General features: G+C 44.5%; 1 protein-coding gene and 1 non-coding gene across 5 annotated transcripts; one reads left to right on the top strand and one right to left on the bottom strand.

Moving 5' to 3' along the window:
• The first annotated feature begins 20,487 nt into the window (after positions 1-20,487).
• On the top strand, positions 20,488-20,651 carry LOC112425289 (U1 spliceosomal RNA). The gene has a single exon (XR_003016359.1). It is a non-coding gene; the product is annotated as a U1 spliceosomal RNA (small nuclear RNA).
• A 19,086-nt stretch (positions 20,652-39,737) lies between these two features.
• On the bottom strand, positions 39,738-68,549 carry LOC105474171 (PYM homolog 1, exon junction complex associated factor). 4 transcript variants are annotated; one of them, XM_011728654.2, is made up of 3 exons: positions 68,508-68,549; positions 41,438-41,531; positions 39,738-40,689 (listed from the first exon to the last, which is right to left on the bottom strand). In XM_011728654.2, exons 1-3 carry the CDS (start codon positions 68,524-68,526, stop codon positions 40,206-40,208), a joined length of 597 nt encoding a protein of 198 aa, XP_011726956.2. In that variant the 5' UTR covers positions 68,527-68,549; the 3' UTR covers positions 39,738-40,205. The 4 variants fall into 4 exon arrangements, with proteins under 4 accessions (XP_011726956.2, XP_011726952.2, XP_011726953.2 ...); XM_011728650.3 differs by lacking the exon at positions 68,508-68,549 and adding an exon at positions 67,837-68,073; XM_011728651.2 differs by lacking the exon at positions 68,508-68,549 and adding an exon at positions 67,882-68,052.
• Between the last annotated feature and the right edge of the window lie 388 nt (positions 68,550-68,937).

Raw genomic sequence — 68,937 nt, 5'->3', positions numbered from 1 at the left:
TTTTATTTGAGACAGGGTCTCTAAAGGTTATATGGAAAGGTAAAAATAAACAAAACACAACAAAACAGAATAGTCAACTCAATATTCAAGAACAAAGTCAGAGGGCTAATACTACCTGACTTCATGACTAATAAAGCCATGGTAATCAAAACAGCGTAGTATTGGTGAAAGAATAGACAAGTAGGCTGGGTGAAGTGGCTCACACATGTAATCCTAACACTTTGAGAAGCTGAGGTGGGTGGGTCGCTTGAGCTCAGGAGTTTGAGACCAGCCTGTGCAACATAGTGAAACCCCATCTCAACAAAAAATGCAAAAATTAGCTGGACATAATGGCGTGCACCTGTAGTCCCAGCTACTTGGGAGGCTGAGGTGGGAGGTTGGCTTGAATCCAGAGGTTGTAGTGAGACAAGATCGCACCACTGCACTCCAGCCTGGGTGACAGAGCCAGATCTTGTCTCAAGAAATAAAGAATAGACAAGTAGATCAATGGAGCAGAATAGAGAGCCCAGAAACAGAAATAGAGCTGCATAAATATAGTCAACTGATCTCCAATGGAGGAGCAAAAGCAATACAATGGAGCAAGATAGTCTTTTCAATAACTGTGCTAGAACAACTAGAAATCCTTATGCAAAAAAAAATGAATCTAGACACAGACCTTATATCCTTCACAAAAATTAGCTCGTCAGCCGGGCGCAGTGGCTCACGCCTGTAATCCCAGCACTTTGGGAGGCCGAGGAGGGTGGATCATGAGGTCAGGAGATCAAGACCATCCTGGCTAACACGGTGAAACCCCATCTCTACTAAAAATAGAAAAAATTAGCCAGGCATGGTGGCGGGGCCTGTAGTCCCAGCTACTCGGTAGGCTGAGGCAGGAGAATGGCATGAACCCGGGAGGCGGAGCTTGCAGTGAGCCGAGATCATGCCACTGCACTCCAGCCTGGGCAACAGAGCAGACTCCGTCTCAAAAAAAAACAAAAATTAGCTCAAAATGGATCATAGACCTAAATATAAAATGCAAAACGATAGAACTCCTGGAATGTAAGGAGAAACCTAGATGACCTTAGGTATGAAAATGACTTTTTAGATACAATACCAAAGACATGGTTCATTAAAAAAATTGATAAATTGGACTTAATTAAAATTAGAAACTGGCCAGGCACGGTGGCTCACGCTTGTAATCCCAGCACTTTGGGAGGCTGAGGCAGGTGGATCACGAGGCCAGGAGATTGAGACCATCCTGACTAACATGGTGAAACCCCATCTCTACTAAAAATACAAAAAATTAGCCGGGCGTGATGGCTGGCGCCTGTAGTCCCAGCTACTCGGGAGGATGGGGCAGGAGAATCGCTTAAATCTAGGAGGCAGAGGTTGCAGTGAGCCGAGATCACGCCACTGCACTCCAGCCTGGGCGACAGAGCGAGACTCCTGTCTCAAAAAATAATAATAATAAAATTAAATTAAATTAGAAACTGCTCTGCTAAAGACAATGTCAACAGAATGAGAAGACATGACACAGACTGGAAGAAAATATTTGCATATCTTAATTGCAAATATTTGTTTATTTGCAATTAAAATAAACAAATCTGATTTGTTTACCAGATATGTTTACTGATTAAGGATTGCTGACTAACATGCAAAGATCATTTAAAATGCAATAAATATATAACCCAATTAAAATGTGGGTAAAAGATCTGAAGAGTCATCTCATCAAATAAGACATAAAGATCGCAGGTAAGCATATGAAAAGATGTTTGACATCCTATGTCATTAGAGAACTGCAAATTAAAACAACAGTGAGATATCACTTACACCTATTAGAATAGCCAAAATCCAAAACACTGACAATACCAAATGCTGGCAAGGATGTGGAGAAACAGGAACTCTCATTCATTGCTGGTGGAAGTGCAAAATGGTACAGTTACTTTGAAAGACAGTTTGGCAGTTGCCTACAAAATTAAACATACTGTTACAATATGATCCAGCAGTTGTGCTCCTTCATATTTACCCAAATGAACTGAAAAGTTATGTCCATACAAAAACTTCCACATGGATGTTTACAGCATCTTTATCCATAATTGCTGAAATGTAGAAGCAACCAAGATGTCCTTCAGTAAGTGAATGTATTAATAAACTGTAGTACATCCAGACAACAGAATATTATTGCTAAAAAGAAATGAATTATCAAGCTGTGAAAAGACACAGAGGAAACTTAAATGCATATTACTAAGTAAAAGAAGCCAATCTGGGCCTGGCACAGTGGCTCATACCTGTAATCCCAGCATTTTGGGAGGCCAAGGAAGGTGGATCACCTGGGGTCAGGAGTTTGAGACCAGCCTGACCAACATGGCGAAACCCTGTCGCTACTAAAAATACAAAAAAAAAAAAAAAAAAAAAAAATTAGCCGGGTGTAGTGGCGGGTGTCTGTAATCCCAGCTACTCGGGAGGCTGAGGCAGGAGAGTCGCTTGAACCTGGGAGGTGGAGGTTACAGTAAGCCAAGATCACGCCACTGCACTCCAGCCTGGGCAACACAGTGAGACTCCACCTCAAAAAAAAAAAAATTAGCCTGATGTCGTGGCACACACTTGTGGTCTCAGATACTCAGAGGCTGAGGTGGGAGGATCGCTACACCCCAGGAGGAGGAGGTTGCAGTGAATTGAGATTGTGCCACTTCACTCCAGCCTAAGTGACAGAGTGAGACCCATTCTCAAAAATAAATGAATAAATAAATAAAATAAAATAAGCCAATCTGAAAAGGCTACATGCTATGACGTAGCTTGTATGTATGATTCTAACTATATGACATTCTGGGAAAGGCAAAATCATGGAAACAGTAAAAAGATCGTCAGGCTGGGCGCGATGGATCATGCCTGTAATCCTACCATTTTAGGAGGCTGAGGCAGGAGGATCCCTTGAACCCAGGAGTTCAAGACCAGCCTGGGCAATATGGCAAAATCCCATGTCTACAAAAAACCAAAAATGGCCGGGTGTGATGGCTCACGCCTGTAATCCCAGCACTTTGGGAGGCCGAGGCAGTGGATCATGAGGTCAGGAGTTTGAGACCAGCCCGGCCAATATGGCGAAAACCCGTCTCTACTAAAAATACAAAAATTAGCTGGGCATGGTGGCAGGCGCCTGTAATCCCAGCTACTCAGGAGGTTGAGGCAGGAGAATCGCTTGAACCTGGGAAGTGGAGGTTGCAGTGAACTGAGATCGCACCACTGCACTCCAGCCTGGGCAGGAGAGTGAGACTCTGTCTCAAAACAAAAACAAAAATTAGCCAAGTGTGGTGGTGTGCACCTGTGGTCCCAGCTACTCGGGAGGCTGAGGCAGGAGGATTGCTTGAGCCCAGGAGGTCAAGGCTATGAGGAGCTGTAGTCACACCCCTGCACTCCAGCCGGGCGACAGAGTGAAATCCTGTTTCAAAAATAAATGAATTAGTTAATTAATACAATAAATACATGAATTTATGTTCACTCTGTCCTCTAAAATGATAATAAAGGAATAAACATACAAGGACCAGGAGAACAGGAGAAGAGTCAATGCCTGGAAGATGATAACATATTTTTGGAAGAGGGAAATCAAATAGAGGAGTGATAACATTTAGTTTGGAGAGAGTTGAAGCCTAAATGCCCATGGAGGGTGAAACAAACAGGAAGCAAGCCAATTTATGCCCCAACCCTGTCTTTTTGTTTTTGAGACAGAGTTTCATTGTTGTCACCCAGGCTGCAGTGCAATGACATGATGTCAGCTCACTGCAACTTCTGTCTCCCGGGTTCAAGTGATTCTCCTGCTCAGCCTCCTGAGTAGCTGGGATTACAGGCACCTGCCACCACACCTGGCTGATTCTTTGTATTTTTAATAGAGACGGGGTTTCACCATGTTGGCCAGGCTGGTCTTGAACTCCTGACCTCCAGTGATCCACCTGCCTTGGCCTCTCAAAGTATTGGGATTAAAGGCGTGAACCACCATGCCTGGTCGACCCTGTCTCTTTTATTCCAGAAGTATCAGCAATGGAAGGCATCAGTCTCTCAGATGGCAGGGGTAAGGGATAATTTAAATAAGACATATAGTTTGTATAAGATCCGCAGTAAAAAAAAAAGTCTGTGGGCCAGGCACAGTGGCTTGCGCTTATAATCCCAGCATTTTGGGAGGCAGAGGCGAGCAGATCACTTGATGCCAGGAGTTGGAGACCAGCCTGACCAACATGGTGAAACCTCATCTCTACTAAAAATACAAAAGTTAGATTACAGGTGTGTGTGCGGTGGGATAAGCCTGTAATCCCAGCTACTCAGAAGGCTGAGGCACAAGAATCGCTTGAACCTGGGAGGTGGAGGTTGTAGTCAGCCAAGATCATGCCACTGAACTCCAGCCTGGTTGACACAGCAAGAATCTGCCTGAACAAATAAAATGTATTGAGGCCCCCTATACTTGTGTTTCTCTCACCAGGCCCAGGCAAATTCCCAGCAGATGTGAGATTTGTTCTCCAGAGAAATTGAGCCTGGAGAGGCAGAGCGGGGCGTGAAACCAGACTGAAAGCAGGGGTTTAAGTGAAAGTCACTGTATTCGTTTCCTATGGCTGCTGAAACAAAATACCATAAATTGGCTGGCTTTCAAACAACAGCTATGTATTCTGTCACAGTCCTGGAAGCCAGAAGTCTGAAATCAAGGCATCAGCAGGGTCACACACCCTGGAAAGGCCATGGAGAAAATCTGTTCCTTGCCATTTCCAGCACCTGGTGGCTCCAGGTGTTTTTTGGCTTATGTCCACGTTATTCCAATCTCTGCTTTCGTCTTCACATTATCTTCTCCTTTGTGAGTGTCTCCATCTAACCATCTAATTTCCCTCTGCCTCTCTCTTATAAAGGTGTGTGTAACAGTGTTTCGGGCCCACCTGGATAATGCAGAATAAAAATCTTTTTCTTAAAAATCCTTAATTTAATCACATCTTTTGCTATACAAGGTAATTTTTTTTTTTTTTTTTTTTTGAGACAGCGTCTTGCTCTGTTACCAGGCTAGAATGCAGTGGTGTGATCTTGGCTCACTGCAACCTCCACCTCCCAGGTTCAAGGGATTCTCCTGCCTCAGCCTCCCAAGTAGCTGGGATTACAGGCGTCCGCCCCCACACCCAGCTAATTTTTTGTATTCTTAGTAGAGATGGGGTTTCACCATGTTGACCAGGATGGTCTCGATCTCCTGACGTCATGATCCGCTCACCTCAGCCTCCCAAAGTGCTGGGATTACGGGCCTGAACCACTGCACCTGGCCATATGTAAGGTACTTTTAACTCTTTCATCAAATAATGTAATAGTCACAGGTCCTGGGGAATAGGAAGAAAATATATCTCTGGAGGTGGGGGCATTCTTTCTGCCTATCAGAGTTACCACACCGAAGAATGAGACTCCTTTTCCTTCCCCGTTGCCAGTGTACTAGCAGCCAAAATTTCACCCACCATACAGAAAGCTGGAGTATTCTTCTCTGGCAGGACTGAATAGCTCCAGAGGACAACACAAACACTGATACTTGGGTGCCCCTTGACAAAAAGCCAACACACTGCCTGCCTCCCCACAGTGAATCTCATCAGCAGGTCACTGTGAAACACACAGAGCTTCTAACCAGGTTTTTTAGTTACACACTCTTACATATGAATGAACAGTCACAGTTCACAAGACATCTGAGGAAAACTTCCAATATGGAAAACTGAGACCAGAACAAACAAGAAAAAAAAAATAAATAAATAAATAAATAAATAAATAAATAAATAAATAAAGACTTGGAAGAAACAAAGGGAATAAGCAACATAAAAACATTGCTTTTTAAATATATAATTTATATTTTTGGATAAGAGAAAACATCAATGCCATGAAATGAAAGATGCTATTTTTTTTTCTTTTCTTTTTTTTTTTTTTTCCTAGATGGAGTCTCACTCTGTCGCCCAGGCTGGAGTGCAGTGGCACAATCTTGGCTCACTACAACCTCTGCTTCCTGGGTTCAAGAGATTCTCCTGCCTCAGCCTCCCGAGTAGCTGGGATTACAGGTGAGCACCACCACGCCTGGCCACTTTTTGTATTTTTAGTAGAGACGGAGTTTCACCATGTTGGCCAGGCTGGTCTCAAACTCCTGACCTCAGGTGATCCACCTGCCTTGGCCTATCAAAATGAAAAGGTGTTATTTTTCATAATTCAAAGAAGAAGAAAAAAGTCATGGAAATTTAAAGTATGATAACCAACATTAAAAACATTCCATTGGAAAAGCTGGAAGCTAAAGTCAAGGAAATCTCTAAGTAGAACAAAAAGACTGAACAAGTGACAATAGAAGTGAAAAGGGTAGAAAACTCAAATGTCAGTTGAGAAGATATAATATCAGAAAGGAACAACAGAGAGAGAAATAAGGAGGAAATTACCAAGGAAATCATGTGAAAATGCTTTCCAGGCCAGGTACAGAGGCTCAAGCCTGTAGTCCCAGCACTTTGGGAGGCCAAGGAAGGAAGAACTTGAACCCAGGAGTTTGAGACCAGCCTGGGCAACACAGGAAGACCCCATCTCTACAAAAAAATAAAAATAAACTAGCCAGGCATAGTGGTGAGCACCTGTAGTCCCAGCTATTCCAAAGGCTGAGGTGGGAAAATCTCTCGAGCCTGGGAGGTCAAGGGTACAGTGAGCTGTGTTTGTGCCACTGCACTCCAGTCTATGTGACAGAGCAAGACCCTGTCTCAAAAAAAAATGCTTTCCAAAACTGAAGATTAGTCTCAAAATTTAAAAAAGTGTCCTAAGCATTCAGAAAGATAAAAATAAAGATAGAAATATACCAATCATATCATCAAGTTAAAGAGCAGATCCCAAAAACTTTCTTTTCTTTCTTTTTTTTTTTTTTTTCTTTTTTGAGACAGAGTCTCACTCTGTTGCCCAGGCTGAAGTATGCAGTAGCACAATCTTGGCGCACTACAGCCTCTGCCTCCCAGGTTCAAGCAATTCTCCTGCCTCAGGCTCCCGAGTAGCTGGGATTACAGGCGCCCACCACCACACCCAGCTAATTAAAAAAAAAAAAAAAACAAAAAAAACAGAATCTCGCTCTGTCGCCCAGGCTGGAGTGCAGTGGTGCGAGCGATCTCAGCTCACTGCGACTTCCACCTCCCAGATTCAAGCAATTCTCCTGCATCAGCCCCCCGAGTAGCTGGGATTACGGGCGCACACCACCACACCCAACTATTTTTTTTTTTTTTTGTATTTTTAGTAGAGACAGGGTTTCACCATGTTGCCCAGGATGGTCTTGGTCTCCTGACCTTGTGCACCCACCTCAGCCTCCCAAAGTGTTGGGATTACAGGCGTGAGCCACCTCTCCTGGCTTTTCTTTTTTTTTTTTTCTTTTTTTGAGACAGAGTCTCACTCTGTTGCCCAGGCTGGAGTGCGTTGGTGAGATCTCAGCTCACTGCAAGCTCCGCCTCCTGGGTTCATGCCATTCTCCTGCCTCATCCTCCCTAGTAGTTGGGACTACAGGCGCCCACCACCACGCCCAGCTAGTTTTTCTTTCTTTCTTTCTTTCTTTTTTTTTTTTTTTTGTATTTTTAGTAGAGATGGGGTTTCACCATGTTAGCCAGGATGGTCTCGATCTCCTGACCTCGTGATCCGCCTGCCTTGGGCTCCCAAAGTGCTAGGATTACAGGCATGAGCCACCACGCCCGGCCCTTTTTTTGTTTTTTTTTTTTTTTTTTTAGTAGAGATGGAGTTTCACCATGTTGACCAGGCTGGCCTCAACCTCCTGACTTCAGGTGATCTGTTCACCTCGGCCTCCCAAAGTGCTGGGATTACAGGTATGAGCTACCGCACCTGGCTCCTAAAACTTTCAGAGAGAAAACACAAGTCATATATTAGGTATCATGAATCAGATGACACCTGTTTTGTCAATGTAATATTGAAGGCTAACATTAAAAGAGCAATGCCTGCCGGGCGCGGTGGCTCAAGCCTGTAATCCCAGCACTTTGGGAGGCCGAGACGGGCGGATCACAAGGTCAGGAGATCGAGACCATCCTGGCTAACACGGTGAAACCCCGTCTCTACTAAAAAATACAAAAACTAGCCGGGCGAGGTGGCGGACGCCTGTAGTCCCAGCTACTCGGGAGGCTGAGGCAGGAGAATGGCGTGAACCCGGGAGGCGGAGCTTGCAGTGAGCTGAGATCCGGCCACTGCACTCCAGTCTGGGCGACACAGGGAGACTCTGTCTCAACAAAAAAAAAAAATAAATAAATAAAAAATAAAAGAGCAATGCCTTTAAAATTCTGAAAGAAATTATTTTAACCTGGAATTAAATACCCAGCCAAACTATAAGTCAAACGTGAAAAGTAAATAAAGGCATCTTCAGAAATTCAAGCTCACAATTGATCTTTCTTGTACCTTTTCTCAGTAAGGTGTTGCAGGGGCCAAAGGAAAACTTCCCCTCTAACCTCTGAAGGTTCACTGAAAACTCAACTCACAAAAGGCAGGTTGATTGGAGAAAAGGCATACAAACTTATTAATGTGCACAGGGGAGAGAGCCATAGAATGATTATCCCATCCCCAGTGTGGTACAGAAGCTTATATACCATCTTGAGGTTACAGATAGAACGGGGCTCAGAGCATGGCCAAAAACAGGTTACAGTGGTAAATCATGTTATAGTGGCAAAACAGATAATGGAAAGGAGAGAAGAGGCCTGACTAGCAAAGGTGGTCTTGTTTTGCAAATGAAACCTCTCAAGCAGCAGCCCTCAAAGAGGATTGATGGTACATGTTTCAGAGGTTTAAAGGTGTCAGACTCTCAGTGAATCTTCTCTGGATTTGGGCAAGGGAAGGCCAGGCTGTATCAACGCAGATTCTTACAGATGCAAATCTTCCCCACAAAATACAGATTTACAGAGCTACTATTTTCTGGCTCTCTGACAGCCATCTCAGAATATGTCAAATAAATATATTTTGGGGTAAAACATTTTTATTTCCTTCCGTCCCCACTTTGAAACTTAAAAATGATTCAAATATTAAAAGTCAGGTTGATAGCTTTGGAGAGATTTGAGGTGAAGGTTGTTAGATGGAGATAGAGAAAGGAGCTGACAAATTTGGATAAGCAGAAAAGAGCAAATTTAAATATATCATCCCATATCTTCATTAATCAGTCTTAGTTCTGAGAATAGATCAGTTTGGTTAAACAGCTGTGTCCCATTCCAGGAGGTGCTACTGCAGATGGGCTAGGCCTCTATATATGATGCAGACAAACAGATCTTTAGTAAGAGTCATTTCTATGGAAACAGAAGAAAAACAAAAGTTAATGTCTGGAGTAGTCTATAAATTCATTTTTGCAGAGTCTCTAAGGTATCTTCAGATTGCCAATGCAATCTGACAGATTTTTCTGAATTGTAATTCAAACAAGGTGTTCAGGTGAATGTTCTGAGTATTCTATACATTAACAAGCACAAATGCTGTTTCTACATAAGTTGCTGTGGTGATTTCTCCTGGAGGTTACTTCAGGCTATCTAGCTTCAGTATGCAGGGCTTCAATAAAGGCACAATTTTAATTTTTAGTGAGTCCAAGTCAGAAAAATTGTAGGAAAATTTGTTGAAAACATTAGTTTGGCCGGGCGCGGTGGCTCAAGCCTGTAATCCCAGCACTTTGGGAGGCCGAGACGGGTGGATCACGAGGTCAGGAGATCGAGACCATCCTGGATAACACGGTGAAACCCTGTCTCTACTAAGAAATACAAAAAAAAACTAGCCGGGCGAGGTGGCGGGCGCCTGTAGTCCCAGCTACTCGGGAGGCTGAGGCCGGAGAATGGCGTGAACCTGGGAGGCGGAGCTTGCAGTGAGCTGAGATCCGGCCACTACACTCCAGCCTGGGCTACAGAGCGAGACTCTGTCTCAAAAAAAAAAAAAAAGAAAACATTAGTTTGGAGACTTGTGTCTGGGAAAGAATTCAGATTCTGTCCAGATTGTAGGCAAATAATAAAGATTCAAAAACAATGGCCAGGGTTACAATCTAATATCATGTGTACTATATTTTTTCTGAAACATAATTTTTCTCTTTCCAGTTCCCCATTTCTACCAAAGACAAATAATAATAGGATAAATTTATTTACAAAATACATTTTAGTTTTATTATACGTGGCCTGATTATCTGCATAAAGTGCAGCAAGAATTGGTCATATAGGCTCTTTTAAAGTTGTCTTTGCTGAATTTTTTTTTTTTTTTTTTTTTGAAATGGAGTCTCACTCTGTCTCCCAAGCTGTAGTGTGGTGGCATGATCTTGGCTCACTGCAACCTCTGCCTCCCGGATTCAAGCAATTCTCCTGCCTCAGCCTCCCGAGTAGCTGGGATTACAGGTGTGCACCACCATGCCCAGCTAATTTTTTGTATTTGTAGTAGATACGGGGTTTCACCATGATGGCCAAGCTGGTTTTGAATTCCTGACCTCAAGTGATCCTCCCGCCTCAGCCTCCCAAAGTGCTAGGATTACAGGCATGAGCCACCATGCCTGGCCAGAATTTTTTAATAAGGAATTTTATATTAGACTTTTAAAAGCCTGAAGGCTAGAAACTCACGTCAAAGATTTATCATCAGATTGTGTTTGTAACACCTATATGAATCTGCTGAATTCTTTTCTTCTCAAGGTCTTCAAAATACCTTGAAATTCCTAGACCTGGGCTGGGTGCAGTTGCCCATGCCTGTAATCCCAGCAGTTTGGGAGGCTGAGACGTGTGAATCACTTGAGGCCAGGAGTTTGAGACCAGCCTGGTCAACACAGCAAAACCCCGTCTCTACTAAAAATACAAAAATTAGCCAGGCATGACAGTGGGCGCCTATAATCCCAGCTCGGGAGGCTGAGGCTTGAAAATCACTTGAGCCTAGGAGGCAGAGGTTGCAGTGAGCCGAGATCACACCACTATACTCCAGCCTGGGTGATGAAGTGAACCACTGTCTTAAAAAATAAAAATAAAAATAAAATAAAATAAATTCCTAGACCTACCAGAAAGTGACATTCTTTACTTATCACAAGTCAGAAACCTTGTAAGGGAACTATGTAGACAAGGTTACAGGTCAGGCTTTCCAGGAGGCTTTATATCAGCTCTACAGAGTCTACTTCAATTCCTGAAAGTGATCTGGTCATATTTGAAAATATGCCAATCCAGACACAGCCTTAGTAAAATAAGACTCCAATTGTGTCTCATCACAAAAGAAAATAGATTATTATTAAACTTATTCAAATAACCATATTGCCATAAACTAAGAATACTCACAAATAGTTTCTGAATTCTGGAGAAATCAGGCACAGAGAAAAGTAAATATTTTGATTTTACTCATAGAAGTATAATTTACCAAATTGTTATAAACTATAAATAGCTCAAGGCCAAGTGCAGTGGTTCATGCCTGTAATCCCAGCACTTTGGGAAGCCAAGGCTGGTAAATCACTTGAGCCTAGGAGTTCCAGACCAGGATGGGCAACATGGCAAAACCCCATCTCTACAAAAAATACAAAAATTATCCAGTGACATGCATCTGTAATCCAGCTACTCAGGAGACTGAGGAGGATTGATTGAGCCCATGAGCTCAACACTGCAGTGAGCCATGATTGTGCCACTACGCTACAGCCTGGGTGACAGAGAGAGACTTTGTCTCAAAAACAAGCATTAGGCCACGCACAGTGGCTCATGCTGTAATCCCAGCACTTTGGGAGGCTGAGGCAGGTGTATCACTTGAGATCAGGAGTTCAAGACCAGCCCGGCCAACATGGTGAAATGCTGTCTCTACAAAAACTAGGAAAATTAGCTGGGTATGGTGGCATGTGACTGTAATCCCAGCTACTCAGGAGGCTGAGGCACAGGAATCACTTGAACCTGGGAGACAGGGGTTGCAGTGAGCCAAGATCATGCCACTACACTCCAGGCTGGGTAACAGAGACTCTGTCTCAAAAATAATAATAATAATAATAATAATAATAAAAAGTTGGGTGCAGTGGCTCATGCCTGTAATCCCAACACTTTGGGAGGCCAAGGTGGGTGGATCACAAGATCAAGAGTTCAAGACTAGCCTGAGCAACATAGCAAGACCCCATCTCTGCAAAATCTTTTAAAAATAGGTAGGTGCCAGGCACGGTGGCATGGCCCTATAGTCCTAGCTACTTGGGAAACTGAGGTGGGAGGATCACTTGAGCCCAGAAGTAGTTCCAGGCCTCAATGAGCAATGATCATGCCACTGTACCCTAGTCTGGGTGACAGATTGGGATCTTGTCTCTAAAAAACAAAACAAGGAGCCAGGTGCATTGGCTCACACCTGTAATCCTAGCATTTTGGGAGGCCGAGGTCAGATGACTGTTTGAGCCCAGGAGTTCAAGACCAGTCTGGGCAACATAGTGAGACCACATCTCTACAAATATTGTTTAAATTAGCCAGGCTTTGTGACATTAGTCAGCTAGTCAGGAGGCCAAGTAGCTTTGGCAGTTTAATTAAAAAGTAAGCAAAAATTGACCAGGTGTGGTGGTTTACACCTGTAATCCCAGCAATTTGGGAGGCTGAGGCAGGTGGATCACGAGGTCAGGAGATCAAGACCATCCTGGCTAACACAGTGAAACCCCGTCTCTACTAAAAATACAAACAATTGGCTGGTCGCGGTGGCTCATGTCTGTAATCCCAGCACTTTGGGAGGCCGAGGCAGGCGGATCACGAGGTCAGGAGATTGAGACCATCCTGGCTAACACAGTGAAACCCTGTCTCTACTGAAAATACAAAAAAATTAGACAGGCATGGTGGTGGCGCCTGTAGTCTCAGCTACTCGGGTGGCTGAGGCAGGAGAATGGCGTGAACCTGGGAGGCAGAGCTTGCAGTGAGCTGAGATCGCACCACTGCATTGCAGCCTGGGTGACAAAGTGAGACTCTGTCTCAAAAATAAATAAATATATAAAAATACAAACAATTAGCCAGGCGTGGTGGTGGGCACCTGTAGTCCCAGCTACTTGGGAGGCTGAGGCAGGAGAATGGTGTGAACCTGGGGGGCGGAGCTTGCAGTGAGCTGAGATCGCACCAGTGCACTGCAGCCTGGGCGACAGAGCAAGACTCCGTCTCAAAAAAAAAAAAAAGTAAGCAAAAATCTTTTACTATCTCTTATTAATACTGCACAAAAACCTTGTTTAAAAGAGAAAGCCAAATTCTCTCTTTGCATGTTTATTATTAATGCCAAAGCTAATTTTAATAAAATCTCATAAAGAAATCTATCTAATTTCAACCAGTTTTGACCACACAAGGTAACATTTTCATAAACCTTTTATAACCTCTTAATAATTTTTCCATTCCCTTTTTTTCCAACTTTTTATACGCATTTTGTTTTATCTATTATCATTCTTCAATTTAAAATAACTTCCTTTTTTTTTTTCTTTTTTTTGACATGGAGTCTCACTCTGTCACCCAGGCTGGAATGCAGTGGCTCCATCTCAGCTCACTGCAAGCTCCGTTCCCTGGGTTCACACCATTCTCCTGCCTCAGCCTCCCAAGTAGCTGGGACTACAGGTGCCTGCCACCATGCCCAGCTAATTTTTTTTTTTTTGTATTTTTTTTTTTTAGTAGAGACAGGGTTTCACCACGTTGGCCAGGATGGTCTCGATCTCCTGACCTCATGATCCACCCACCTCGGCCTCCCAAAGTGCTGGGATTACAGGCGTGAGCCACCATGCCTGGAATTTTTTTTTTTTTTTTTTTTTTTTTTTTTGAGACGGAGTTTCGCTCTGTTGCCCCAGCTGGAGTGAAGTGGAATCATCTTGGCTCATTGCAACCTCTGTCTCCTGGATTCAAGCAATTCTACTGCCTCAGCCTCCAGAGTAGCTGGGACTACAGGCGCCTGCCACCACGCCTGACTAATTTTTTGTATTTTTAGTAGAGACAGGGTTTCACCATGTTAGCCAAGATGGTCTGGATCTCCTGACCTGGTGATCTGCTTGCCTCAGCCTCCCAAAGTGCTGGGATTACAGGTGTGAGCCACAGCGCCCAGCACTAAAACAACTTTTTAAAAACCTCTAAAGTAGACAAAAAATCAGTTTTCCTTTAACAAAAACCACATTCTCATGTCTTCTTATAACATTTTTTACTTTTATCAAAACCACATCCTACTTTTCTTATATACTTTGCATACAGAACTGTTTCTCTTGTATGTACTAGTTTTTTGTTTGTTTTTTGTTGTTTGTCTTTTTCCCTTTATATCTAGTAGTTTTAATTACACATATTCATTACAGTATTAGCTCTTAGTAACCCTAATTTTTAGTGTAAAACCTACGAAGTAGGCAATTTTAATTACATACCAGGTGCAGATCCCAGGCAAAGGACAGATCTGTGAAGACGCTGCCTGGAGGATCCAGCCACTCCAGCATGGCCAGGAGGCACAGCTGGAATAGTGAGGATGGGGCTGGGTGCTGTCCCCGGGCCTCACCATGGCCACTTGTCTAGACCTGGAAATCTAAAGGCTCAAATTCAAAGACATAAGCTCACAGACAAAACAAGGAAGTATCAAAAAATATCATAAAAGCAATAATTTTTATGACTTTAAAATATCTAGCAGAGATAACATAAACCTGGTAGCTGATAGACCCAGGCAAAACAATGTCTAAATTAAATTTTGAAGATGTTTCTGTTTGATTTTTACCAATTTTTGAACTGGTTTTATTTACCATAGATTATTAAAGTCACTTGAACTTGAAAAGTATTTGGGTAGGCCGGGCGCGGTGGCTCAAGCCTGTAATCCCAGCACTTTGGGAGGCCGAGACGGGCGGATCACGAGGTCAGGAGATCGAGACCATCCTGGCTAACACAGTGAAACCCCGTCTCTACTAAAAAATACAAAAAAACTAGCCGGGCGAGGTGGCGGGCGCCTGTAGTCCCAGCTACGCGGGAGGCTGAGGCAGGAGAATGGCGTAGACCCGGGAGGCGGAGCTTGCAGTGAGCTGAGATCCGGCCACTGCACTCCAGCCTGGGCGACAGAGCGAGACTCCGTCTCCAAAAAAAAAAAAAAAAAAAAAAAGAAAAGTATTTGGGCTTATTTACTTAATTTATGAGTATTCATTTATTTATAATCTAGTTTGATACCATACAGACAATAGATAAACATAGACATGTACACATATAACATATATAAACAAACACAAATAAAGACTTTATATCTTTATTTTTTAAAATTTTAGCCATGAGACTGGTAAAACTCACTAGTTTAAAAGGACAGTTGGATTAAAACTCTGCCTTTGTAAATGGAAAAGTTTAAAGTGTATTTTTTTCATTCCTGCTCCTTCTGTAAGGTTTGTTTCACATGGCTGAAGCCCTGAGTTTTAGAGAAAACAAAGTGGCAAATTTATATCTCAAAGCACAGAAAGAAAATTTAAGCTTTTTGAAAAAGGAGTTTGGGTGTGTTAGATAAAGATTAAAAATGAATGCCATTCATAGCTTGCCAGGAGTTTCTTTTTTTAAAAAAAAGCCCCAGACTCTGTGGCTCATGCCTGTAATCCCAGTACTTTGGGAGGCTGAAGTGGGTGGATTATGTGAGGTTGTGAGTTCAAGGCCAGCCTGGCCAACATGGTGAAACCCCATCTCTACTAAAAATACAAAAATTAACTGGGCGTGGTGGCGGGCACCTGTAATTCCAGTTACTTGAGAGGCTGAGGCAGGAGAATCACTTGAACCCAGGAGGTACACGTTGCAATGAGCCAAGATTGCGCCACTGCACTCCAGCCTGGGCAACAGAGCAAGAATCTGTCTCAAAAAAAAAAAAAGGAAACACAAAATCACAAGAATTTACCATAGGATTTTACAAGGAAACATATAGATGAGCCTAGAGGGAATTTAGAAATATTATTAAAATAACCAGCTAAATCCCAGAAAGTTGTATTTTGGAGACTAACCTAGCTAGACAGTTTTTAATTTAGTCTCTGTTTTCTCACTGCATTGCTGAACTCAGGGCATGGCCCATTAATGAACGTGGCCAACAAAGCATTTGCAGTTTGGGGGTGCCTAATAATTTAAATATGTGAAAGCAGGTACAGCTGGAAAACAGAGCACCCAGCTCTTTAAATATATATATATATTTATTTATTTATTTATTTATTTATTTATTTATTTATTTTTAGACAGGGTCTTGCTCTGTTGCCCAGGCTGGAGTGCAGTGGTGTGATCTCAGCTCACTGCAACCTCTACCTCCCAGGTTCAAGTGATTCTTGTGCCTCAGCCTCCTGGATGAGTAGCTAGGATTACAGGCACACACCACAATGCCCGGCTAATTTTTTGTATTTTTAGTAGAGATGGGGTTTCACCATGTCAGCCACACTGGTCTCGATCTCCTAACCTCAGTTGATCCACCTGCCTCAGCCTCCCCAAGTGCTGGGATTAAAGGTATGAGCCACTGCGCCCAGCCTAAAAATCAAGAATTCTAATTTTACATTGAATCCTGGGTCCCACCAAAAGAGGGAAATACCAGGAGACAGCACCATGTTTCCACAGTGCACCTTGCTGCAAGGACGTTCCCCCAAAGCTGGTGGGTAACGCAACACCAACCAGCCCACTCTGTGATCAGCCTATCCCCCATGGAAGTTTGCTTTTTTTTTTTTTTTGAGACGAAGTCTCACTCTGTCGCCCAAGCTGGAGTGCAGTGGCACGATCTCAGCTCATGGCAACCTCCACCTCCCAGGTTCCAGTGATTCTCCCGCCTCAGCCTCCTGAGTAGCTGGAACTACAGGTATGCGCCACTATGTCCGGCTAATTTTCGTATTTTTAGTGGAGACGTAGTTTAAAGTTCCCTCTAAGCCAAATGCAGTGGCCCACGCCTGTAATCCCAACACTTTGGGAGGCCAAGGCAAGCAGATCACTAGAGCCCAGGAGTTTGAGACCAGGCTGGGCAACATGGCAAAACTCCATCTCTACAAAAATACAAACATTTGCTGAGGGTAGTGGCACATCACGTACCTGTAGTTCCATCTACTTGGGAGGCTCAGGTGGGAGGATCACTTGAGCCCAGAGGTCAAGACTGCAGTGAGCCATAATTACGCCACTGCACTCCAGCCTGGGTAACAGAGTGAGACTCTGTCTCAAATACTAAATAAAATAAAATAAATAAAATAAATATTTAAATGATAAAAATAATAATAATAGGCCGGGCGCGGTGGCTCACGCCTGTAATCCCAGCACTTTGGGAGGCCGAGGCGGGCGGATCACAAGGTCAGGAGATCAAGACCACGGTGAAACCCCGTCTCTACTAAAAATACAAAAAATGAGCCGGGTGCGGTGGCGGGCGCCTGTAGTCCCAGCTACTCGGGAGGCTGAGGCAGGAGAATGGCGTGAACCCAGGAGGCGGAGCTTTCAGTGAGCCAGGATCATGCCACTGCACTCCAGCTTGGGCGACGGAGCGAGACTCCGTCTCAAAAAAAATAAAATAAAATAAAATATAATAATAATAATAATAATAAAATAAATATTTGTAAAAATAAATAAAATAAAATAAAAGTCCCCTCTAGATCCTTTCTTGTGTTAATGAAGGGGAAAAAGAAGCCAGGAGAAGTAGAAGTAAATGGGAGAGCAATTCTTTAGAAAGTAAGAGAACAGAGATACCAAGCACATAATTTTCTCTTTTTTTTTTTTTTTTTTTTTTTGAGACAGAGTCTCACTCTGTTGCCCGGGCTGGAGTGCAGTGGCGCGATCTCAGCTCACTGCAACCTCCACCTCCCCAGTTCAAGTGATTCTCCTGCCTCAGCCTCCCGAGTAGCTGGGATTACAGGCATCCACCACTACGTGCGGCTAATATTTTGTATTTATTAATACTTAATAAACTACTATATATATATGTATATATTATTAGTTCTGCCCCTCTAAGAGAACCCTGACTAATACAGGGTTTTTTGTTTCTTCGAAGGCAGGGTCTCATTCTGATTGCCCAGGCTGGAGTGCAGTGGTGCAATCTTGACTCACTGGAGTCTCGAGTTCCCAGGCTTAGGTGATTCTCCCATCTCAGCTCCCCAAGTAGCTGGGACTACAAGTGTGTGCCCCCACACCTGGCTAATTTTATGTATTTCTTTTTTCAGTAGAGACAGGGTTTCGCTATGTTGCCTAGGCTGGTCTCGAACCCCTGGACTTAAGCAATCTGGCCTCTGCTGCTCAGAGTGCTGGGATTACAAGTGGGAGCCACTGTGCCTGGCCTCAGGTTTTAGTTTTTTATCTTCTCTAGTTTTCGCTAAACTAGAAAAGGGCCAGCCCTTCATGTATTAGTTTTTTCTTTTCTTTTTCTTTTTCTTTCTTTCTTTCTTTCTTTTTTTTTTTTTTTTTTTTTTAAGACAGAGTCTCACTCTGTTGCACAGGCTGGAGTGCAGTGGCATGATCTTGGCTCATTGCAACCTCCACCTCCTGGGTTCAAGCGATTCTCCTGCCTCAGCCTCTCTAGTAGTTGGGATTACAGGCATGTGCCACCACACCCGGCTAATTTTTGTATTTTTAGTAGAGATGGGATTTCACCATGTTGGCCAGGCTGGTCTCAAACTCCTGACCTCAGGTGATCTGCCCAACTTGGCCTCCCAAAGTGCTGGGATTACAGGCATGAGCCACGAAACCCAGCCAAGAGAATTTCTAAGACTAGCCATGTCATGATTATGTGTCTTTCTTTTAATTTACTCTCATAAATACAAATAAACACAATTATTTAGAATGAGAATCTCTAGAATCTTTTTTTTTTTTTTAATTGAGGGGTCTTTCTGATTTCAGGAATCCATTTTTTGGCCACTGATTAGAATTGCCTATGTTGCATTTATTCCAATAGTGACTCAATCCAATAGTCTCTTCATGGAAAGCCCACAATGTTATTTTCCAGGTCTAGAAAAAGAGGTGTTTCCTGGAGAGCAGTGGAAAAGGCAGTCCCAAAGATCTCCACCCAAAACTTCATTCCTAGGAGTAGCCTGAGATAACAAAGACTCTGGTTGCCACAGACAGTTAAGAATGGTGTCTGTGCATACAGTTCCTTCGCTAACCCACAAATGTGGGGGCAGGGGCTGGCAGTCACAGACTCATTAATCTGGGACACTCCGTAAGCCCTCCTGGGACTGGATCTTCTCTGGATTAATTTGGCAACAGGGGTTGAAACAAAAAAAAAATCCCTTATGTGCCAGCCATGGTGGCTCATGCCTGTAATCCCAGCACTTTGGGAGGCCGAGGTGGGTGTATTACTTGAGACCAGGAGTTCAAGACCAGCCTGGCCAAAATGGTGAAACTCCATCTCTAGTAAAAATACAAAAATTAGCCAGGTGTGGTCTCACGCACCTGTCGTCCCAGCTACTTGGGAGGCTGAGGTGGGAGAATCACTTGAACCCAGGAGGCGGAGGTTGTAGTGAGCCAAGATCAAGCCACTGTACTCCAGCCTGGGCAACTCTGTCTCAAAAACAACCACCACAAAATTTCCTTATGAATGGAACTTATTATTATTATTATTATTATTTTTTTTTTTTTTTTTGAGACAGAGTCTCACTCTGTCGCCCAGGCTGTAGTGCAGTGGTGCGATCTCGGCTCACTGCAAGCTCCACCTCCCGGGTTCACGCCATTCTTCTGCCTCAGCCTCCTGAGTAACTGGGACTACAGGCGCCCACCACCACGCCTGGCTAATTTTTTTTTTTTTTTTTTTTTTGTATTTTTAGTAGAGACAGGGTTTCACCATGTTAGCCAGGATGGTCTTGATCTCCTGACCTCGTGATCCACCCCTCTCAGCCTCCCAAAGTGCTGGGATTGCAGGCGTGAGCCACCGCGCCCGGCTGGAACTTATTATTAAGACAAAGTCTCCTGAGAGCTTGACACATTCAGAACAAAAAGTAGGTTGCTTAAAATCTTACATGTCTTGGGTTCCCAGCCATTTTCAGACTGGCAACCTGACATGACCTGAAAATCACAACCCCTCAGATGGCAGAAACTACGAGAAAGTGCTCCCACTTGGTCATCCATCAAGCTCTCAAGGACATACAACAAGCTGAGAGGGGAACTTCACTGGGCTTATATTTTGGGGACCCACAACGAAATGTCCATGCCAGTGTGATCAGAACCACAGAACTGAGCAGTCTGCAGGGTCAGCTGGAATAATGCGCTTCTGTGGTACCTCTCTTTACGACAGAGCAACACAGAAAGACAAAGACAAACGAAGAAACTATTTCTGGGAGGAAAGAGATCAAACAATATGAATAGTCATACCAGAAAGTACACCAGAGTGGCTATACTCAAGATTTAGTCACACAAATTGTTTTCTCCCATTAGACTTTGCAGAGGAGAAAGGGACAAACAGTGATTTTTACCATCTGCCTGACCGAATTCCACAGAAAGAGAGGCTGGAAGCCTGACTGAGAAATTCTTAGCCTTCTTCCGGCTTGTCACGCACTGGGTTCCCTTCACTGTGGCTTCCAGAAGAGTGGAGCCTTGGTCTTCTGCTCACAGTGCCAAAAGTGTAGGAGCCACTGAAGTTTCACTGAAAAACCAACTCACAATACTTACCTGGCAGGGGAGATATCATGATCACAAAGGGGATTTTTCCAGGGCGAGGCTTCTCCTTTGCACTCCGGATGTGCTGACTCCTGCAATTTCCCCAAATGTGGGAAACTCAAGTAAACAATTTGTGGTAGTGGGGAACTGCGTTTGCACTCTTCCCTGATGTTTCTCATTCCAAAAAGCAGGTCACTTGTTTTTGCAAATATATAATACATTTGTTTGTTTGTTCGAGATGGAGTCTCACTCTGTTGCCCAGGCTGGAGTGCAGTAGCATGATCTCAGCTCACTGCAACCTCCACCTCCTGGGTTCAAGCAATTCTCCTGCCTCAGCCCAAGTAGCTGGGATTGCATGCGCACGCCACCATGCCCAGCTAATTTTTGTATTTTTAGTAGAGACGGGGTTTCACCATGTTGGCCAGGCTGGTCTCAAACTCCTGACCTCAGGTGATCCGCCTGCCTCAGCCTCCCAAAGTGCTGGGATTACAGGCGTGAGCCACCGCACCTGGATGGCCAGGTTTTTTTTAAGAAAAAAAGTATATAAAAAGAAGAAAAAGAAAAATTATCTCACGAAAGGCAGACTAATTGGGGAAAAGCATACATATTTATTAATGTGCACATGGGGGAAAACCACAGAATGATTACCCCACCCCCCAGTGGGGTGCAGAAGCTTATATACCATCGTGAGGTTGCAGAAAGAATGGTGTCTTAGAGCATGGCCAAAAACGAACTATGGTGGTAAATCAGGTTATAGTGACAAAACAGGTTATGGGAGGGAGAGAAGAGGAGGCCTGGCTAGCAAGAGTGGTCTTGTTCTGCAAATGAAACCTCACAGGTAGCAGCCCTCAAAGAGGAATGATGGTAAATGTTTCCTTCAGACCTTTAAAGATATCAAACTCTCAGTTAATCGTCTCTGGATCTGGATAACGCAAGAGATGGCTGCATCAATACAGATTCTCTACAGATGCAAATCTCTCCAACAAAAGACAGCTTTGCAGAGCTACTTCTGTTTTCTGGCTGTCTGACAGCCGTCTCAACATACGTTAAATAAATATATTTTGGGGTAAAATATTTTTATTTCTTTCAGTGTTCTCCACCAAAAAGAATTAAGCCAAGAAAGAAAATATGAGGGCCAGAAAATGAGAGTCTACTCATGAGATGGGTGAAGATCATTGCTACGATGTGGCAAAGGGAAATTCCAGGATATCAACTATATAGCAGGCCCAGTTCTGCTGCTGCAGCAGCCAGTCCCAACTAAAAGGCATAGAGGTAGGCCCCAGAGGGATGTCACCAAGGAGAAACAACGGAATCAATAGATTATCTAGGCAGTCACTCCAAATCTATTCTAGAATCTTCGAGTTCTGGTGGGCTGCCTGTAAAAAAGAAATGAAAAGGAAGAAAAGAAAAAAATAGATTATCTACATTATCTAAGGATTCTAGGAAGATGACAGAGTGGGAAGCACTGGGAATCTGTCTCTCCATCTACATGATAATTGCACTGGTAGAATCTGTCTGGTGTGAACTATTCTGAAACTCTAGAGTCTATTGAATGCTTGCAAATTCCAGGGCAGGGCTTGGACTGTAAATTGCAGCTACTTTCAGTCAATTTCAGCTCTCTTAGCACAGTAAATTTTTTCAGCCCTTAGCCACTCATTCCTCACACCTCAGCTGCAGGCAACTGTGCCTGTGTTCCTGGAGCGGCTTGCCACAGTTCGCAGAGCCAGGGTAGACAAAAAAGGACCTTATTTTCCAAATATTGGTTATCTATGCTCTCATAATTGATTGCTGCTTCTGGTCTCAGAACTGCAGAAAAAGGGTTGGGTGCCTTTGTTTTTTACTCCCTTCCATCGTCGCAAACCTCTCCCCTTTAAATCCTTTAAAGCCAACACTCTTTCCTCTTGCCACACTTCATTTTTCTCTTTTTCTCCTTTTGGAACCCAAACATTAAAGACTTGGACATTCAAAAGCAACTACACATGTGGGGCAAAATTAGAAAATGACCATGCATGTACAGCGAAAATCTCAGAAAAGACCTGAGAAGGAAGACCCTAAGTTCACATCTCAGGCCAATCCTCAGAATGGACACAGCCTACAATAATTAAAAAATAAAAAAGCAGGCTGGGCGCGGTGGCTCACGCCTGTAATCCCAGCACTTTGGGAGGCCGAGGTGGGTGGATCACGAGGTCAGGAGTTCAAGACCAGCCTGGCCAAGATGGTGAAACCCTATCTCTACTAAAAATACAAAAAAATCAGCCTGGCGTGGTGGCGGGCGCCTGTAATCCCAGCTACTCAGGAGGCTGAGGCAGATAATTGCTTGAACCCAGGAGGTGGAGGTTGCAGTGAGCCGAGATCACGCCACTGCTCTCCAGCCTGAGTGACAGAGCGAGACTCCATCTCAAAAATAAAATAAAATAGACTGGGTGTGGTGGCTCACATCTGTAATTCCAGCACTTTGGGAGGCTGAGGTGGGCAGATCATGAGGTCAGGAGTTTGAGACCAGCCTGACTGACCAATGTGGTGAAACCCCATCTCCACCAAAAATACAAAAAAAATTAGTTGGGCGTGGTGGCGCCCACCTGTAATCCCAGCTACTCAGGAGGGCTGAGGCAGGAGAATCGCTTGAACCCGGGAGGCGGAGGTTGCAGTGAGCCGAGATTGTAACGTAGCACTCCAGCCTGGGTGACAGAGCAAGACTCCATCTCAAAATAAATAAATAGTGGCTGGGCGCGGTGGCTCAAGCCTGTAATCCCAGCACTTTAAGAGGCCGAGGCGGGTGGATCACGAGGTCAGGAGATCGAGACCATCCTGGCTAACACGGTGAAACCCTGTCTCTACCAAAAATACAAAAAAATTAGCCCGGCGTGGTGGCAGGCACCTGTAGTCCCAGCTACTCAGGAGGCTGAGGCAGGAGAATGGCATGAACCCAGGAGGCGGAGCTTGCAGTGAGTGAAGATCGCGCTACTGCGTTCCAGCCTGGGGGACAGAGCAAGACTCCATCTCAAAAAAATAAAAATAAAAATAATTAATTAATTAATTAATTAAAACAAAAAAGTGATCAATAAAAATAATATCTAAGAACAAAAATAATATCTAAGAACTCTCAGGGAAGGGAGAATTTCCAGAGTTACCACATTATTAGATTCAAATGTCTAGTTTTCAGTGAAAAATCAGAAAATATACAAAGAAGAAAGGGCCCAAAGGAAAAACATAAATCAATAGACACTGTCCCAGAAAAAGACATGATGATGGATAAACTAGACAAAGACTTTAAAACAACTATCATAAAGACGCTCAAAGAACTAAAGGAAGATATGGACAAAGTGAAGAAAATGAAGCATAAACTAAATGGAAATATCAATAAAGAGATGGAAAATTTTTAAAGAAACCAAAAAGAAATTCTGGAGCTAAAATTACAATAACTGAAGTGAAAATTTAACTAAAAGGCAGTTTGAACAGGCAGAAAAAAGAATTAGGGAACTTGAATAAAAGACAAAGGAAATGATCAGGCCTGAGGAACAGAAAGGAAAAAGATTCAAGAAAAGTGAACAGAGTCTAAGGAACCTGTGGGACATCATCAAGCAGACCAATATACACATTGTGGGAATCCCAGAGGAGAAGAGAAAGTGAAAGGGACAGAGAATACTTTTGGGAATCCCAGAGGAGAAGAGAAAGTGAAAGGGACAGAGAATATTTTTAAAAAACAGTAGCTGAAAACTTTCTAAATTTGATTTAAAAAACATGAATTTGAACAGCCAAGAAGCTCAAAAAACTCTAAGATGAACTTGAAGAGATCTATGTGACAAATATTATAATCAAACTGTCAAAAGACAGAGAGAAGCCAAAAGTAATAAGAGAGAAGTGACTCATGACATACAAGGGATCTTCAGTAAGATCATGAACAGATTTCTCATCAAAAACTTCAGAGTTTCAGAAATGCCAGATATATTCAAAGGGAAAAAAAGTTCAACCAATAATTCTATATCCAGCAAAACTATCCTTCAAAAGTGAGGGAAAATTAAGATATTCTCAAATAATGAACCTGGAAAAGTGAGGGAAAAATTAAAATATTCTCAAATAACAAAGCTGAGAGAGTTCATTACCATTAGACCTGCCCTGCAAGAAATGTCCAAGGGAGTCCTACAGGGTGAAATAAAAGAACACTAGACAGTCACTTGAAGCTGTATGAAGAAACACAGACCTCAACAAAAGTAAATACATAGGGACAGACTCAGTAGCTCACGCCTATAATCCCAGCACTTTGGGAGGCCACGGCAGGTGAATCACTTGAGGTCAGGAGTTTGAGACCAGCCTGGCCAACATGACAAAATCCCATCTCTACTAAAAATACAAAAATTAGCGGGGTGTGGTGGCGTGCACCTGTAATCCCAACTACTTGGGAGACTGAGACAGGAGAATCACTTGAACCTGGGAGGTGGAGGTTGCAATGAGCCGAGATTGCACCACTGTACTCGAGCCTGGGCAACAGAGTGAGAGTCCGTCTCAAAAAAAAAAAAAAAAAAGGAAAATACATGGACAATTATAAAAGATAGCATTGTAACAATGGTTTGTAACTACTTTTTGCTTAATACATGATTTAAAAGACTAACACATTTTTCAAAAACAACTATTAGTCTAAAAGGTATTATTATTGTAACTTTAGTTTGTAAATCCACATTCTGTTTTCTACATCATTTCAGAGAGTAATGCATTTTTTTTTGTTTTTTTTTTTTTTGTTTGTTTTTTTGAGACGGAGTCTCGCTCTGTCGCCCAGGCTGGAGTACAGTGGCCGGATCTCAGCTCACTGCAAACTCCGCCTCCCGGGTTTACGCCATTCTCCTGCCTCAGCCTCCCAAGTAGCTGGGACTACAGGCGCCCGCCACCTCGCCCGGCTAGTTTTTTTTTTTTTTTTTTGTATTTTGTATTAGAGACGGGGTTTCACCGGGTTAGCCAGGATGGTCTCGATCTCCTGACCTCGTGATCCGCCCGTCTCGGCCTCCCAAAGTGCTGGGATTACAGGCTTGAGCCACCGCGCCCGGCCGTAATGCATTTTAAAGAAGTGTTAATTTATGTTGTAGGGCATATAATGTATAAAGATGTAATTTTGGGTGGGCATGGTGGATCATGCCTGTAATCCCAGCATTTTGGGAGGCCAAGGAGAGAGGATCACTTGAGCCCAGGAGTTCAAGACCAGCCTGGGCAACATGGTGAAACTCCATCTCTACTAAAAATACAAAAATTAGGCCGGGCACAGTGGCTCACGCCTGTAATCCCAGCACTTTGGGAGGCCGAGGCGGGCGAATCACTTGATGTCAGGAGTCCTAGAACAGCCTTTGCCAACATGGTGAAACCCTGTCTCTAATTTAAAAATACAAAAAAAATGAGCTGGGCATGGGGGTGAGCACCTGTGATCACAGCTACTCAGGAGGCTGAGGCAGGAGAATCGCTTGAACCCAGGACCCGGAGGTTGCAGTGAGCCGAGATCGCGCCACTGCAGCCTAGGCAACAGAGCAAGACTCTGTCTCAAAAACAAAAAAAAACAACAAAAAAACAAAAATTAGGCCGGGCACGGTGGCTCATACTTGTAATTTCAGCATTTTGGGAGGCCAAGGCAGGCGGATCACCTGAGGTCAGGAGTTTGAGACCAGCCTGACCAACATGACAAAACACCATCTCTACTAAAAATACAAAAATTAGCTGAGCGTGGTGGCACGCACCTGTAATCCCAGCTATTCAGTTAGCCAAGGCACAAGACTTTCTTTAACTGGGAGGCGGAGATTCCAATGAGCCGAAATTGTGCCACTGCACTCCAGCCTGGGCAACAGAGTAAGACTAGGTCTCCAAACAAATAAACAAACAAAAATTAGCCAGGTGTGGTGGTAATCCCAGCTACTCGGGAGGCTGAGGGAGGAGAATCGCTTGAACCTGGGAGGTGGAGGCTGCAGTGAGTGGAGATTGTGCCACTGCACTCCAGCCTGGGTGACAGAGGGAGACTGGGTCTCAAAAAAAAAAAAAGTAAAAAAAAAAAAGATATAATTCTGTGATATCAACAACTAAAAGGGGTGGGGATAGAGCTATCAAGGAGCAGAGTTGCCAGGCATTGTGGCTCATGCCTGTGATCCCAGCACTTTGGGAGACCAAGGCAGGTGGATCACCTGAGGTCAGGAGTTTGAGGCCAACCTGACCAACATGGTGAAACCCTGTCTCTACTAAAAGTACAAAAATTAGCCAGGCATGGTGGCAGGCGCCTGTAACCCCAGCTATTTGAGAGTCTGAGACATGAGAATAGCTTGAACCCAGCAGGCAGAGGTTGCAATGAGCCAAGATCATGCCACTGCACTCCAGCCTGGGCAACAGAGTGAGACTCCGTCTCAAAAAAAAAAAAAAAAAGAAGCAAACACTGGTAGTGATCATTCAAGGATGGTATTTCGGAGAATAAATCTTGGCAATGGACTTGAGTATTCAGGACACTCGACTAGGCCATCCCAACTGTGGAAGTAAATGCATCACACAATGGTAGCCTGATGTCTTCAATCTTTCTAGCAGTATAACTCACTCCCTGTATTAGTCCATTTTGCATTGCTATAACGGAACACCTGAGAGTGGGTAATTTACAAAGAAAGAGGTTTATTTGACTCATGGCCCTGCAGGCAGTACAAGTATGGCACCAGTGAGGTCTCACGAAGCTTTTATTCATGGCGGAAGGTGAGGGGGAGCAGGCACGTCACATGGCAAGAGAGGAAGCAAGAGAGATTCCAGGCTCTTTTAAATAACCATCTTTTGTGTGAGCTAATAGAGTGAGAACTCACTCATTACCATGGGGAGGGCACCACGCCATTCATGAGGGATCTGCCCCCATGACCCAAACACCCACCTCCAACCTCCAACATTGAAGGTCACATTTCAACATGAGATTTGGAGGGACACACATCTAAACCAGGTCACTTCCCTAGTCCCAATTTCCATGCTGTGATAAGTTGAAAAATGTTCCCTGAAAAAAGATCTTAACTTCCTAATCCCTACAACCTGTAAACAATGCCTTATGTGGCAAAAAAAAAAAAAAAAAAAAAGCGAGGCGGGGGTGTCTTTGCAGATGTGATTAAGTTCAGGATCTTGAGATTTTATTACTCTAGATTATGTGGGTGGGCCCTAAATACAGTCACCTGTATCCTCGAGAGAGAGAGAGAGAGAGAGAGAGAGAGAGAGAGAGAGAGGTTTCACGCACGAAGAGCGGAGAAGACAATGTGACGATAAAGGCAAGGATTGGAGTGATGCTGTCACAAGCCAAGAAATGCTGGAAGCAACTACCAGAAGCTGGAAGAGACAAGGATTAGATTCTCCCATACAGCCCCTGGGGAGGGAGAGTGCAGCCTTGTCAACACCTTGATTTTTCTTTCTTTCTTTCTTTTTTTTTTTTTTTCCTGAGAATGGAGTTTTGCTCTTATTGCCCAGGCTGGAGTGCAATGGCGCAAACTTGGCTCATTGCAACCTCTACCTCCTGGATTCAAATGATTCTCCTGCCTCAGCCTCCCAAGTAGCTGGGATTACAGGTGTGCACCACACACCCTGCTAATTTTGTATTTTTAGTAGAGAATGGGATTTCACCATGTTGGTCAGGCTGGTCTCGAACTTCTGACCTCAGGTGATCCACCCGGCCTCCCAAAGTGCTGGGATTACAGGTGTGAGCCACCATGCCTGGTTTTTTTCTCTCTTTTTTTTTTTTTTTGAGACAGAGTCTCCCTCTGCCACCCAGGCTGGAGTGCTGTGGTGCAATCATAGCTCACTGCAGCCTCCACCCACTGGGCTCAATCGATCCTCCTAACTCACCCGGCCTAGTACTAGTAGCTCCCTAGTAACTGGGACTACAGGCGTGTGCCACCATGCCTGGCCGACACCTTTACTTTGATCCAGTGATATTGATTTTGGACTTCTACCCTCTAGTACTTTCAGAGAATACATTTCTGCTATTTTAAGCCACCAAGTTTGGTAATTTGTTATAGCAGTCACAGGAAACTAATATGCATACTCACCAAGTAACCTTCTGAATATAACTTGGTAAACCAAGGAGCAATGTTTGTGGGCAGTGAAAGTGCTGGTTGTGCTGACTGAAATGTTCTATTCCTCATGGTAGGCTTGGTTTGTATAAATTGATAAACTAACATTCTAATTTATATGTTCTCGTTTATAAATCAGCCTTGTAAACTTGACTAACATGAGTCTATCCTCAAGAGTTGGATCTACTATCTGTGCTGAAAAAACCAGATGTCTGTAGGGATGTTGGCAAGATCCAGACCATGGTAAACACATCAGGAAAAGAAATACTATTTTGTTGAGGTGTCTTGGGAAGTACATACCTGGTTTCTCATCGTTTTCCATGATCTTTCCATCAGTTCTCTATTTCAAAATGTCATCAATAATAACTAACTTTAGGCTGGGCATGATGGCTCATGCCTGTAACTCCAACACTTTGGGAAGCCCAGGCAGGAGGACCACCTGAAGCCAGAAGTTCACAACCAGCCTGGGCAATATAGCAAGACCCTGTCTCTACAAATACAATTATAAAAGCAGCCAGGCATTGTGGTGCATGCCTGTAGTCCTAGCTATTTGGGAGGCTGAGGTGAGAGGATTGCTTGAGCCCAGTAGGTGGAAGTTGCAGTGAGCTGAGATCACGCCACAGCACTCCAGCCCGGGAGAGAGAGCGAGACTCTGTCTCAAAAAGAAAAAAAAAAAGAACTAAGATTTGAACCCAGGTATTCTGACACCAAACCCTAGGGACTAGATTTGTTCAAAAAACAAACATCTGTATTATGTTTCATTATACACTAGGTACCAAGAATCAGGGATTTAGAAATGGATAAGACTAGTCATTTCTACGGCCATGCGGAGCTCCCAATCTAGTAGGAATAAATAGGAATAATTCACTGAATTTGCCTTTGTATTTTAGTGTTTGAGGACTGTTACAGCCTGCACTTTATTATCTGAAACACTATTGTTAGATAAGGCATTGTTTTCACAACCCGTTTAAAACAAGCTTGTCACTCAAGGAGAGGAACTCCAGGCAGAAGGAATTCATATCAGGTCGGGAGCTGTGGCTCACGCCGGTAATCCCAGCACTTTGGGAGGCCAGGGCAGTGGATCACTTGAGGTCAGGAGTTCAAGACCAGCCTGGCCAAGGTGGTGAAACCCCATCTCTACTAAAAACACAAAAAACAGGTTGGAGGTGGTGGCTCACGCCTGTAATCCCAGCACTTTGGGAGGGCGAGGCGGGCGGATGGCCTGAGGTAAGGAATTTGAAACCAGCCTGGCTAACATGGTAAAACCCTGTTTCTACTAAAAATGCAAAAAATTATCCAGGCGTGGTGGTGCCCACCTGTAATTCCAGCTACTCGGGAGGCTGAGGCAGGAGAGTCTCTTGAACCCGGGAGGCTGAGGCAGGAGAGTCTCTTGAACCCAGGAGGCAGAGGTTGCTGTGAGCTAAGTTTACGCCATTGCACTCCAGTTTGGGTAACAAGAGCGAAACTCCGTCTCAAAACAACAACAACAAAATTAGTCAGGCGTGGTGGTACGTGGCTGTAATCCCAGCTACTTGGGAGGCTGAGGCAGGAGAATCATTTAAACCCAGGAGGAGGAGGTTGTAGTGAGCTGAGATCATGCCACTGCACTCTACCCTAGGTGACAAGAGCAAGACTCCATCTCAAAAAAAAAAAAAAATTTATTCTTTTACAACATAGTTCTTTATTTTTTTCCTAATCTATCTTCAGATAGAATAGTGGGTTTTGGAGGCTGGGCCTGGTGGCTCACGCCTGTAATCCCAACACTTTGGGAGGCCAAGGTGGGTGGATCACAAGGTCAGGAGATCGAGACCATCCTGGCTAACATGGTGAAACCCCGTCTCTACTAAAAATACAACAACAACAACAACAAAAAATTAGCTGGGCGTGGTGGCGGGCGCCTGTAGTCCCAGCTGCTCGGGAAGCTGAGGCAGGAGAATGGCGTAAACCCGGGACGTGGAGTTTGCAGTGAGCCGAGATTACACCACTGCATTACAGCCTGGGGCATCAGAGTGAGACTCCGTCTCAAAAAAAATAGTGACGCCTGTAATCCCAGCACTTTGGGAGGCCGAGGCGGGCGGATCACAAGGTCAGGAGATCGAGACCACAGTGAAACCCCGTCTCTACTAAAAATACAAAAAATTAGCCGGGCGCGGTTGTGGGCGCCTGTAGTCCCAGCTACTCGGGAGGCTGAGGCAGGAGAATGGCGTGAACCCGGGAGGCAGAGCTTGCAGTGAGCCGAGATCGCACCACTGCACTCCAGCCTGGGCGACAGAGTGAGACTCCGTCTCAAAAAAAAATAAATAAATAAATAAATAAAAATTAAAAAAAAAAATAAAAAAATAAAAAAAATAAAAATAAAATAAAAATAAATAGTGGGTTTTGGGTTTTGGTTTTTTTTTTTTGGTGGCTATATGGCATTTTATTGTATATCATAGTATATTTCACCAGTGGTCTGTTTGGGGACATTAAAATTGAATTCTTTGTTTTTGTTTTGTTTTGTTTCATTTTGTTTTGTAAAACTACTCTTTAAAAATCCACGTGACTAAATATTTACGCATCTCATTTTTTCCTTGGGAAAAATTCTTACAAGTATAATTACTGTGTCAAAGAAAATGTACCATCTTAGCCCTCTCGTTTTTAAATTTTTTCTTTTTTTTTTTTTTTTTTTTTTTTTGAAACAGAGTCTTGCTCTGTCTCCCAGGCTGGAGTGCAGTGGTGCGATCTCTGCTCACTGCAAGCTCCATCGCCTCCCGGGTTCACGTCATTCTCCTGCCTCAGCCTCCCAAGTAGCTGGGACTATAGGCGCCCGCCACCATGCCTGGCTAATTTTTTTGTATTTTTAGTAGAGACGGGGTTTCACCATGTTCGCCAGGGTGGTCTCGATCTCCTGACCTTGTGATCCGCCCACCTCGGCCTCCCAAAGTGCTGGGATTACAGGCATGAGCCACCGCACCCAGCCTAAATTTTTTCTTATTTTTTAATTGTGATAAAATATACATAACATAAAATGTACCATTTTAACCATCTTTTTGTCTGTGTGTGAGACTGGGTCTCAGTCTGTGACCCAGGCTGGGTGCAGTGACATACTCGTAGCTCACTGCAGCCTCGATCTTCTGGGGTCAAGCATTCCTCTCACCCCAGCCTCCTGAGTAGCTGGAACTACAGGCACGCACCACCATGCCCAGCTAATTTTTTAGCGTTTTTATAGAAATGGGTTCTTGCTATATTACCCAGGCTGGTGTCAAACTCCTGACCTCAAGCAATCCTCCTGCCTCAGCCTCCCAAAGTGCTGGGAAAACAGACATGAGCCACCACACTTGGCCATTTTAACTGTATTTAAGTGTATAATGCAGTGGCATTAAGTACATTCACAATGTGTTATAACCATCACCACGATTTCTAGAACTTTTCAATCATCCCAAACAAAAACTCTATATCCATAAAACAATAACTCTCAATTCTCCCTCCTAGTCCCTGGCAACCGCTTTTCTACTTATCTCTATGAATATGCTTATTCTAAGTACCTCTTATAAGTAGAACCATACAATATTTTTCATTTTCTGTCTGGTTTATTTCACTTAGCATAATATTTTCAAGGTTCATCCATGTTGAAGCAAGTTTCATAATTTTATTCCTTTCCATGGCTGAATAGTATTCCATTCTATGTATATACCACATTTTTGTTTATTCATCTGTTGTTGGATAATTAACAGAGGAGTTAACCAACTTGGGTTGTTTCTGCTTTTTGGCTATCGGCCTCTAATACTTTTAACAAATTGTCCATACAGGCCGGGCGCGGTGGCTCAAGCCTGTAATCCCAGCACTTTGGGAGGCCGAGGCGGGTGGATCACGAGGTCAGGAGATCAAGACTATCCTGGCTAACACGGTGAAACCCCGTCTCTACTAAAAATACAAAAAACTAGCTGGGCGTGGTGGCGGGCGCCTGTAGTCCCAGCTACTCGGGAGGCTAACAGGAGAATGGCATGAACCCAGGAGGCGGAGTTTGCAGTGAGTTGAGATCACACCAGTGTACTCCACCCTGGGCGACAGAGCGAGACTCCGTCTCAAAAAAAAAAAAAAAAAAGGTAACTGAGATCTACACACACAATAAAAGGCTATGCAGGAGTTAGAGACCAGCCTGAGCAACATAACAAGATTCTGTCTCTAGAAAAAAAATTGTTTTAATTAGCCAGGTGTGGTCACATGTGCCTATAGTCCCAGCTGCTTAGAAGGCTGAGGTGGGAAGATTGCTTGAGTACAAGGCTGCAGTGAGCTATGATCGCACCACTTGCACTCCAACTTGGGTGACAGAGTGAGACCCTCTCAAAAAAGAAAAGGAGGAAAAAAGAAGAGGAAGAAAAAAGAAAGGGCATGGGAAATAGTAAACATGTAAGTAAATATATTTTTTAATTTTTTAAATTATTTAAAAGAGCCAGGGCCGAACACAGTGGCTCATGCCTGTTATCCCAGAACTTTGGGAGGCCCAGGTGGGAGGATCACTTGAGGCCAGGAGTTTGAGACTAGGCTGGCCAACATGATGAAACCTCATCTCTATCAAAAAATACAAAAATTAGCTCGGCTTGGTGGCACATCCCTGTAATCCCAGCTACTTGGGAGGCTGAGGCAGGAGAATGACTTGAACCTGGGAGGCAGAGGTTGCAGCGAGCCAAGATCGCACCACTGCACTCCGACTTGGGTGACAGAGCAAGACTCCGTCTCAAAAAAAAAAAAAAAAAAGTAATAGTGTATTGTGGGATATGATAGGGATATAATATATGTAGAAGTAAGTACAAAGTATGACAACAATAGCAAAAAGGATGGGAGAAGGGAAAACAGAAGTATGATTTTATAAAGTTTTTACATTACATATGAAGTGGTATAATATTATTTGGGGCTGGCATCGGTGGCTCACACCTGTAATCTCAACACTTTGGGAGGCTGAGGCGGGCGGATCATTTGAGGTCAAGAGTTTGAGACCAGTCTGGCCAACATGGCGAAACCCCGTCTCTACTAAAAATTCAAAAAAAATTAGCCAGGTGTGGTGGTGGGCGCCTATAATTCCCAGCTACTCAAGAGGCTGAGGCAGGAGAATCGCTTGAACCCAGAAGACAGAGGTTGCAGTGAGCCAAGATCGTGCCATTGCACTCCAGCCTGGGCAATAAGAGTGAAACTCCATCTCAAAAAAAAAAAAAAAAAAAAAATTGTGTGTGTATATATATATACACACACACACACATATATAAAATCACATAATATATAAATATGATTTATATATATTATTTGAATGTAGACTAATAAATTAAAGATACCTATGATAAACCTAAGAGTAACCACTGGAAAAAATAAGAAATATAAGGGGAGATAATGTGAAATATCAAAAATAATCCAAAGACAGCAGGAAAAGAGGAAGAAAACAAAAATAAACTGGGCACTATGGCTCATGCCTGTAATCCTAACACTATGTGAGGCTGAGGTGGGCAGATTGCTTGAACCCATGGGTTCAAGACCAGTCTAGGTTACATACAAAACCCCATCTTTACTGAAAATACAAAACCCCATCTTTACTGAAAATACAAAAAATTAGCCAAACGTGGTAGCATGTGCCTATAGTCTTGGCTACTCAGGAGGCTGAGGGAGGCCCACTTGTGCCCAGGAGGCTGAGGCTGCAGTGAGCCATGATTGTGGCACTGCACTACAGCCTGGGCAACAGAGCAAGACTCTGTCGAAAAAAAGAAAAAAGGACGGAACAAACAGAAAACAGCATTGTGGGAGATTATGGTAGACTTAAACCCAACCATCTCAATAGAAATTGTCTCTTTATGTACTTTGCCTGTTTTTCTGTCGGAGTAGTTATCTTTTCTTGTCGATTTGCAAGAGCTCTTTATATATTAACATATAAATTCTCTGTTATATATAAATGTTATGCTTGGGAAACGTTTCCCTTTCCAAAAGAGTGTTGTGACAAGCAAGATAAAAGCAATAGCATAAACTTAGACCCTGAGGTAGAAAAGCATAAGCTATGTTCAGGAAGTAGTAAGTAGGTGAGTTTGTCTGTAAAAGGCACTTAAGGGAATTCTACGGTATAAGACTGAAAGAGTAATTTAGGACCAGAACATAGTGTGCATTGATCATTCAACGGACGAACTTCATCTTCACCAGGTAGAGCAAAGTGAACTACTAAATGTGGTCGTTCAATGAAATGTACCATCAACATTGGGCTTTAGGGAGGTAAATCTTGTTGAAAATCAAAATGTTTAGGACATACTGGGGAAGTGGGTGGTGGGGAGAGACCTAAGTGGAAGACCGGTTAGTGTGGACCACTGGTTTGTAGTAGTCCAGACAAGAAGTAACTAAGATATCCACCTGGGTAATAAAAATATGGATACAGATTATTATGATCACCATAAAAGCTCATAGCCTCAGGCTTCCTTCAGCGTTTGTTTTTAGACAAGTTGAATTTGAAGCACCAACACCAAAATAGAAGATATCTGATGGTTTTAGAGAGGTGACTGGGCTAGAAAAAGACTGGGCATTTTTAGCATAGAGGTAATTATTGAAATCACAGGAGTAAATGAAGTCACCGAGACTTGAGTACAGCAGAAATGTGTGGATTGTCAGGATGTTAGAGAGCTCCTATTAATTTTTCCAGACTCAGCCTTGGCTTCCACGTCATCTCCTCTGGGAAGCCTTCCCTGAGCAATACCTTCCCATCCCCATCTTCATAGATGACTTAAGAGTCCACTCTCAGCCGGGCACGGGGGCTCACACCAGTAATCACAGCACTTTGGGAGGCCGAAGTGGGCGGACTACTTGAGGTCATGAGTTCGAGACCAGTCTAGACAACATGACGAAACCCCGTCTCTACTAAAAGTACAAAAATTAGCCAGGCGTGGTGGTGCACACCTGTAATCCCAGCTACTCAGGAGGCTGAGGCAGGAGAATCACTTGGACCCGGGAGATGGAGGTTGTAGTGAGCTGAGATCACGCCACTACACTCCAGCCTGGGCGACAAGAGCAAGACTCCATCTCAAAAAAAGAGTCCACTCGCTGCTTCCATGGCACCCTGTGTATGTCCCTATTAGTGTATTTATCACACTGTATTGTGGTTGGGTATTTACCTGTGTTTCCCTTTAGTTTCTAGAAAGGAAAATTTATTCAACTTTTTATGCTTCTGGCCTATAGAATGCTCTTGAAAAATGTTTTTATTTTCAATATTTTCATTTATTCAAATTTTATGACTTGTTGCTTTCCCAAGGAAGAGATCCTTTAACATTTCCCTTTTCTCCTCTCAACCAATTATATTACCCCACACAGCCAGTTGTTCACTTGGAGTATAACCCCATCCCTTCCACTGCAATAGAGCGTCTTCTTTAATCTCCAGCAGAGAATGGAATGCATTCCTGATCTTTAAGAGGTGACAATATTGACCAAAAAATGTACCTTCTTCATCCTAGATTTTCTATCCTCCTCAATTTGTTCATCTAGGTTATATTTGGGAAGGAGAGAAAGATCTAGATACCCTTTCCTGAAATTCTTGGGAGCCTGGGGAGAAAAAATTATCTAGCAAAATAAACCCGTCTGCTACTCTGAAATAAAGCTGGAGTCTAGGGTCAAGGTAACTTGCAAACATTGGCTCCTCCTAGTACCACCTAGTGGACAATAATAAACTAACACACAGGTTCTGAGCCCATGAAAGTAAACGACCAGTCCTAAAATAACTCACTTCCAGATCCCTAGAGTCTTGCTGTTTGCACATTATGACAGAATCACATGCAAGGAGGAGAGCAATATTAAATAAATAGCCTTAGAAATAGAAAAGAAAGTCAGGAGATAATTTAATTTGCTATAAGCTACAAGGTCCCATTGGGGAAGTAATTAAAAGAACATCCTTCTACCTCACACATCCCAAATATAGGAACCAGAAGAAGGAAAGGATATCTCAGACCCTCACAATTGATTGTATCAGTGGCTTTCAAATTTATTATATATATATATAATATACAGTTGTGTGTTGCTTAGCAACAGAGATGTGTTCTGAGAAATGCATCATTAGGCCTTTTCATCACTGTACCAACATTATACAGTGTACTTACACACTAGATGGTACAGCCTCCTACACACCTAGGTTATATAGTATGGCCTATTGCTCCTAGGCTACAAACCCCTATGGCGTGTACAAGCATCTACTGAATACTGTAGGCAAATGTAACACAATGGTATATTATTTGTGTATCTAACCATATGTAAACATAGAAAAGGTACAGAAAAATTAGGATACAAAAGGTAAAAAATGGTACACCATGAATGGAGCTTGCAGGACTAGAAGTTGCTCTGGGTGAGTCAGTGAGTGAATGTGAAGGCCTAGGACATTATTGTCCACTACTGTAGACTTTATTAATGTATACTTAGGCTGCACTAAATTTATAAGAAAGTATTTTTCTTCAATAATAAATTAACCTTAGCTTACTGTAAGTGGTGGTGGTGTTGTTGTTCTAGAGTCTCACTGTGTCACCCAGGCTGGAGTGCAGTGGTGCGATTTCAGCTCACTGCAACCTCTATCTCCTGGGTTCAAGTGATTCTCCTGCTTCAGCCTCCCAAGAAGCTGGGATTACAGGCGTGCACCACCACGCCTGGCTAAGTTTTTGTCTTTTTAGTAGAGACAAAGTTTCACCATGATGACCAGGCTGGTCTCGAACTCCTGGCATCAAGGGATAAACCCACCTCGGCCTTCCAAAGTGTTGGGATTACAGGCGTGAGCCACCGCGCCCAGCTGATATTTTTACTTTATAAACTTTTAAATTTTTTGTTAACTTTTTGACTTTGTAAAAAACACTTAGCTTAAAACAGAAACACATTGGACAGCTGTACAAAAATATTTCTTTATGTCCTTATTCTATAAACTTATTTATTTATTTATTTTTGAAATGGTGTCTTGCTCTGTTGCCCAGGCTGGAGTGCAATGGCGCGATCTCGGATCACTGCAACTTGGCCTCCCAGGTTCAAGCAATTCTCCTGCCTTAGCCTCCTGAGTAGCCAGGATTACAGGCACACGCCACAGTACCAGCTAATTTTTTTGTATTTTTAGTAGAGACGGGGTTTCACCATGTTAGCCAGGCTGGTCTTGAACTCCTGATCTTAAGTGATCTGCCTGCTTCAGCCTCCCAAAGTGCTGGGATTACAGGGTGTGAGCCACCGTGCCTGGCTCTTTTTTCTATTTTTAAAATTTTTATTTTATTTGTATTGTATAAACTTTTGTTAAAAACTAAGACATAGGACAGGGCGCAGTAACTTTTAGTAATGTTTTAGTAACTTTTAGTCTCTACTAAAAATACAAAAAAAAAAAAATAGTCGGGCGTGGTGGCACACGCCTGTAGTTCCAGCTACTCACGGAGGCTGAGGGAGGAGAATTGCTTGAACTCAGGAGACAGAGGTTGCAGTGAGCCAAGATCGCACCACTGCACTACAGCCTGGGTGACAGAGGGAGACTCCATTTCAACAAAACAAAACAAAACAGAACCTAAGACATGGGAACTGAGCATAGTGGCTCACTCCTGTAATCCCAGCACTTTGGGAAGCTGAGGTAGGCTGATTGCTTGAGCCTAGAAGTTTGAGACCAGCCTGAGCAACATAGTCAGAACTCATCTCTAGAAAAAATTTTAAAACTTACCAGGGTGTGGTGGCACACGCCTGTACTCCCAGCTACTAAGGAGGCTGAGGTGGAAGGATCACTTGAGCCCAAGGATTTAAGACTTCAGTAAGCCGTTAACATACCACTGCACTCCAGCCTAGGTGACAGAGATCCTGTCTCAAAAAGAAAGGCCAGGAGTGATGGCTCATGCCTGTATCCCAGCACTTTGGGAGGCTGATACAGGCAGATCACTTGAGGTCAGGAGTTGGAGACCAGCCCGGCCAACGTGGTGAAACCCAGTCTCTACTAAAAATACAAAAATTAGCCAGGCATGGTGGGACCCTGTAATCCCAGCTACTGGGGAGGCTGAGGCAGGAGAATCATTTGAACCCGGGAGGCAGAGGTTGCAGTGAGCCGAGATTGCACCATTGCACTCCAGCCTGGGCAACAAGAGGGAAACTCTGTCTCAAAAAAAAAAAAATTGAATACCTCACCCTTATCTACACCAACTACGAGGTGGGCAAGCGTGACTATGTGAAGGCACTCCCTGGGCAACTGAAGCCTTTGAGACCCTGCCGTCCCAGAACCAGGGAGGCTAGGCCTTCATTGACCAGATCTCCTTCGCTTACTACAACCTGCTGGACTTGCTGCTGACGCACGAGGTCCTGGCCACCAGCTGCCTGGATGTGTTCCCAATGCTCTCGGCCTACATGGCACCAGGACCCGGCCCAAGCTCAAGGCCTTCCTGGCCTCCCCTGAGCACCTCAACCACCCCATCAACAGCAACGGGGAACAGTGAGGGCTGGAGGGACTCTCAGCGGGAGGCGGGAGCTGTTTGCCTCCCTTTCTCCAGGACCAATAAAGTTTCTAAGAGAAAAAAAAAAAATTGAAAGAAATATTGGGCCAGGCTGGGAGGCCTGAGGTGGGTGGATCACCTGAGGTCAGGAGTTTGAGACCAGCCTGGCCAACATGCTGAAACCCCATCTCTACTAAAAATACAAAAATTAGGGAGTGTGGTGGTGCGCACCTGTAATCCCAGCTACTCAGGAGGCTGAGGCAGGAGAATCGCTTGAATCCGGGAGGTAGAGGTTGCAGTGAGCTGAAACCACCCCACTACACTCCAGCCTGGGAGACAGAGATAGACTCTATCTCACAAAAAAGAAAAAGAAAAAAAAAGAAATATCGGTGGGGCACTGTAACTCATGCCTATAATCCCAGCACTTTAGGAGGCCAAGGTGGATTGATCACCTGAAATTAGGAGTTCGAGACCAGCCTGGCCAACATGGTGAAACCCCATCTCTACTAAAAATACACAAATTAGCCAGGTGTGTGGGCGCCTGTAATCCCAGCTACTCAGGAGGGGGGCTGAGGCAGGAGAATTGCTTGAACTCAGGAGACAGAGTTTGCAGTGAGCCCAGATTACGCCACTGCATTCCAGCCTGGGCAACAGCACAAAACTCTCTCAAAAAAATAAAATAAAAAATAACTATCACTCCCAATACTTGTCTTCCTGTGCCAAACTCTTAAGAGATCCAGCATCTACTAGGAGCTGAAAATAAGGAGGCAAAGAGAGACAGGTCTACTTGTGTTTATTCTCATTTTTGCTTTTTTTTAAAAAAAAAAAAAAAAAAAAAAGATGAGGGATGGAGAGGGAAATAACCCATAAACACTGCGAACAGGAACCAAGACTCCAAGACTTGGGCATACTCCCTCTACCCTCAGCCCCAGTTCTCCAAGAGATTCCCACCCACCTGATTTTCTTTTAAAACAAGACACCCAAATCAGCAGCAAAGGTACCTGGGGTAGTCACTGAGATTTTGAACACTGGGAATGGGAGGGGGAAAGTCCAAAAAGTAGAAGTTGGGAAGAAAAGGGAAGGATTGAGGGAGATGCTAGGCTCTGGAGGACAGAGCTGGGCCGCAAGAGGTGGAAGTAAGCCAGTATAGGGGTACCCCTCCTGACTGCTGTTGCCCATATTCCCCCGGACCCCAGAGAGCCCCATGGTTTGTTCTGCAGTCCATTCCCGATTTCCCAAAGGCCTCAGAGGCCTAACTCCAAGTCCTCTAACTCCTCTTCTAGCGCCCTCCTCCTTGCTAGCTTTTCCAGCTGCTCTTTGCTGGGCTGGCTTACTTCCCCAGCCTGGATCCGCTGCTGCAGCTCTTCCACCTGCCGGAGCTTCTTCTTTAGGTTCTTTATCTTCTTGGCTTTCTCAGTGGTGGCAGCTGAGTCAGGCTGGTCAGATGCAGCTGTGGGGGCTGCCCGGGAGCCCTGTGGAGCACTGGGGGGTTGGGCTGTCTCTTCCAGGGACACCTTATCAAGAGTCCTGCTCAAGGCCTCTGCCTCTCCTTTCTCTTGCTGCTGCCGCCTCTTCTCCTTTCGCTTCAGGTTGCGTTTGGCTGTCTTGGAGAGGCCTGGTTCACCACCTTCAGGCCTGGATGGGGTGACAGGAGCAGTGGCCTCAGGGCTTAACCCTGGGGGCAATTCTGGTTTACTCTTGAAAAACTTCACATACTTGTTTTCATATCTGCAGGAAACAAAGGATGTCAAGAGTTTCAGAGAATCACTAACTTTTTGATCCCGTTTCTTAAACTTCCAAACACTTCATCCTCATTACATTCTTGCTTCCTTTTTTTCTTGCTGTTTTTGTGGAGTTTTTTGTTTGTTTTTTGAGACAGAGTCTTGCTTAGTTGCCCAGGATGGAGTGCAGTGGCGCAATCTGGGCTCACTGCAACCTCCCACTTCCCGGGTTCAAGAGATTCTCCTGCCTCAGCCTCCTGAGTAGCTGGGACTACAGGCTCGTGCCACCACACCTGGCTGATTTTTGTATTTTGTAATTTTGTATTTTTAGTAAAGATGGGGTTTCGCCACATTGGCAAGGCTGTTCTTGAACTACTGACCTCAGGTAATCCACCCGCCTGGGCCTCCCAAAGTGCTCGGATTACAGATGTAGGCCACCGGGCCCGACGGCCACCTTTCTCTCTTTGTGGTCCCTCCCCAACTCCTCTGCTCTGCAGGAAAGATGCAGCAAAGTCCCTAGAAGAGCTTTAGAGCTCTGGAGGTTCTAATGAACAGAGGTCAAAAGTATAGGACTAGTGATCTGTAACCCTCACTCATCCCTGAATCCCAGACCCTTCCTCTCCTTTCTGACAGTTGCCCGTCCTTCCATTTCCCTGGGGCTTAGGAGAGTCCTTCCTGAACTTGAAGGCATAAAGATATTCTATCCTTCTGTAGGGACCCCATCAGAAAACTCCTACTCAAGCCTAACCACGTACACTGGGACCTCCTCCTGGGGCACATATCCTTCTTTCACCCTCCGCTGCTTGCGCCAGGTCCCGTCAGGTCGCTGTGTTGAGGCGATATACTTGCCTAAAATACGAAAAATTAAGTTGAAAATTACTCTTATTTTCAAACATTTTACAAGATGAGACAAGAATGTATAAATGTACACACCATCTCTCAGCACCCATTCATCCAAATGCAACCATTAAGGCTCCTTTTCTCATACCAACACTCAACCCCTCTCTCATTATTTATTTACTGAATGCCAATACACTGTACAACAAACTATCCTTGCCCTCAAGATTCTATTTGCATAATTTAGTAGGTAAGACAGGATAGGCACAGAGAAAGAATTTTGTTAAAAAACCAAAGCAATAGCATGGGAACATGGAAGGCGGTAAACGAACAAGAGGCTAAAAAGACGCAAAAACCATAGAGAGGAGAAATGACAAGAGCAGATGTTGTAAAGAAGGAGAAATTTTATTTATATGGACCTTAAAAAAATAGGTCAACTTTTAAGAATTCATACCATAGATATATACACACCAGTACACAAGGATATATTTAAACGGTATTTGGTTTTTGTTTTGTTTTGTTTTGAGATGGAGTTTCACACTCTCACCCAGGCTGGAGTGCAGTGGTGCAATCTCAGCTCACCGCAACCTCCACCTCCCAGGTTCAATCGATTCTCCTGCCTCAGCCTCCTGAGTATCTGGGATTACAAGCCCCTGCCACCACATCCGGCTAATTTTTGTATCATTAGTAGAGATGGGTTTTGCCACGTCAGCTAGGCTAATCTCGAACTCCTAACCTCAGGTGATCCACCCACCTTAGCCTCCCAAATTGCTGGGATTATAGGCATGAGCCACTGTGCCCGGCCTTTAAAGGGTATTCGTTGATGCATGATTTAAATTAGCAAAAAGCTGGCCAGGTACAGTGGCTCATGCCTGTAATCCCAGCACTTTGGGAGGCCAAGCCAGGGGGTGAATCACAAGGTCAGGAGTTCGAGACCAGCCTGACCAACATAGTGAAACCCTGTCTCTACTAAAACACAAAAAAAATTAGCTGGGCATGCTACAGCGCGCCTGTAGTCCCAGCTACTCAGGAGGCTGAGGCAGGAGATTGAACCCAGGAGGCAGAGGTTGCAGTGAGTCGAGATTGCGCCACTGCACTCCAGCCTGGGCAACAGAGCGAGATTCCATCTCAAAAAAAAAAAAAAAAGGAAAGAAAAAATTAGCAAAAAGCTGAAAGCAATTTAAATGGCCATCAATAAATGAATAATTAGACAGCACTTTGGGAGACAGAGGCTGGCAGATCCCCTGAGGTCAGGAGTTCAAGACCAGCCTGGCCAGCATGGTGAAACCCTGTCTACTAAAAATACAAAAATTAGCCGGGTATGATGGCACACGTCTGTAATCCCAGCTACTGGGGAGGCTGAGGCACAAGAATCGCTTGAACCTGGGAGGCAGAGGTTGCAGAGTCTCAAAAAAAATAAAATAAATGTTCTGACATTGACTAGTGTTCATGATATGCTAAGTGAAAAAGCAAGCTGCAGTAGTGGTCCTCTAACTTTTTTTTATTTCAGGACCCCCTTTACACTGTTATTTTGTAATATGTGTATCATCATACAATATTTATTTATTTATTTATTTTTCTCTTTTTTTTTTTTGAGATGGAGTCTCGCTCTGTCGCCCAGGCTTGAGTGCAGTGGCACAATCTTGGCTCACTGCAAGCTCTGCCTCCTGGGTTCATGCCATTCTCCTGCCTCAGCCTCCCGAGTAGCTGGGACTACAGGCGCCCGCCACTACGCCTGGCTTTTTTTTTTTTTTGTATTTTTAGTAGAGACAGGGTTTCACCATGTTAGCCAGGATGGTCTCGATCTCCTGACCTCATGGTCCGCCTGCCTCAGCCTCCCAAAGTGCTGGGATTACAGGTGTGAGCCACCGCGCCCGCCCATTTTTGAGATGGAGTCTTGCTCTGTCGCCTAGGCTGGCGTGCAATGGCGCGGTCTCAGCTCACTGCAAGCTCCGCCTCCCGGGTTCACGCCATTCCCTTGCCTCAGCCTCCCCAGCAGCTGGGACTACAGGCTTACGCCACCACGCCTGGCTAATTTTTTGTATTTTTAGTAGAGACGGGGTTTCACCGTGTTAGCCAGGATGGTCTCGATCTCCTGACCTCGTGATCTGCCCACCTCGGCCTCTCAAAATGCTGGGATTATAGGCGTGAGCCACCACACCCTGCCATTATACAATATTTAAAAGAGATTATATTCATTAATCTCATCACTATAGTATTAAAGTACATGGGAGCTATCAAGCTCAGAATGGGAGCTATAAGTTTTCCAAAAATTCTTGGCAGGGCACAGTAGCTCATGCCTGTAATCCCAACACTTTGAGAGGCTGAGGTGGGCAGATAATCTGAGGTCAGGAGTTCCAGAGCAGCCTGGCTTACATGACAAAACTCTGTCTCTACTAAAAGTACAAAAATTAGCTGGGCGTGGTGGCGGGCGCCTGTAATCCCAGCTACTCAGGAGGCTGAGGCAGGGAGAACTGCTGGAACCCAGGAGGCGGAGGTTGCAGTCAGCAAAGATTGCGCCACTGCACTCCAGCCTGTGTGACAGAGGGAGACTCCATCTCAATTAAATATATATATATATATGAAATATATATATATATATAAAGTAAATAAGTTTTCCAAAATTCTAATTTTCACTTAAGTGTTTGAATTTTATCATTGGTGAGAAAAACTACCAGTTGTTTTCCTTTATTTTCAGGAAAATGATCATTGGATAGTCAGGTCTGAATTACCATTGTTTGTCAGTGTTTTTTTTTTTTTCAAGTAAAAAATACAGTTCCACGAGAATAAAGTTTGCTCAGCTTGCAATTCAGACAACTATCCTACTTCGGTATGCAGCAGAAATGTTTCATGCTTACATCCCATGAGTCACAGAGAACATTAAAAAAATATATATTCAAGGGTTGGGCTTAATACAATTAATCATTTTTATTGCATCATCAATGATATCCTTAGGTGAAACTGGCATTTACAGCAAGTGTGTGGCAGTGAAGAACACAATGATTAATATAGCTTGGTGCCACTGCCCTGACAAATGCATGCTTGCAGGGCCAGCAGTTTCACAAACCATGTATTTTGACCATTGGTACAAAGTCAACCCCGTGAAAAAGACAAAGAAATCTTAGCATGATTATAAGAATAATTTTGCTTGCAGACCTTCCAAAAGAGTCTTAGGGACCCCCTCAAGGGTTCTGAATCACACTCTGAGAATCACTGGTATACATAGGGTACTATTTTATTTATTTTTTTTGAGACGGCGTTTTGCTCTTGTTGCCCAGGCTGGAGTGCAATGGTGCAATCTCGGGTCACTGCAACCTCCTCCCAGGTTCAAGCGATTCTCCTGCCTCAGCCTCCTGAGTAGCTGGGATTACAGGCATGTACCACAACTCCTGGCTATTTTGTATTTTTAGTAGAGACGGGGTTTCTCCGTATTGGTCAGGCTAGTCTCCAACTCCCAACGGCAGGTGATCTGCCTGCCTCGGCCTCCCAAAGTCCTGAGATTACAGGTGTGAGCCACCGCACCCAGCTAGTATGGTACTATTCTTGTTGGAGTAAGGGGCAACACTTAAAGACATGTAGTCTGTGTAGAGGGACAAAGAAAAAGGTGTGCAAGGACACATATCAAACTGTTAATGCTGGTTACCTTAAGAGAGAAATTTAACTTCTTTATATACATATGTTTTGTTGTAGCTCTCTTATTTTAAGTATTACTTTTGTAAAAATAAAGGAAAAAAGATTTTTAAGGCCAGGTGCGGCAGTTCACACCTGTAATCCCAGCAATTTGGGAGGCTGAAGTGGGCGGATCACACAGCCTGGCCAACATGGCAAAACCCCACCTCTACTAAAAATACAAAGATTGGCAAGGCACGGTGGCTCACACCCGTAATCCCAGCACTTTGGGAGGCTGAGGCAGGTGGATTGCCTGAACTTAGGAGTTCGAAACCAGCCTGGGCAACACGGTGAAACCCTGTCTCTACATACAAAACCTTGTCTCTACATAAACACAAAAAAAAAAAAAAAAAAAAAAAACAATTAGCCAGGCATGGTGGCATCCACCTGTAATCCCAGCTACTCAGGAGGTGGAAGCAGGACAATCGCTTGAAACAGGGGGTTGGAGGTTGCAGTGAGCCGAGATTGCGCCACTGCACTCCAATCTTGCAACAGAGACTCCATGTGAAAAAAAAAAAAAAAAACGAAACTGGAGACCAGGCGTGGTGGTGCACACCTGTAATCCCAGCACTTTGGGAAGCTGAGGCGGGTGGATCACTTCAGATCAGGAGTTCGAGACCAGCCTGGCCAACATGGTGAAACCCCATCTCCATTAAAAACACAAAAATTAGCCGGGCGCGGTGGCTCAAGCCTGTAATCCCAGCACTTTGGGAGGCCGAGACGGGCGGATCACGAGGTCAGGAGATCGAGACCATCCTGGCTAACACCGTGAAACCCCGTCTCTACTAAAAATACAAAAAACTAGCCGGGCGAGGTGGCGGGCGCCTGTAGTCCCAGCTACTCCGGAGGCTGAGGCAGGAGAATGGCGTAAACCCGGGAGGCGGAGCTTGCAGTGAGCTGAGATCCGGCCACTGCACTCCAGCCCGGGCTACAGAGCAAGACTCCGTCTCAAAAAAAAAAAAAAACAAAAAAAAAAAAAAACAAAAAAAAAACACAAAAATTAGCTGGGTGTGGTGGCAGGTGCCTGTAGTCTCAGGTACTTGGGAGGCTGAGGCACGAGAATTGCTTGAACCTGGGAAGCAGGGTTGCAGTGAGTTGAGATCATGCCATTGCACTCAAGCCTGGGCGACAGAGCAAGACTCCGTCTCAAAAAAACAAAAAAATTAGGCTGGGCATGGTGGCTCATGCCTGTAATCCCAGCACTGTGGGAGGCCGAGGCGGGTGGATTACTTGAGATCAGGAGTTCGAGACCAGCCTGGCCAACATGGTGAAACCCCGTCTCTACAAAAATACAAAAAATAGCCAGGCGTGGTGGCAGGCGCCTGTAATCCCAGCTACTTGGCAGGAGAATCGCTTGAACCCGGGAGGCAGAGGTTGCAGTGAGCAGAGATCGCACCGCTGCACTCCAATCTGGGTGACAGAGAAAGACTCCATCTCAAAAAGTAAAAACGAGTAAAATAAATAAAAATTAAAAAATTAGCTGGGTGTGGTAGCACATTTGTAATCCCAGCTACTGGGGACGCTGAGGCACAAGAACTGCTTGAGCCCAGGAGGTAGAGGCTGCAGTGAGCTGATATCGTGCCACTGCACTCCAGCTTGGGCAACAGAGTGAGAATGTTTCTCAAAAAAAAAAAAAAAAAAGAAAAGAAAAAGGAAAAAAAGACTTTTAAAATAAAAGTCTAGGGCCTCCTACATGAATTATATATTTTTACATGAATTGGTTTTTTGCTCAAAATGCAAATTTCATTAATATATTAAAACAAAAAAGTCTAGGCGCAGTGGCTCACTCCTGTACTCCCAGCACTTCGGGAGGCGGAGGCAGGCGATCACCTGAGGTCAGGAGCTCGAGACCAGCCTGGCCAACACTGTCTCTACTAAAATACAAAAAATAGCCAGGCATGGTGGCTGGGCATCAGTAATCCCAGCTACTCCAGAGGCTGAGGCAGGAGAATCACTTGAGCTGAGGAGGTGGAGGTTGCAGTGAGCCAAGACTGTACCATCACACTCCAGCCTGGGTGACAGAGCAAGACTCTGTCTCCAAAAAAAAAAAAAAAAAGTTGTTAAAGGCAATGAGTGATTTGACTGGTGGAGGGGATGGAAGAAAGAAAAATCATGAGCAAAGGGGCTCAAACTTGAGCAAAGAGAGGCATGGATGTGGGAATGGGCGTGAGTAGGGAACAGAAAGTAGAGAGGTTCAGGTGAATGAGACAGTTCATGTTAGGCAATAGGAAGCCTGGAAATGAAAAACGGGGTAATCACAGAAAGCCTTAAAAACAAGGTCAAGAACTTTGGACTTTATTGGGTGAGTAAAAGAGAACTACTAAGGATATTTTTGCCCAGCTGTGACAAGAATAAAAACCAAAGAAAAAAAAAACTGGGAGGCTTCCTGGAGGGAGGACTGAGACTAGAGCTGGGCTTTGAAGGAAGAGTCAAACTAAACAAAAAGGGAGACAGAGTAGATTAGAAACAGTTTGTTCTCAAACAAAAACTCACGCATGGGAATGCAGATAGCATTTTTAGGCAACGACAAACAGACCAGTCAGGCTGAGCTGGAATGTTCAGACCTTGAATACCAGTTAAAGAGTTTAATATCTGGCACATGGCATGCACTCAACAAATATTTGTCAAATGAACGAATCCTTTATGCGAAGTATTGTCTTAGGGCTTTGAATAAATGAATGAATCCTTTATACAAAGCAGTGTTTTAGAGTATTTAATCTAGCATAATAAAAGGGTGATTTGGAAAAAAAAAAAAAAACACCAGAGACTGTGGAAACTAGTTAGGGAAAAAATATTGCGATAATCCTAGCATGAAGGGACAGAATTGGCTGAAACAGGGGCATTGGAAAGTAAGAGACTAAGGGCAGATACATTATCAAAGAATCAACAACACTTGGTAATTCAGTGACTAGGGAAGGAGTAAGAGGGTTAGAAATCAAAGATAATTCAATACACTTTTTATTTTAGTAATCTCAATGTCAATAATTTACCATAAATAGTTACAATAGGAAAAAATAAAAACAAAAACAAAAAAGAAAGGAAGAGATAATCATATGAATATTATGGCATTATCAATAAATAGTGAAAGGTCAGGCACAGTGGCTCATGCCTATAATCCCAGCACTTTGGGAGGCCAAGATGGGAGGATCCCTTGAGCCCAGGCATTCAAGACCAGCTGAGCAACATAGGGAGACTCCCATCTTTACGAACTATACAAAAATTAGCTGGGTATGGTTGGTGGCATGTACCTGTGGTACCAGCTACTCAGGAGGCTGACCTGTGTTGAGGAAAGTAGTCAAACTCTGTAAAATATTTTTAGAGATTCTGAGCCAAATATGTACGAGTGACCATGGCCTGTGACACTGACCTCAGGAGGTCCTGAGAACATGTGCCCTAGGTGCTTGGGGTACAGCTTGGTCCTATATACATATAAACTTTTTTTTTTTTAAACGGAATCTCACTTTGTCTCTCAGGCTGGAGTGCAGTGGCCCGATCTTGGCTCACTGCAACCTCTGCCTCCCGGGTTAAAGAGATTCTCCTGCCTCAGCCTGGCGAGTAGCTGGGACTACAGCGCATCACCACACCTGGCTAATTATTGTTTTTGTTTTTTGACACAGTCTCACCCTGTTGCCCAGGCCGGAGTATAGTGGCACGATCTTGGCTCACTGCAACCTCCGCCTCCCGGGTTCAAGCGATTCTCCTGCCTCAGTCTCTCGAGTAGCTGGGACTACAGGCACTCACCACCACGCCTGGCTAATTTTTTGTATTTTTAGTAGAGACAGGGTTTCGCCATGTTGGCCAGGCTGGTCTCAAACTCCTGACCTCAGGTGATCCACCCACCTCAGCCTCCCAAAGTGCTGGGATTACAGGCCTGAGCCACCGTGCCTTGTTTTATATATTTTAGGAAGGCATGAGACATCACTCAACTATATTTAAGAAATACATTGGGTTTGGTTCAGAAAGGTGGGACAACTCAAAGTGGGGGGCTTCCAGGCTATAGGTAAATTTAAACATTTCTGGTTGACAATTGGTTGAGTTTGTCTAAAGGCCTGGGATCAATAGAAAGGTTCAGGTTCAGATAAAAGATTGTGGAGACCAAGGTTCCTTTGAAGCCTTATAGTGGCTACCCTTAGAGACAACAGATGACAAATGTTTCCTATTCAGTTCTTTAAAAGGTGCTAGACTTTTAATCTCTTCAGCATTGGGAGGGCCTGAAAGAAACAGATCTAGCTATGTTAATACAGAATTTTATTTTTTTGAGACGGAGCTTTGCTCTTGTAGCCCAGGCTTGAGTGCAGTGGCACCATCTCAGCTCACTATAACCTCCACCTCCCAGGTTCAAGCGATTCTCTTACCTCAGCCTCCCGAGTAGCTGGGATTACAGATGCGTGCCACCACGTCCAGCTAATTTTTATATTTTTTTAGTAGAGACAGGGTTTCACCATGTTGGCCAAGCTGGTCTAGAACTCCTGACCTCATGTGATCCACCTGCCTCGGCCTCCCAAAGTGCTGAGATTACAGGTGTGAGTGACTGAGTCTGGCCTGTTAATAGAGATTTTTTACAGATGCCGTTTCCCCCACAAAGGTCGGCTTTGCAGGGCCATTTTAAGATATGGCAAGAAACATGTTTTGGGGTAAAATATTTTTATTTTCTTGTTACGTCAGAGTCAGATTGAAAAAGTAAGGCCAGGTGCGGTGACTCACGCTTGTAATCACAGCACTTTGGGAGGCCCAGGTGGGTGGATCACCTGAGGTCAGGAGTTTAAAACCAGCCTGGTCAACATGGTGAAACCTCGTCTCCAGTAAAAATACAAAAATTAGCTGGGAGTGGTGGCAGGTGCCTGTAATCCCAGCTACTCCGGAGGCTGAGGCAGGAGAATCACTTGATCCCAGGAGGCAGAGATTGCAGTGAGCCGAGATCGTGCCATTGCACTCCAGCCTGGGTGACAAGAGTGAAACTCCATCAAGAAAAGAGAAGGGGAGGGGAGGGGAGGGGAGGGGAAGGAAGAGGAGAGGAGTGGAGGGGAGTGGAGGGGAGGGGAAGGGAGGGGAGGGGAGGGGAGGGGAGGGGAGGAAAGGGGAAGGGGGAGGAGGGGAGATACAAGGTTAAATGAAACGCATCTGATGAGAACTTATGGTTTGTAGGGCATGACTCCCTACACCCCTTAGATAGGAATTTCAGCAAGACAAAAAAAATCAGAGCTTAGTCCTCATGTGGGAAGATCAATTGAGTCTTGGACAACATATTGAGACCCCATCTCTATTTAAAAATCTTGTTTGAAAATAATGTGCAAGCAAGGTCAGGAGATCGAGACCACGGTGAAACCCCGTCTCTACTAAAAATACAAAAAATTAGCCGGGCGCGGTTGTGGGCGCCTGTAGTCCCAGCTACTCGGGAGGCTGAGGCAGGAGAATGGCGTGAACCCGGGAGGCGGAGCTTGCAGTGAGCCGAGATCGCGCCACTGCACTCCAGCCTGGGCGACAGAGCGAGACTCCGTCTCAAAAAAAAAAAAAAAAAAAAAAAGAAAATAATGTGCAAGGCAGAGCACAGTGGCTCATGCCTGTAATGCCAACACTTTGGGAAGCCAAGGCAGGTGGGTCACCTAAGATCAGGAATTTGAGACCAGCCCAGCCAACATAGTGAAACCCTGTCTCTACAAAAATACAAAAAAATTAGCTGAGCATGGTGGCGCATGCCTGTAGTCCCAGCTACTTGGGAGGCTAAGGTGGGACAATCACTTGAGTCTGGGAAGTGGAGGCTGCAGTGAACCAAGATCACGCCACTGCACTCCAGCCTGGGTGAGAGTGAGACTCCATCTCAAAAAATTAAAAAGAACATGCAATAATGAAAATTCTATTGGGGTGATAACTTTTCTGTTAAAAAAAAAAAAAAACAAACTTTTCTGTTAAAAATTTCTGTTAGGCCAGGCGCACTGGCTCATGCCTGTAATCCCAGCTACTTGGGAAGCTAAGGCAGGATAATTGCTTGAAGTTGGGAGGCAGAGGCTGCAGTGAGCCAAGATCGCGCCATTGCACTCCAGCCTGGGCAATAGGAGTGAAACTCCACCTCAAGAAAAAAAAAAAAAAAAAAAGGCCTTCTTGATTTACCTCTTGCTAGTTTTCAGTCTGTTAGCATAAATCCACCATACTCTTTCCTCTAGAAACAAATATTTGGCTGGGCACAGTGGCTCCCATATGTAATCCCAGCACTTTGGGAGGTGGAGGCGGATCACTTGAGGTCAGGAATTCGAGACCAGCCTGGCCAACATGGAGAAACCCCATCTCTACTAAAAATACAAAAATTATGGCCGGGCGCGGTGGCTCACGCCTGTAATCCCAGCACTTTGGGAGGCCGAGGCGGGCGGATCACAAGGTCAGGAGATCGAGACCACGGTGAAACCCCGTCTCTACTAAAAATACAAAAAATTAGCCGGGCGCGGTTGTGGGCGCCTGTAGTCCCAGCTACTCGGGAGGCTGAGGCAGGAGAATGGCGTGAACCCGGGAGGCGGAGCTTGCAGTGAGCCGAGATCGCGCCACTGCACTCCAGCCTGGGCGACAGAGCGAGACTCCGTCTCAAAAAAAAAAAAAAAAAAAAAAAAATTAGCAGGGCGTTGTGGCGAGCACCTGTAATCCCAGCTACTTGGGAGCCTGAGGCAGGAGAACCACTGGAACCCGGGAGGCGGAGGTTGCAGTGAGCCAAGATCACGCCACTGCACTCCAGCCTGGGCAACAAAAGCAAAACTCTGTCTCAAAAAAAAAAAAAAAAAAAAAAAGAAACTGAAATATTCACAAATCTCAACCTGGCCCATGTCTCTATTCTCTGTGCCTTTTTGCTTTTGCTTCCTCTGGCCTGGAATAGACTATATTTGCTTATCTTAAGTTCATTCCTACTGGTCTTTAAGGTCAAATTCAAGTATCAACTCAAGGCAGCCTTCCTGACTTCCTTATGCCAAGCCAGGTTAAAACTTGCACTCATGGCCGGGCGCGGTGGCTCAAGCCTGTAATCCCAGCACTTTGGGAGGCCGAGGCGGGCAGATCACAAGGTCAGGAGATCGAGACCACAGTGAAACCCCGTCTCTACTAAAAATACAAAAAATTAGCCGGGCGCGGTGGCGGGCGCCTGTAGTCCCAGCTACTCAGGAGGCTGAGGCAGGAGAATGGCGGGAACCCGGGAGGCGGAGCTTGCAGTGAGCCGAGATCGCGCCACTGCACTCCAGCCTGGGCAACAGCGTGAGACTCCGTCTCAAAAAAAAAAAAACAAAAAACAAAAAACAAAAAAAACTTGCACTCACAGCACCTGTTTTAGCTTTTATCATGCTCTAATGCTTGACATAATTATTTGCTTGTTGGAAAGCAGAAACTGTCTTTGAACTTCATAGCAAAGAGCCTGGGCCACACAAGACAGTAAATACGGACTGAATTAATGAGTAAATTAATGTATCTCATTAGGGAAGAGCCAAGAATCCAGAATGTTCTGGGCAAAAAGCATATGTGAAAAGAGACTCAGGGTAAATTAGCGAAACTATGAAAGGTCTCCAACCTCCACTGGGTTTGGACTGAAGCCTTAAGCTGTAGAATACTGATGGCCAATAAGGGAGTACAGGTGATCTGTTCAAAGCAATGCTTTAAGATTACACTGAAAAATGTGTACCATAAACTAAAGGTAGAGAAAATGAAAGCAACAGCTGCAATGTGAGAAGACTTGACTTCGATGGTTTCTACAGGTATTGAAAGGAAAATGAAAGAGAAATTCATTGTGAAGATTAAATCAACAGGATCCAAAGACTTACCAAGATGTGAACTAGAGAGGAAACAATCAAAACAGTGACACTGTGGATTTAATCTCATGCTTTTCACATGTATTCTTATTCTTCTCAGTATACCATAGGGCACATGGTAATCACATTTATTCACACATGGATTTTAAATTTTTATTGAGCACTTACTCTTGTGCCAGACACTGTAACAGAAACTAGGGATACAACAATGAATAAAGCAAGCAAGGTTCTTGCCTTTTTATAGTATACATTCTAGTGAAAAAGATAACAAACAAGAATACAACTATTTATAATACCACTCTTGAATTTGGAAAATTGGGAAAATAGAAACTACTGATATAAACAAAGTCCATAGGGGAAAACAACTTTGTGGAAACAACAATTCAATTCTAGACAAGTATTTTACATGGAATTTGGGAGAAAGGGACAATACTAGAAACATATATTTAAGTTGATTGCATAGAGATTATAGCTGAAGGTTTAGGAGGACAAAAGATAGACTGCAATAAAAGGCAGAGCAGAAGCTTCTTGAATGGCCATCCTGTGTGGAAGCCCTCAGAGATACAAATAGCCCATTATCACAAAGGAGCACCTATTTTATGTTATCTTGGTTCCATCCTCTGGCCTTGATGGTATCCAAGGGTGAAGTCAAAAAGAAGGGAGAGGTTTGGCAGTTCCCACCCCTAGAAATAAAAACCAAGGGCAGAATATCAGGACTTTCAGATAATATCTTGCAGAGTCAAAAACTAGAGATTGGGGATTGCTACTGTAAGAATCTTTTTAAGTTTTGTCATTTTCTCACATCTGCCGTTTTTTAATTCTCAATCTGTTTCCTTAAGTCTGTCAGCAATAAAAACCCTTACACTGAAAGGGTCCTTGTTTCCAGGGGTTGCAGGTAGACAGTGAAAAGACAACATAGCAAGGCATGGAGGAACTCCAAGGAGGTAGGGACATGGTTGTTCAAGGTATGAGACCTGCTTCAAATAAGAAAAGAGATCTAAGTCACAGGTCTCAGCCTGCGGATGATCTCAGGGCCAAAATAGGACCTGGATGTGGTTTCCAACACAGAGAAAATATAACAAAGAGATTAGAGCTGGAGGAATGACCCTGAAATAATGGTCATAATCATTTCCCTCAAGGAGGAAAAGGTGACAGCAACAACAGGAAATGATTCATAGGTAAGGAAGACCAGGACATGCTAAGCCACGGAGACCAAAAGTTTTAAGTAAAGGTAGGTGATGGCTGGGCGCGGTGGCTCACGCCTGTAATCCCAACACTTTGGGAGGCCGAGGCAGGTGAATCACGAGGTCAGAAGATGGAGACCAATCCTGGCTAACACGATGAAACCCCGTCTCTACTAAAAATAGAAAAAATTAGCCGGGCATGGAGGCATGCGCCTATAGTCCCAGCTACTCCGGAGGCTGAGGCAGGAGAATGGTGTGAACCCAGGAGGCGAAGGTTGCAGTGAGTCGAGATCGCACCACTGCACTCCAGCCTGGGCGACAGACTGAGACTCCGTCTAAAAAAATAAATAAATAAAAAAAAATAAAGGTAGGTGATTAACAGTATTAAATACTGTGGAGAAATCAAGAAAAGAACTGAAAAAAAGGTCCTGGTTTTGGCATTTTAGAAATCCCTGGTTATCTCCGCAAATACAGCCTCAGAAAAGCATGGTGGTAAAGAGGCCAGACTACAAATTAAACACAATAAACACTAAAAGCCTCCTAGCTGGGCATGGTGGCACACGCCTGTAATCCCAGCTACTCAGAAGGCTGAGACAGGAGAATCACTTGATCCCAGGAGGCACAGGTTGCAGTGAGCCAAGATCGTGCCATTGCACTCCAGTCTGGGAGACAGAGCAAGACTTCATCTTTAAAAAAAAAAGCCTCCTAGAAGAAAAGTACCATAAGTGCTAATAGGGTTATCAAGGTGAGTAAGATGGTCCCAATTTTCAAAAAATTTACAGACTAAGTAAGGAGGAGGTGGGCAAATTAGGCAAGCAAAGTCTAAGACAAAATAGTGTCAAAAGTATCCTAAGAGATGACAGGAGATAATCAGGAAAACCTCATTTGACACTAAAGACTAGAAAGTAGTAATAATTAATGATAACAACAATTCAGCAGCCAGTATTTCTGCAGGCAGAGAAAAGGGAAAGGGGATAAGAGGAACAACAAAAGCAAAATCCTAGCAGTGGAAAACTCAGTATTTAAGAATGATTAGTAAAGAGTATTTATTAATAAGTAGCTACATTACAGGAGGAACTTTGTATACATTATCCTGTTAAATATAAACGATAGATATTATCATTTACAGCCAAGGAAACAGTCTTCAAGAGGTTAAAGACATAGTCAAGGCTTGGTGCAGTGGCTCATGCCTGTAATCCCAGCACTCTGCGAGGCCAAGGCAGGTGGATCACCTGAGGTCAGGAGTTTGAGACCAGCCTGGCCAATATAGCAAAGCCCCATATCTACTAAAAATACAAAAATTAGCCAGACGTGGTGGCGCATGCTTGTAATACCAGCTACTCGGGAGGCTGAGGCAGGAGAATCGCTTGAAGTCAGGAGGCGGAGGTTGCAGTGAGCTGAAACCATGCCACTGGAATCTAGCCTGGGTGACAGGGTAAGACTCCATCTCAAAAAAAAAGACATGGTCAAGATTCCAAAGGTAGCATATACCTGTAACCTGAACTCAAGTCTGATGCCAAAGCTTACACATCATTGCACTGCTGTTCCACATCAGTTATACAGCCCAGTTTCACTAGAGGGTATAGGCAAAAACATGGCATGTGATAATACCATATTTAAAAGTAGGCCAGGCGCGGTGGCTCACGCCTGTAATCCCAGCACTTTGGGAGGCCAAGGTGGGTGGATCATGAGGCTCAGGAGATCAAGACCATCCCAGCTAACACGGTGAAATCCTGTCTCTACTAAAAATACAAAAAATTAGCTGCGCGTGGTGGTGGGCACCTGTAGTCCCAGTTACTCGGGAGACTGAGGCAGGAGAATGGCATGAACCTGGGAAGCGGAGCTTGCAGTGAGCCAAGATCATGCTACTGCACTCCAGCCTGGGCAACCGAGCGAGACTCGGTCTCAAAAAAAAAAAAAAAAAAAGAGTAGTCAGCCAGGCACGGTGGCTCATGCCTGTAATCCCAGCACTTTGGGAGGCCAAGGTGGGCAGATCACCTGAGGTCAGGAGTTCAAGACCAGCCTGACCAACATGGAGAAACCCCCGTCTCTACTAAAAATACAAAAATTAGCCAGGTGTGGTGGCACATGCCTATAATCCCAGCTACTCGGGAGGCTGAGGCAGAAGAATCGCTTGAACCTGGGAGATGGATGTTGCGGTTAGCCGAGGTCAGGCCATTGCACTCCACAGCCTGGGCAACAACAGCGAAAGTCGGTCTCAAAAAAAAAAAAAAAAAAAAGTAGTCTGAGGTTGGGCATAGTGGCTCATGCCTGTAATCCCAACACTATGGGAGGCTGAGGCAGGCAGATCGCTTGCGTCCAGGAGTTTAAGACCGGCCTGGGCAACATGGTGAAATCTCTTCTTTACAAAAATTAGCTGGGCATGTTGTGCACACCTGTAATCCCAGTTACTTGGGAGGCTAAGCTGGGAGAATCACTTGAACCCAGGAGGTCAAGTCTGCAGTAAACTGCAATCATACCACTGTACTCCAGCCTGGGCAACAGAGTGAAACTCTGTCTCAAAAATAAAAAAAATTTAAAAAGTAGTTTGTCGGCTGCGCACAGTGGCTCACCACACCTGCAATCCAGCCCTTTGGGAGGCCAAGATGGGTGGATTACCTGAGGTCAGGAGCTCGAGACAGGCCTGGCCAACATGGTGAAAGCCCGTCTCCACTAAAAATAAAAAAAATTAGCCGGGCGTGGTGGCAGGTGCCTATAATCCCAGCTACTTGGGAGGCTGAGGCAGGAGAATCACTTAAACCTAGGAGATGGAGGTTGCAGTGAGCCGAGATCACACCACCGCACTCCAGCCTGGGCAACAAGAACGAGACTGCAACTCGAAAAAAAATAAAAAATAAAATTAATTAAATAAAAAGTAGTTTGTCACAGCCATAAAAAACAAAATCATGTCCTTTGTAGCAACATGGATGCAGCTGAAGGCCATTATCCTAAGCAAATTAACACAGGAACAGAAAACCAAATACTGCATTTTCTCACTTATAAGTAGGAGCTAAACACTGGGTACTCACAGACATAAAGATGGCAACAACGGACATTGGGGACTAGTAGAGGCCGGCACGGGTTTAAAAGCTATCTACTGGGGCCAGGCACAGTGGCTCACGCCTGTAATCCCAGCACTTTGGGAGGCCAAGCTAGACGGATCACCTGAGGCAGGAGTTGGAGACCAGCCTGGCCAACACAGTGAAACCCCAACTCAACTAAATACAAAACTTAGCCAGTCGTGGTGGTGCGTGCCTGTAATCCCAGCTATTCAGGATGCTGAGGCAGGAGAATCACTTCAACCTGGGAGACAGAGGTTGTAGTGAGCCAAGATCACACCACTGAACTCCAGCCTGGGCAACAGAGCAAGACTCCATCTCAAAAAAAAAAAAAAAGCTAACTATTGGGTACTATGCTCACTATCTGGGTGATGGGATCACTCGTACCCCAAACCTCAGCATCACACAATTATACCCATGTAACAAACCTGCATATTTTCTAAATCTAAAATAAAAATTGAAATGAACAACAAATAGACCAGGCATGGTGGCTCACGCCTGTAATCACAGCACATTGGGAGGCAGAGGTAGGAGGATCATTTGAGCTGAGTTCAAGACCATCCTGGGTAAGATGGTAAGACCTCCATCTCTATAAAAAAATTTAAAAATTAGGCTGGGCATGGTGGTTTACACCTGTAATCTCAGCACTGGGAGGCCAAGGCGGGTGGATCACCTGAGGTCAGGAGTTTGAGACCAGCCTGGCCAACATAGTGAAACCCCGTCTCTACCAAAAATACAAAAATTAGCTGGGCGTGGTGGCAGGTGCCTGTAGTCCCAGCTATTTGGGAGGCTGAGGCAGGAAAATCGCTTGAACCCAGGAGGCAGAGGTTGCACTGAGCCGAGATTGTGCCACTGCACTCCAGCCTGGGCAACAGAGCAAGACTCCATCTCAAAAAAATAAAAATAGCCAGGCGCAGTGGCTCACACCTGTAATCCCAGCACTTTGCAAGGCCGATGCGGGCGGATCACAAGGTCAGGAGATCGAGACCATCCTGACTAACATGGTGAAACCCCGTCTCTATAAAAAAGATACAAAAAATTAGCCGGGCATGGTGGCAGTCGCCTGTAGTCCCAACTGCTCGGTAGGCTGAGGCAGGAGAATGGCGTGAACCTGGGAGGCAGAGCTTACAGTGAGCCGAGATTGCACCACTGCACTCCAGCCTGGGCAACGAGCAAGACTCCGTCTTAAAAATAAATAAATAAAAAAAAATAAAAAAGGTAGTCCTATCATTTCATCACATTTCCCAAAGCTTTTGCTATGTAAAATACTACTCCCATAAGATATTAAACAGGGATTATCCCTAAACATTGTTAAATAAGTTTGGGAAATTCTGGGTTAAACACAAAAAAAGATTTTGTGTTTTTTTTTTTTTTTAACAGCAAGGCTTAAATGAGTTACTACGTTCTTACTCAGGTGAATATGCAAGATGGGAATATGGTTTACAGTGTTTCCCAAAATTTGTGCACAGAAACATTATTTGTATTTTATTTTATTTATCTCTGAGAGGTCACTGTCACCCAGGCTGGAGTGCAGTAGCCAGACCTTGACTCACTGCAGTCTCCACCTCCCAGGCTCAAGCAATTCCTCCCACCTCAGTCTCCCAAGTAGCTGGGACTACAGGAGTGTGTGTGTCACCACACCCAGTTAATTTTTTGTATTTTTAGTAGAGACAAGGTTTTGCCATGTTGCCCAGGCTGGTCTTGAATTCCTGGGCTCAAGCAATCCACCCGCCTCGGCCTCCCAAAGTGTTGAGATCACAGGCGTGAGCCACCGCTCCTGGCTCTATTTTAGCTATTTATTTTGTGCCACATCTCAGAGGACTACTAGGTGTTTCAAGGATTCATATTTTGGAAAATAACAGCCAATCTTAACAGTACAATTCCAAATATATCACTTTACATTATGTTATATATGCATATGTGCTTAGAAAAACTAGGCTGGGGGCCAGGCATGGTGGCTTACGCCTGTAATCCCAGCACTTTGGGAGGCCAAGGGCAGATCACCTGAGGTCAGGAGTTCGAGACCAGCCTGGCCAACACAGTGAAACCCCGTCTCTAACTAAAAATACAAAAAAATAGCTGGGTATGGTGGTACGTGCCTATAATCCCATCTATTTGGGAGGCTGAGGCAGGAGAATAGCTTGAGCCCGGTTGGCGGAGCAGAGATGGCATCATTGCACTCCAGTCTGGGCGACTGGAGACAGAGCAAGACTCTGTCTCAAAAAAAAAAGAAAAAGATAAAAGAGAAACTAGGCTGGGTGCAGTGGCTCATGCCTGTAATCCCACCGCTTTGGAAGGCCAAGGTGGGAGGACTGCTTGTAAAAAGGAGTTTGAGAACAGTCTGGGCAGCATAGCTCTATAAAAAAATTCAAAAATTAGCCGGGCATGGTGGCGTATGCCTGTAGTACTAGTACTAGCTACTCAGGAGGCGGAGGCAGGAGAATTGCTTGACCCCAACAGTTGAGACTACAGCAAGGTATGACTGTGCCACTGCACTCTAACCTGGGCAACAGAGCAGGACCTTGTCTCTTTAAAAAAAAAAAAAAAAAGGAAAAGAAAAACTAGTTGCTCATGCCTATAATCCCAACACTTCAGAAGGCTGAGGTGAGAGGATCGCCTGAGCCCAGGAGTTGAAGACCAGCCTGGGAAACACAGCCTGACCTCATCTTACAGATAATTTAAAAAATCAGGCCGAGCACGGTGGCTCAAGCCTGTAGTTCTAGCATTTTGGGAGGCCGAGATGGGTGATCCTTTGAGGCCAGGAGTTCAAGATCAGCCTACACAACATGGTAAAACCCCATCTCTACTAAAAATACAGAAATTAGCCGGGTGTGGGGGTGCACACCTGTAATTCCAGCTACTCAGGAGGCTGAGGCAGAAGAATCACTTGAACCCAGAAGGTGGAGATTGTAGTGAGCAGAGATCACACCACTGCACTCCAGCCTGGTGACAGAGCGAGACTCCATCTCAAAAAAAAAAAAAGAAAAGAAAAGAAAAAGAAAATAACCCTAAGTGCAGACAAAGATGCATGCACAAAAACATTCATAGTGTTCCTTTTTTTTTTTTTTTTGAGACGGAGTCTCACTCTGTCACCCAGGCTGGAGTGCAGTGGCACTATCTCAGCTCACTGCAAACTCTGCCTCCTGGGTTCACGACATTCTCCTGCCTCAGCCTCCCAAGTAGCTGGGACTACAGGCGCCCGCCACCACGCCTAGCTATTTTTTTGTATTTTTAGTAGAGAGAGGGTTTCACCGTGTTAGTCAGGATGGTCTCGATCTCCTGACCTCGTGATCTGCCCACCTCAGCCTCCCAAAGTGCTGGGATTACAGGCGTGAGCCACCACACCCAGCCCAGAATTTTTATTATAAGAACACTATGGGCCGGGCACAGTGGCTTACGCCTGTAATCCCAGCACTTTGGGAGGCCAAGGTGGGCGGATCACGAGGTCAGGAGATCGAGACCATCCTGGCTAACACGGTGAAACCCTGTCTCTACTAAAAATACAAAAAATTAGCCGGGTGTGGTTGCACGCGCCTGTAGTACCAGTTACTTGGGGAGGCTGAGGTAGGAGAATGGCGTGAACCCGGGAGGTGGAGCTTGTAGTGAGCTGAGATTGCGCCACCGCACTCCAGCCTGGGTGACAGAGCGAGACTCCGTCTCAAAAAAAAAAAAAAAAAAAAATTCTGAAAACAATCTACAGGTCCAATAACAGAAGAAAGGTAAGATAAGGTGCATGCCCAAACTATAAAACACTCTGCCAGTATTTTAAAAGATGTTTACAGAGTTTTTAATAGCAAGGAAAAACATTTACCTCATAAGGCTAAATGAAAAGGCAAGATATAAAAATGTATATACCATCTGATTCTGCTATGTTTAAAACAGTTTAGAAAGATATATGCCAAATATAACAGCAGACTCTGGGTTGATAAATTAATATTGAACAAAAATTACATAACTAAATTTGTACTTAAGGAGCAGTAATCTGGTAGCAGTGTATCAGAAGAAATGAAACAAGAGAGAGACTGGAAATAGGATGACCAGTTTAGGAGGTCACAGTAATATATGCAGGACAACAGAAACTAGAATTTTAGCAGGCACTTAGAACGGCCCAAGTACACTATGCCTGGTACTTGGCCGTATATAGTAATTTCTTCTAACCCACACAATAACCCTTACATAATAGTAATAATTACAGAACAATGTGTTGGACACTTTTTATGTGCCAAACATGCAAATTATTTTATTTAAATTTTAATACTTATAATAATCCTGTGTTGCAGGAGTTATTCCAATTTCAATGACGAGAAAACTAAGACTTAGATTCCCAAGGTTATATAGCTAACAAGTACTGAAGATGGGATAAGGGTAATAGCAGTAGGAATAAAAGAATGATATTTTGATAAATGATATATGTGAGGAGGGCAAGAGAGAAGTAAAAGATGATAATAAAAATAATCATAAAAAAATAAAACTCCCATAAATTTAAAAAAAAAATACTCCCATACAAATAAAAACACCTAGTGATCAGATCTTAGTTTCTAACATTATTCTTCAGTAAAAAGAACAAGGGCTTCTTAGAGAAATGGCAGACCATAGGACTGGAGCAGAGAACAAAACCATAACCTGCAATGATGGCGAATGTCAAAGGGAGATGGGCCAAGTAAAAAAATAGAAAGGGTTCCCAATGTTCAAAACTGGAACATTTGAGCAATAAAGCAAATAAAATAGTATTGGATTATAACCTACCATATAAAATAAACATCTGTAAGTCCATATTGATATACATAAATTAATAAACAAACAAGGGGAAAGAAAAAAATCTGGGCAGAAGAATGCCAAATAATGTGTTTTTTTTTTATTGTTTTTTGAGATAGGGTCTCACTCTCACCAAGGCTGGAGTACAGTGGCACAAGCACGGCTCAATGCAGCCTCAACCTCCCTGGCTCAAACAATCTTCCCCCCTCAGGCTCCCTGAGCAGCTGGGACCACAGGTGTGTGCCATCTTACTCAGCTCATTTTTTTTTTTTTTAATCTTTTTGTAGATACAAGGTCTTGCTATGTTGCCTAGGATGACCTCAAGTGATCCTCCAGCCTCAGCCTCCCAAAGTGCTGGGATTACAGGCATATGCCACCATGCCCAGCCCTTAATCTCTTTTTTTAAGGAGGCACAACTCTCTACTCCTCATGCATGGGCTAGGAATAGTGACTTCCCTACAGTATGGAAAGGAAGGGGGTAAAGCGTAACTTTACAGTGAAGCCTTACAAACAACATCTCTGCCAGATAATCATGGTCAATACTAACAGGCTGGGCATAGTGGCTCATGCCTAGTTATCCCAGAATTTTGGTAGGCCTAAGGGGGACAATACCTTGAGCTCAGGAGTTCAAGACCAGCCTGGGCAACATAGTGAGATCCCATCTTTACCAAAAAAAAATATATATATATTAGCCAGGCATGATGGCACACGCCTGTGATCCTAGATACTCAGGAGGCTGAGGTGGGAGAATCAATTGAGCCTGGGAGGTCAAGGCTTCAATGAGCCATGACAGTGTCACCACATTCCAGTCTGGGCAACAGAGGGAAGACTCTGTCTCAAAAAAACAAAAAAATTAACAGTAAAAAATCACTGTGATTCTATGTACCCTGATATGATGTGATGAAAATGTCACTTTACCTCTGTGGTCTTCCTCCCCAAAACATATACCCCACATCTAATCATGAGAAAGACATCAGACAAATTCCAATAGAAGGACATCCTACAAAATACCTGACCAGTACTCCTCAAAACTCAAGGTCATCGAAAACAAGGAAAGCCTGAGAAAATGTCACAGCCAAGAGGAGCTTAGAGAGACATGAGAACTAAATATTATGTAGTACCCTAGATAAGATCCTGGAACAACAACAAAAAAATTAGGTAAAAAGGCCAGGCATGGTGGCTCACACCTGTAATCCCAGCACTTTGGGAGGCTGAGGTGGGCAGATTACCTGAGGTCTGGAGTTCGAGACCAGCCTGACCAACATGGAGAAACCCCGTCTCTACTAAAAATACAAAATTAGCTGGGCAGGGCGGCGCATACCTGTAATCCCAGCTACCTGGGAGGCTAAGGCAAGAGAATCACTCGAACCGGGAGGTAGAGGTTACGGTGAGCCGAGATCTCGCCATTTCACTCCAGCCTGGGCAACAAGAGCAAAGCTCTGTCTCAAAAAAATAATAAATAAATAAATAATAAATTAAGTAAAAACTAAAGAAATCAGCCAGGTGTGATGGTTCACACCTGTAATCCCAGCACTTTGGGAGGCCAGGGCGTGAGGATCACTTGAGCCCAGGAATTTGAGATCAGACTGGGCAACAGAGCAAGACTGTACCTCTACAAAAAATACAAAAATGAGTCAGGAGTGGTGGTGTGTACCTGTAGCCCCAGCTACTCAGTAGTTTGAGGTGGGAGGATCACTTGAGTCCAGAAGTTAAGACTACAGTAAATGGTGACTGCACCACTGCACCCCAGCCTGGGTGACAGAGCAGACCCTGTCTGAAAAAAAACTAATGAAATGATGTATGGATTCTAGTTAATAATAATATATCAATATTGCTTCATTAATTAAAAGCAAAGTACCATATTAATGTAAGATGACAGTTATAGGGGAAACCGAGTATAGGGTATATGGGAAATCTCTGTAGCATCTTCTCAATTTTTCTATAAATCTAAAAGTGTTCTAAAAAATAAAGTATAGTTAGAATATTAAAAAAAGAAACAGTCGGGCGCAGTGGCTCACACCTGTAACCCCAGCACTTTGGGAGGCTGAGGCGGGTGGATCAGGAGGTCAGGAGTTCGAGACCAGCCTGACCAACATGATGAAACTCCATCTCTACTAAAAATACAAAAATTAGTCAGGCGTGGTGATGCGCGCCTGTAATCCCAGCTACTCAGGAGGCTGAGGCAGAAGAATCGCTTGAACCAGGGAGGCAGAGGTTGCAGTGAGCCGAGATCACGCTACTGGGAGACAGAGTGAGACTCCGTCTCAAAAAAAAAAAAAAGAAACAACACAAAAGTTTATCTTGGGTTGGCTAGAACAATGGTGCCTTTAACAGAAAGTGATAGAAAAACTGATACTGTGATACTGGTTTTGGTCAGGTTGGATTTGAGGTATAACAGTACATCCAAGAGTGAAGATACTCACCAAACAATTAGAAAAAGGGATAGGCAACTCGAGAGAGGGTAGTGCTAGAAATAATGGCTGCAAAGAGTTAAGAAATAAATAGGCAACAAGGAAACAGAAATATCAGGAGTAAATTTCTTCACATTCAAGAAATCTGGGGAGAGGTGCAGGCTCACACCTGTAATCCCAACATTTTGGCAGACTGAGGTGGGAAGGTCACTTAAGGCCAGGAGTTCAAAACCAGCCTGGGCAACATAGCAAGTCTGCATCCCTACATTTTAAAAAAAGAAAGAAACAAACAAAATCTTGCTATGAAGAAAAAGGAAACAAAAATGATAGGCCTTGATTTTTCAGTAAAATAAAAATGAAGTCATCTGCCAAAAGAAGGAGAATTAAAAGGGATGGTCACACAGAGCTGGAAAAGTTTGGGGAAAACAGCTATGGAAGAACATAAAAAATAAATTTAAATTTTTATTTATTGATTTATTTTTGAGACAGAGTCTCCCTCTATCGCCCAGAGTGGAGTGCAGTGGCGCGATCTCAGCTCACTGTAATCTCTGCCTCCTGGGTTCAAGCGATTGTCCTGTCTCAACCTCCCGAGTAACTAAGATGACAGGCCCACACCACCACGCCACCACACCCAGCTAATTTTAGTAGTTATAGTAGAGATGGGGTTTCACCATACTGGTCAGGCCGGTTTTGAACTCCTGACCTCAGTTGATCCACCCACCTCAGCCTCCCAAAGTGCTGGGATTATAGGCGTGAGCCACTGCGCCTAGCAAAAAATTGTTTTAAAAAGAAAAGAATGATTAGAAGCCATGATCTTGGCAGAAGTTATATTAAGTTATATTGAATCTGATAGCTTCTGTACTTTTTCTCTAGCAACATGCTGTGGCCTCGAAGCAGAAGCCAAGAAAACATCTCTAATCATAGCCATCATTAGAGATAACAGAAGTGCCTGCTTAGTATAGAAAATCAAAATGAATAAAGAAAGCAAGAGGATATTATCAAAGGGGCTGGTCACAGAGGTCTAGCTGGGCAGCACCAAAGGCCATAAGGTACTGACAGATTCAATGAAATGGAAAGGTCAAGAACCAGAGAACCTGAGGACACAAAGCTGATCCTGAGGTTTTAAGATAGTGAAACAAGTGACTGATAAGGAGGCTAAAGTGATGGGGAGCACCTGAAGAAAAAGTGGTGTCCTAGATGAGATCCAGGTTGTAGTGATTCTGATGTGCAACTGGTTTGAAAATACAAAGCAAAGTCGACCGTCTCATGCTGAGGAACTATGAGATCAGAGTATTCCAATGGTGCTGGAGACACTGAAAATGACAGCAAGAAAAAGAGGAGAGAAAAAAATATGCAATAGGTCTGGGTCCTTGTGGGCAGTAAATGATGACACTAAAGTTTTACAGAAACTGCTATAATTGCATGGCAATACCTTCCATGAGGATTAGTGACAGTGGTAGATCAACGATCTGGACATAGTAAAGGAAAACAAAAAAGCAGTTTATTCCTTCTTCTCTTCCACAGTCACTAAAAACAGAAAACAGCTTTTAGTGGCAAGGTAGGGTGAGATGTCATACCTGGATTTTCACGGAGTCAGGGTAAAGAAAATGATTAAGAGTAAAGAGAAATATACTGGATAAGTAGTATTTTCAAAGCACACATTAAAAATTGGTAATTCATGAAGGAGCTACTGGGTAGAGAACAGAAGGAAAGAGGTAGTACCACTTTTAAATTGTGAGGTTGGGGAGAAGTAGCAGCAACCTGGGTTGTCATCAGGTACCATAAGACAGGTGGAAGATGTGTAAGGAACATGGAAAGCAGCAGAGCAAGAAGCAAAATGGCACATTTTAAAACAGACCGTGTGTACCAAGGCACAGGCACAGTGTTGCTTCTACAGACTACACATATGAGGGCTACAAAAACAGAAACACTTTGCACTTGCACAGCATTTTGTAAATTGCTTTCACATATATTATTTGATCATCATTGAGTAGCTATTACTACTACGCATATTTTTCTAAAGATGAGGTCATTAGGAAGGGACAAAACCAAGATAAAAGCTGTGATTCTCCGTTTCCAACACATACACCTCACATACACAGCAGACACTTCAGCATCTCGACCAGCCAGGCTGGAAATTCTTTAGCCAGAAGGAAGAGTGGGTTGTATTCACTTGTCAAAGGGCTTCGGAGAAAAGCCACTAGACACTTTCCTGTTTGCCTCTTCCCACCTTAGACCCCTCAATTTCTATCACCATCACAGGATAAGATAGCGAAGGGTGGCTCCATCAGGGAGAAAACTCAAGCTGAAAGTTATATTAGGGTCCTCTTCCCTTCACACCTCTAAACCTCAGTGACCCAACAGATGAAGATAAGGGAGAGGAAAAAGTACTATGTAGAAACGAGGTCTTCAGCAAATACCGCTTCGAGAAAAATAATGAAAATGGGACTGAGGTAGGGCAGAAAGCAAGTATAGCTGAGATGGGGGAGGGGAAAAGTAGGAGGGCAGGAATTGGAGGGAACTGAGAGTGTAGGAGTCCCCAAGGCTGAAGAACCTATAAGAGATATGAGTGCTCCAACTGCTGGAGAAAAGCTAAGGGCCCGTGAGGGTCCTGAAGCAGGGACCAGCACTGAAGGACCCCAGGGTTTGGGTGACCGGAAGCAGAGACCCCCAAACACGAGACCAGAAGGGGGCGCAGGAGACACCCCGCAGGAGAGAATGAATGGGGAAGGCGGTCCGGGGGGCGGGGCAAAGGAGGGGCCCCGGGATGGGCGGGGCACAGACCCCTTTCCAAGTCCGAACCCCTGCCCCGAGAGCCCGGGGAGAAGCGGCTCCGCGCCTCCCGCACTCACCGCCGGTCTCGTCAGTAACATAGGGAGTCGCCATCTTGAAAACGCAAACCACTTCCGGCGTGAGCGGGCTGGGGTCCCGCCCCCCTCCCCACCGGAAGTGGAGTCCCGATCGTAGCAAGCCACCATCTTAGTCTTAAAGGGAGAGTGCACCATTTCATGGGCGGAGGTGGAGGAGGAGGAAGAGGGGAGAAGCTGAAATAGTTAATAAAATAAAGCCGTGGGTTCTTTTACTGCCACCGATACCATTATTGAGCGCTTGCTGCCTGTAAAACAGTCCTCGGGGAGCCAAGAGAAGTTCCGAGGCACAGTCCCTCTCATCTCAGGAACTCCTCGTATGTCCACGACCTGCGAGGGAAAAGGGCGTAGGGCCCACCTGCACCCAAAAAGGGGGCCTTATAAATGAAGAAAGGAAGACTATCCAGGCTTTGGCCTGCACCCAGACCTGAGAGCAGCTTGGTGACGTGGAGCAGACAAACTCCAGGAACGCACTGGGGCGCACAAGTGTTTCTGGGGACGGTTGGAAGACCCCATGTAACCCTCTCTAAGAAGGTGGGGAGGTCGAATTCGCGTGCCGATTGCTGTCGGCCGCCCCACTCAACCTCCAGAGACCTGCGGGAGGGGCGTGCAAGGCGGAGAGCGCCACGGGTCGGTCACCTGTCTCCGTAGCCGCAGGGTTGCCGGCAGCTTCCATGGCTGAAGAGGCAGCTGGCCAGGTTGGGCGGGCGGCCCTGGCCTGGCTCTGCCCCGCTGGGCGGCGCCGGAGATTCGGCGGCGAAGTGATGAGGGCCCTACTTGCTTCTCTCCCAGACCTCCTAACCCTGAGTGCCTCCTTGGATTGGGCCCTAGGGTCAGAGGGCAGGGTAAAGGCTTCTGGGCGGACCCACCTAGTATTCTAATTAAACTCGTCCAACCGCTGAGGATCTAAAGCGGGGCAGCTCGTCAATAATCCGGTCCCGCAGGGTCACTCCATTTGTAGTCCTCCCCTGCCCCGTACCTCCCTATTCAGACGAACCCAAATGCTCTTTCCTCCGCCGCCCATTTCAGCAACTGTTGTTCCTTCAGGGCTAAATTCTGTTAAACTTGTTTCCCCTACAGCCTGGGAGGGGCCCGACTGCAGGTTCTTCTCCTCAGGTGTCAACTCTGCCCTGCTTCACCCTTATATAGCTTTTTCCTTATCAATCCTTTTACCTTCCTCCATATGTCCCCACTTTGACTTAGTTTAATATCCAGCAGTACCCCTGGAACCAGGAAGGAGGGAGGAGGTAAATATTGGTGATTACCTCTTACACTAGGCAGCATGTCCCATTTAAAAAACAAAACTAAAGCCGGGCGCGGTGGCTCAGGCCTGTAATCCCAGCACTTTGGGAGGCCAAGGAGGGTGGATCACGAGGTCAGGAGTTCAAGACCAACCTGGCCAAGACGGTGAACCCCCGTCTCTACTAAAAATACAAAATATTAGCCGGGCATGGTGGCGGGCGCCTGTAATCTCAGCTACTGGGGAGGCTGAGGCAGAGAATTTCTTGAACCCAGGAGGCGGAGGTTGCAGTGAGCCGAGATCGCGCCACTGCACTCCAGCCTGGAGGACAGAGTGAGACTCCGTCTAGGACCTTTATAAGACAAATTAGGCCTCAGAAGTTTTCTGGGGGCTGCAGCTTGCCTTCCTTCCCGTCCTCCATCTCCTTGACTTCCACTAGAGGCCAATTCAGAATG

Source organism: Macaca nemestrina, chromosome 10, assembly GCF_043159975.1.
Source record: "Macaca nemestrina isolate mMacNem1 chromosome 10, mMacNem.hap1, whole genome shotgun sequence".
NCBI classification, from domain to species: domain Eukaryota; kingdom Metazoa; phylum Chordata; class Mammalia; order Primates; family Cercopithecidae; genus Macaca; species Macaca nemestrina.
This window is presented reverse-complemented; position numbering and strand designations above follow the sequence as displayed.

What these genes read in the sequence shown, in the direction of transcription:
- LOC105474171 (XM_011728650.3), bottom strand. Translation starts at nt 67,918, where the DNA reads ATGGAAGCTGCCGGCAACCCTGCGGCTACGGAGACAGGTGACCGACCC. An exon ending in CTTGCACGCCCCTCCCGCAG is followed by an intron (nt 41,532 to 67,836) that starts GTCTCTGGAGGT and finishes TTCGTATTTTAG; the next exon opens with GCAAGTATATCGCCTCAACA. An exon ending in CCCCAGGAGGAGGTCCCAGT is followed by an intron (nt 40,690 to 41,437) that starts GTACGTGGTTAG and finishes TGTTTCCTGCAG; the next exon opens with ATATGAAAACAAGTATGTGA.